The 72089-nt window shown below is 39.3% G+C and overlaps 1 protein-coding gene across 1 annotated transcript; it reads right to left on the minus strand.

Annotated features, from left to right (window-relative positions):
- Nucleotides 1-19130: 19130 nt before the first annotated feature.
- On the minus strand, nt 19131-46923 carry LOC133878981 (F-box protein SKIP16). Its single transcript, XM_062317541.1, has 5 exons — nt 46550-46923; nt 39139-39849; nt 37745-37966; nt 33859-33965; nt 19131-19470 (listed from the first exon to the last, which is right to left on the minus strand). Exons 1-5 carry the CDS (start codon nt 46757-46759, stop codon nt 19392-19394), a joined length of 1329 nt encoding a protein of 442 aa, XP_062173525.1. The 5' UTR covers nt 46760-46923; the 3' UTR covers nt 19131-19391.
- Between the last annotated feature and the right edge of the window lie 25166 nt (nt 46924-72089).

Raw genomic sequence — 72089 nt, forward strand, 5'->3', positions numbered from 1 at the left:
GGTTAAGTGACACATTTGGACAGGATCTCTACAGGTTTAAGACTTGCGTCTCTTTCTCTACCATACACACATCTTTGCATTTTTATTGATTTATCATGGCATCTTGTGTATTTTTCTCGTGGATTTCTCTCGAGATTTTGGCATTTTTTGCACAACTCTTTTCATCCCATGATCTTCATTGTGTCTTCCGTTATTCTTTTAAGTCTTTGTGCTTTTAGAATATTGGAATATTTGTTGGGATATTTTCTTGAGATAGTGTGCATGAAAATCCTTCTCTGTCTGTGTGTTGGGCTGATCATGATATATTTATGCCTTATGAGTAGCTGCATTGCTTATATTTCTCTTTGGCATCCATTTGACAGCCGTATTAAATACCACATTATTTTTTGAACTAACAGGATCTAATGGTATTTCTGGAGATATTTCTGGTTGGTTTTGATTCAGGAATATGATATCCAGCGGCTCCCAACACAATGTTTGACAGATGGATCCTTTGGAAAACTGATAGTTGTTGAAGTTGGATGTTCAAATTCCAAAGGTCTCAGGATTAAGATGAGCTTTTTCCCCCCTAGATCAAGCAGAGCCTTCCGTAGCATTCCCTTAGATCTGCATCAGTTTGAGGTTTAGAGGTGACACTCCTCAGTTATCTTGCAGACCGGTTGCTTAGAGGATGTCAATCTGCGGATAACCAATTTCAGGCTTTGCAAAATCAATAGATTGAAGGATTTTCAGTTAGTGGTTCCCGGCTTCCTGAGCTAGAAGCCTAAGTAGTATAAATCCAGCTTTTACGGATTTCTGTCCGTTACTTGATTTCAGTGGATCAGCAGGATTTGGTACTTGGAGGATTTATCTTCCTCTATTTTGAGCCACTTCCAGACTTTTCTTTATTTTCCTATTGTTTTGGATTTTAGAAAGTTTTTTGTCTGTGGATATTATTACTCTGTTTACCCTTGTACTTTTGAGACTTTGAGAGGGAGTAATTGTTGTGTGGTTTTTCTCATTACTCTGTTTTACCCTTTGTCCCTTTGAGACAAAAAGGGGGAGTAATTTTTGATTTGGACCGGAATTGTATTTTTAACCGATCAAGTGATTTTTGTCCCAGAATGGCCAAAGGGGGAGTTTGTTAGTATTTTGGCCCCATTCTGTGTTTTGGACAAAATCACTTGTATGTGAAAAGATGTTGTAAACAGGGATTTCACTATTTAGAGCTCTCTCAGAAGACTTTGCACTGCGAAGATTTCGGTTCCTTGTCAGCCGTCCGGACGATCGAGCCATCCTATCCGGACGCCCATCTGACCACTATTCCATCCGTCCGGACGACGTGCCATACCGTCTGAACGCCAGTCAGACCTAGCATCATCCGTCCAGATGACGTGCATTTCCATCCGTATCCTCCACTGTGTCAAGAAGGTTCTATCCGGCTTGCATCTGTCCAGACGTCTCAGCAGCACGTCCGGACGCCTCTCGGTACTCGATCAGTCTCAGATTCTTTCCAAGTTTCGATAAAGGAAAGATCGCTCGACCGTCCAGGCGATGTGGTATCCCATCCGGATGCACGTCTCCGTAAGGCAAGAATCGCAATTCAAATATCACCGTTCGGACGTCTGTTAGTCTTGGTCCGGACGCGCGTGCAACTTATATGGAAATTTCTGATTCGACTTCAACCGTCCGGACGACTACCTCTCATGGTCCGGACGCGGGCATAGCAGATATGGAATTGTGTGTTGAAGTTCAGCAGTTCGGACGCTCATCCCCCATGGTCCGGACTCGCGACGCCTTATAAGGAAATTACTTGCAGCGGGTGTGCGACCGTCCGAACGATGTGTCATCCCGTCCGGACGCGGCTCTTAAACAAGAAAGATTTCTCAGCGAAATTTTCGAAAAATCCTGTCGTATAGTTGTCCGTCCGGACGGCGCCCAGCTATATTTTGCCTGACGCTCATTTGAGCCCCCAGCCTATAAATAGAGGCCCCTGGGCATTGAGAACTGCAAGAATTCGGTATTGAATTTCGCAACTGCTCAGAGACGTGATATTTCCTCTGAAGCCATTGCAAGTATGTTGTTGCTGTGCTACATCTGAAGTCTATCTTAGGGGTTGGCCCTAAGGTAAAGGATTCCATTGCAGACCCCTTCAGGTAGGAGACCTAGTTAGGAAGCGTTCGTGTTGGGTTACACGTCAGAGAGCAAGGTACGACCACTGCTTCGGCTATATGTGAGTGTTACTATCTTGTATCTAGCTTTGTCTTCTAAATAGTGGAATTCCAGGGTTTGGCTGCCCCGGAGTGGTTTTTCTCTTGATTGAGTTTCCACTTCGTCAACAAAAATCTCTGTGTCTTTTCCTTTCCACTGTGTTTATTTTTTTTGACACTTTGCGCACACACTTGTCATTTTATTTAGAAGTCAAATTTCAATTTTCAGAGTGGAATGTGGCCCGCTCTGACATTATGGTGGCACCTCTAGATAGTATTCATGACACTATCCAGACTTATCATTAGGGATATCTGCACAATTGCGCCTGTGTTGTGTACACCAGGCTAGTGAGACTTTTCTATGCCAACCTTGAGGTGGTGCAGGACGATGGCCGCGGGTTGGTGCTTCAGTCCATTGTTCTTGGACATATTATCATTGTTGATCCCCAGATTATCAGCCAGGTCATAGGAGTACCTGTCCTCGAGATGCCCGGCAGCACCTACAATGAGGTGGTGCTTCCTCCTTCTATGGGCGATCTCCACGAGTTCTTCCATGCAGTCCCACAGGGAGAGGAGCGTGCTACCACCATCAGGATCGGCGCACTTTCTCATTCTCATCACTTGCTGGCCAAGATAGTTCAGCACAACCTATGGCCGGTCGTCTGGCGCAGTGACCTGATTTTGAAGAGGGCCCAGTCTGTCTATGCCATCCATCTTCGCTTGCCTTTCTGCCTTTGTAAGCATATTTTGGGCATTATTCTGGAGGCTCGCGATGAGAGCAATACCGATCTACCCTTCAGTTGTTCTCTTACACAGATTATTCTTCAGTCCGGCATCAGTATTGCTGGAGAGCCAAAGATGAAGATCCAGGATCCTCTGAGCAAGTAGGCGCTGATGAAGTCAAATGCTCAGCTGTAGAGAGATGATCCGGATGACGATGAGGTGCCCCTGCCTCCACCCATTCCTGTAGACATACCGAGCATGGCGTCTTCCTCACAGACTGCTCTGCCACCTCAGCAGGATGCCAGCTACTCTAAGATCATGGAGGCACTGGCAGCTATCCAGGGAGGAATGAGTACTATGCAGCTCACCATGTCATCCATGCAGCAGTCCATATCCACTATGCAGCAGGAGGTGCACTCCATCAACCTGCTTGTAGAGCAGAATCAGCTGGACCTCCGGGAGTGTCTCAAGTTCCATCATCCTGCCAGCAGTGACGATGAGGATGATGCGCCTAGGACTGCACCTATGGCAGAGGATGCTTGAGTTTCCTTTTGTTTTGCTGTCTTTTTTCTGTGTTTGAGACATTTATTTTATATTCTGCTATGTTTTGTTAAACTCTTGGACTAATATTACTCTGTTTATCCTGGTCCTTTTGAGACCGTTAGGGGGAGTAATTTTTGTTATGGTGGTTTTCATTACTCTATTTTACCCTTTATCCCTTTGTGACAAAAATGGGGAGTAATTTTTATTTTTGGACCGGGAATGTATTTTCAAACCGATCAAGTGATTTTTGTCCCAGAATGGCCAAAGGGGGAGTTTGTTAGTTTGTGATTGGCTACATTCTGATTGGACAAAATCACTTCTGTAAAGATGCTTTTTCACAGGTATTCCACTATTCAGAAGTGCTTCAAAAGATTATGCACTGTTTACAAGTCAGAGATTTCGGTTCCCTGCTTGCCGTCTGGACGACGTGTCATCCCGTCCAGAAGCCCATCTGTCCACAGTTCCAGCCGTCCGGACGACGTGTCATACCGTCTGGACGTCCACCAGGCAAAGCATCATCCATCCGAACGACGTGGATTCCCGTTCAAACCTTCCTCTGCATCAAGAAACTTCTGTTCCAGCTTGCATCCGTCCAGACAACTCTCAGTATTCGATCAAGCTTCAGATTTTCTTTCCAAAAGCAAATAGGGGAAGATTGTTGCAACCGTCTGGACGACGTGGATTCCCATCTGGATGCGCTTCTCCTTAAGGCAAGTTCGCAATTCAAACTCAACCGTTCGGACGTCAGTCTGCCATGGTCCGGACGCGCGTCCAACTGATATGGAAATTGCGTGTAGAAAATCAACCGTCCGGACGTCCATCCCCATGGTCCGAACGCGTGACCGTCCGGACGACAATGCCTCACCGTCCAGACGCGGCTCTCAAACAGGAAAGATTTTCAGTGAAAATCTCAAAATTTCTGTCGCACTGTTGTCTGTCCGGACGGCGCCCGTATTTATCAAGGCAGTCACCCATTTGAACCCTCAACCTATAAATAGAGGCCCATGTGCATTGAGAACTGCAAGAATTCAGTATTGAATTCTACTAGAGCTTAGAGAGTTATTTTGTGAGTTTATTGAGCTGATTTGTCCTCTCTAGAGTTGTTGCTATGTGTGTTGTTGCTGCGCTTTAACTTGAAGTCTATTTTAGGAGTTGACCCTAAGATAAAGGATTTCATTGAAGACCCCTTCAAGTAGGAGACCGGTTGGGAGGCGTTTGTGTTGGGTTACATGTTAGAGCGCAAGGTACGACCACTGCATCAGGGGTATGTGAGTGTTACTATCTTGTATCCAGTCTTGTCTTCTGAATAGTGGATATCCTGGGTTTGGTTGTCCTAGAGTGGTTTTTCTCATCTTGAGTTTCCACTTCGTTAACAAAAATTCTTGTGTTATTTATTTTCCGCATTATTTTGTTAACACATTACGCACACACACACACACTTGCCTTTATTGTAGAAGTCAATTTCTATTTTTCAGTTTACAAATAATAAAACAGGAATAACAATAAATATTGTCTCAAAATAAAACAACAAAACATGAGAAAAAAATCAACAATCAATCCTCCTCATAAAGGGATGGCTGATCCTCGTCATCATGAGATGGATGAAGGTGCTTGAGATACTCTTGGATGTCAAGCTGGCATTGCTACACTCGGAGGTTGATTGAGTGAACCTCCTGCTACATAGAACTCATATCTCCCTGAAGAGACTCTAGATCAGCTAGAATCTGAGCAAAACCTACATCATACTGTGGAGGTGGAGGAGCAGTCTAAGAAGAGGACACTCTAGTAGGCAGCTCAACATGAACAGGAGGAGGCTGAGGCGCTTCATCTTGGCCTTCATTCCTTAGCTTGGCAATTTGACTTGATCAGGGTCTGATTGCCAAGGGGAACCTGTATCTTCAACTTGGGTTCTCCAGAGATGTCTATCCCACACTAAAGGATAATTTTTGTGACCAAGCATGCGAAAGGGAGCCATGTAGTATGCTCATCTCTGGACTCTAGCATAATGTTGAGGATATGCTTGCACAAACAAAATAGAAACCTCATGACAATAGCATATAAAAACTGAGCCCTCTTCAGAATTAGCTCACTCCTACGAACAGTGGGCCGTAGATTGTGCTGAACAATCTTCGTGAGCAGGCGATGCAGGGGAGAAAAAGCACCGATTCTAATGTTCGAATGTGCTTGCTCCTCACCCTGTGGAACAGCAAGAAAGAACTCTCAAAGCTGCTCCATAGTAGAAGGCTCCACAACCTCAATAAAAAGGATTAGCTGAAATATGAAGCCTTGGTACTCCAAGAATCCTCCTGATGACCTGTGGATCAATATGAAATACATGCCCTTCTACAGTGGACTGTCAATGCCATGGTCTTCATCATGTACAACCTCCAAATGCGCATAGAATTCTCTCACCAACCTGGGGAGCACAATGCAAGCACAATTGTAGAGGTAGCTCCAGTGATATGTCTATGATGTCATCAATAACATCCAGAGGTGCCACTAAGACATCAGCTCGAACCACATTCCTCTCGAGAATAGCTTGCCAATTTGAGATTCTGGCCTTGGAGGCAGCAATGCCTTCCTCTGTCCTCTGTCGGGCTCTGCGCTGAGAACTGCCAATAGACATGGTTATGCAAAGAATGGTAAAAAAAATATTGCCAAAAATAATTCCAAAGAAATTAGATTCTATTAATCCCAAAAAAATTTGGAATTATGACGGCAGTAAAATGGACTTTTCCAAAAATACAAATACCATAAATAACCCAACGTAGTCCAAATAAATGATAGGTCAAATATTCCAATCTCAAACGCTGAGAAAAAAATCAAGATTATGCAACATTTATCTCAAAAAAAAAAAATTCCAAAGTATTTAAAAATCTAACAGTTAACTAAAACTGAAAAGAATGCAAAAGATAAAGCAAAATACCTCGAATGGAGAGAAAAAGGCACAAAATGACTAAATAGGATGAAAACTCATGAGATAGCACGAGAAAAAGCAAGCCAAAATACCAAAAACCCAAGGAAAAAATCGAGAGAAGGAAAGAGGTCTGCGGCAACTAGGAAGAAAGAGATGCGATTTAAAACCTGTAGGTTACTCGTCCAAACGCATCACTTAAGCCGTCTAGACACGGGCTGCCACATAAGCATACGGCAAAACTGTGTGTGTCTGGACGTGTCACTTGACCGTCTGGCCTTCAGAACTGCACCCGTCCAGACTCAAGATAATATCGTTCGAACACTTCACACTGAAAAACAGAAAATGAAAGAAAATATGCAGAAAAATTATCTTTCCTAAAGTTAGCTCCAGAACATGCATGTTTAATCAACTGATAAAACAGTCAATAGCATTTCAAAAATATGCAAAGACATAATTGAGAGTTAGGAGTTCAATCAGCACAAATTTCCCTATAGATAGAAATTTTAAATAGATTACTTAACTTTGTGTGTGTGTGTGTGTGTGTGTGTGAAGACTTTCTCAATAAGGTATGAAGTTCGCTGATATGACTTAAAGCAACTGAATTTTCAAAACAAGAGAATCAATGATAAATCAATCAAAAGTCAAACCTTATTTTACTAGAGCCTAGCCACCCTCATCTGATATACTCCCCCTAAGATGCAGCACTTTTCTTTTACTTAGTCCTTTAGTGACCGTATATTTCCGCAATGATTTGGTCACTGATTGTTTCTATAGGGACAAGTTCAAGAACAGATTTATAGCACAATAAGCAGTGAATCTTTTTATTTATCCATATTTATTGATTTTTGAATGCTTTTTATCACTTGGTGTTGCAACCTAGAGAGAATGCTAGAATTTTTAGGTTCTAGGTTCAACTAGCGAGTTGGTCAATTTGACCATCTTAGAAAAAAAAAAAAAAAAAAAAAAGATCTCTCTCATCAGAATTTTCGAAAGCAAAAAGTCAGAGAGAAAAAAAAATGTACCTTAGGAGAGCCTTGGATAGTGCACAAAATCATCGCATCAGAAAAGTAACTATCTAACATTAAGATACACAGGGAAACTTGGCAGATATTAGGCATAAACTCTCAATCATATATAAACATAGTCAATCAATGCACAATAAACTGAGATATCAGGTAAAAACACATGCAATATCGAAAAAGCCAAGAAAATAAAAAATAAAATTCTGCATCTTCTCCACCAATTTTTTTCTTTTTAATGAAAAAAATAAAAAATAAAAGCATGCTTCAAAGGAAAAGAGACACACATAAACCTAACATGTGTGGCAAGATGAAACCTATCCATAAGGAGAAAGGATCAAAATTACCAATACACAAAAACAGCCGCCCGGCGTGCTTTTTCTGTTATCTCCAAATAGTATCTGCAAAATTTTCTCAAAAACAACAAGAGAAATAGGGGGAAAAATAACAATGATTTCTAGATTGCAAAGCAAACAAAGATATGTCAGGTAGAGAATAATGCAATGCAATCAACCCTGATGCACTAGGATTAGGAACCAAATCCTAGACATGTGTACCCTTACCAACTAGGTGAATCCATTCCCCCTCAAGGGATGAATGTCTTCCTCCTTTCTAACCCCTGCCTGCCTTCCCTGTGGTGGTTGTTGACAGGACTTCATCTGGCGATCCATCCACCGTATCATTCTCTGCATCCATATAGGCAGTTCCCTATAGAATTGATCACTCGCAAGCTTCTGTGGCTTCTTCATGTAGTGCTTTGATTTGTTAACCTTGGTTTTGTCATTCCGATTGGCAGGAACATATCATTGTTGGTACCGTTGATGCTGAGGAGCCTGATGCAGTGGGGTCTGGTGCCGTGGAGCTTGATGCTAGGGAGCCTGATGCCGGGCCAGAGGTATAGTGTCGAATGTAGCTTGTTTAGGCAACTCTTTCTTGACCTGTAATCTGTAAGCTTTGAGAAGGGTGCACTGGGGTCTAATGTGACCACTTAACCCATAGTGGTGGCATATAGTAGTTCGTCTAATGGTAGGGCGCTTATGAGTGGCCTGTAGTAGCCGGAATATCTCCACCAATAACTTCCTTTCTTTTATCCCTGATGGTGGTTGGAGGCTCGGGGACTGTGGGCTTGACAAAAACAGTCCTAGAAGTAAAGGGGATATTAAAGGAAGAAGCTACATACCTGAGTCCAGTCTTGTCTATTGGGCTTTTTCTGATTGACAGCATATGGGTTAACTTCTCATCAGTGACCCTCTCCAACTATAGTAGTGTCTCCAGTAGCTTCTCATCTAGATCTTGTATCTTAAGCAGCAAGGAACTCTTCTCAGTCTATAAACTGTTCAGCTCATGGATGTGCTGCTTGCGAGTCTCCCTCAACTTCATGAACTCTACATAGAGGACTTTATAGGCCTCTTTGAGTTCTTCCCCGTCTTCATCACTATGCTCAAAGTAGTAGGAATAAGAATCTCCCCATCTTCATGTGGAGCCACAAAGGCTAGAAATTGATCTCGAGCAAGAGTTTCTTCTTCTTCTGACTCATCACTGAGAGTTGCATTGTAAGCCTTCCCTTTACCCTGCTTAAGATTCCCACAGTCAGCCCATGTATGCCCAAAGCCTGAGCATTCAAAACATCTGGGGCCTCTTGGGTCTTTCCTCTTAGCTTCTTCAGGCTCAAACTCTCTCGGGGCCTTCTTCAGTCTTTCGGATAATTTCTTCTTGAATTTATCATTCTTCATTAATCTCCCAAAATTTTTGGCCAGCATTGCCACAAAATCTTCTTCATTCTCAGAGTCTTCCTCAGATTAGACTCTGGCTTTCTTCTTAGATGCCTTGAGGGCAATAGTCTTCACCTTCTTGACTGGAGGCAGGGAAAGCTCATAAGTTTGAAGAGATCCCACCAACTCTTCAATCTTCATCTCATCTAAATCTTTGCTTTTTTTCAATAATAGTCACCTTAATTATGAAACGCTCAGGCAAAGATCTTAGAATTTTTTGGATGAGCTTTACATCCGAGACGAACTTCCCGAGACTCACCATCGAGTTTCTTAGGTCACTCATCTTAGGGTAAAACTCCCTGAATGTGTCATCTTCAAGCATCTTAATATTTTTGAATCTAGAAATCAACATTTGAAGTTTGGTAGATTTAACAAGTTTTGTGCATTCATATGTTGTTTCTAAGATTTTCCATACTTCTAAAGCGGTTTCACAATATGAAATTCTAGAGAATTCAGACAGTGAAAGAGCTTGACATAAAGCATGGAGGGCTTTACATTGGCAAATCGAGCGTTTTTTTTTTTTTTTTTTTTTTTTTTTTTTTCAGTAACAAGCTCAATATTTCTCTCCTCTGGCTTAGTCCAACTATTTTCAACAATTTTTCAACAATCAATGGAATTTAAAAAGAAACACATGCGAGCTTTCCAATAGCCATAGTTCGTACCGTCAAAGGCAGGAATAGTATTAAGATTTTGATACATATCAAAAATAAAATAAAAGTCAAAAAATAACACTCAATAAATAAATCTAAACAGATAGAGTGTACCAAGCATTGATACCAATTGAAAAATAAAGGACTTCTAATTAACCGTGTGTGTGTGCACAATCTGTAACAAAATAATGTAAATGCGGAATTTAAATGACACAATTATTTTGTTAACAAAATGGAAACTCAATTAAGAGAAAAACCACTCCGGGACAGCCAAACCCAAGAAATCCACTATCAAAAGACAAAGCTAATACATAGACAGTAACACTCACATACCCGATGGAGTGATTGTATCTAGCACTCTGACACGTAACCCAACGTGAACGCCTCCCAACCAAGTCTCCTACTTGAAGGGATCTTCTATAGATTCCTTTACCTTAGGGCTCCTCCCTAAGATAGACTTCAATTGATGAGCACAACAACACCACACAACGGCAATGGCTTGAGAGCAAACGGATCAGCACAACATCTCCCTAAGATATACTTTCTAATCTATGAGGAATTCAATACGAAATTCTCTAAATAATACATGCCTAGAGGCCTCTATTTATAGGCTCAGCAGACTTCAATTTAGTATGGAACAAATTTCTCTAGGCGGCATCGGCACGGTAGCTGAAAGCGTCCGAACGAACAACTGTGCAACCGGCTTTCCATAACGCACTTCACACAATGCCATATCAGGGCCACATCCGAACAGTGTTGCCCTAGTGTCCGGAAGATTGCACTTCTACTGCATGTAAATTCCATAATAAGGACAGGCGTCCGGACAGTGTTGCCCTGATGTCCGGACGGTTGTAGCTACCTTCCTATATCTGTGTCTGCTAAGGAAATCCTTTTACTCGTTGAACACTGACTGGCATCCAGACAGTATTGCCACGTCGTCCCGACGGATGCACTTTGAACACTAGATTCTTCCCGAACTCTAAAGGGCGTCCAGATGTGTTGCTGAGACATCTGGACGGATGCAACCTTGAATTGTTCGAATATTCTGGACACTGATGGACGTCCGAACACATGTATAAGCCGTCCGGACGGAAGCTTGGGATCCGACTTTTCTGACTTTGGAATCTGCACAGAATCTTCTTTGAACTTCTTGAAGAACATTTTTGAAATGAAGACTCTGAAATAAACGGCATACCTGATAAACTGGCAACATTTCAAAAAGTGATTTTAACATCTCTAATCTTTTTTCGCGGGCCAATCTCACAGACTGTGTGATTGTCAAGACACTGACTAAGCTCAATGTTCATCTTAATCTCCATGATGGCAAGCCTTTTTGTGATTTCATTCCATATCGGCATCTTACTATTACTAGGCCTGATATCTCATATTTTGTCCATCAGGTGAGTCAGTTCATGGCTACTCCCCGCTCATTCACTTCTCTGCTGTCCTTCTCTACCTCAAGGGGACATTATTTCATGGGCTCCACTTCTCATCTCAGTCTCCTCTTCAGTTATATGCTCCACCACTGGTTATTATTTCCTACTTGGCACCTCTCTTATTTCTTGGCGAACTAAGAAACAGTTTGTTGTTGCTCGCTCCAGCATTGAGGCAGAATATCGTTCTTTAGCTGACACCACCTCCAAGCTCCTTTGGTTGCAATGGCTTCTACAAGATATGGTGGTCTCTCTCTCCTCAGTCTACCGTGACAACAAAAGTGCTATTCAGATTACTCATAATGATATTTTTCATGAATGGACCAAACATATTGAGATTGATTGTCATTTTGTCCATCATCATCTCCGGTAGAGCTCTCTACAGCTTTATTTTGTTACGTCTCATGATCAACTCACGGACTTCGTCACAAAGTCACATCCTCCAAGGCGGTTCGGCGATCTTGTGTCCAACCTCAAGATAGTCTCTCACACTCCACCTTGAGTTTGAGGGGGTTGTTAGATTATATTATGTGTACTATGTACATTGTCTCACATGGATTATTGGTGTATATATCTGTATTACTAGCTTACATATATAGGCCCCTCATGTACAGTATTATGTGTTATTCAATATACAACCTTATTCCCAACAATCTAAATCAGAAAGGGACAGTGAAAAAAGAAACACTGAAGAATTATTACAAATAAAAAATGAAACATCCTCATAAGAATCTTCTATTGATAGTCATAGTGGAGCATAATTATGTTTTTGTAAGAATAAAAATGTATCACATGTAAGAAAATTATAAGTACTTTAACTAGAGAAGAAAAAATAATAATAAAATTAATACATAAAATAGAGGACCCAGAAACTAAATTAGAATATTTAACAAAATTGGCAAAAAAAAATGATTCTAGCCATACAACAACCAAACATAGAAATTACAATTTCCCTGACATATTGAGTAGATTCAAAAAGGAAAACTGTTATGTAACTATACAAGATTTTCAAACAGAAATAAACTAATTAAAACTAGTGATTAGAGAATTAAAAACAGAATTTAAACTTTCAACTGAAAACATATTTCAATAAATCATAGCCATCAAAACTGAAAAAGAACTCTCCCCTAAAATCAAAGAAGAAATTACTAAAGAATTCGAAAAGATAGGAAAACCTGATAAATTACTTTCTCACGAAAATATCAAAACTATTAGCAACACAAACTTCTTTATCAACTTGATAGATAAAATAATCTTTCAAAAATATGGTATGTTGAAGTAACTATAGTAATAAATAAGGATTATGATTTTACGATTGTGGTATTATAGATTCAGGAGTCGATACGAATTGTATGCAAGAAGGGATTATTCCAACCAAATATTATGAAAAAGCTATTGAACAATTACACCATGCTAATGGATTGAAACTAAATATAGATTATAAACTTTCAAATGCTCATATTTGTAATAACGGCATATATATTAAAACTACTTTTGTTTTAGTAAAAAATATAACCTCTCAAGTGATATTAGGAAATCCTCTTATAGCCTTATTCTATCCTTTTAATACTATAGAAGAAGGAATTAGCACAAAAGCTTTAGAACAAAAAGTATTATTCAAGTTTATTATGCTTCCTATGGAGAAAGATATAAATCTATTAAAAAATATCTCCATTAGCAAAGAAATAAATATAATATCAAAAAACATTGTTCTTAGAAAAGAAAAACAACTCATGTTTTAAAAACAAAATTTACAATATAAAATAATAGAAGACCAATTGAAAGATCCTTTAGTACAACAAAAAATTACCGTCTTCAAAAACAAAATAGAAACTGAAATATGTGCCAATATTCCTAATGCTTTTTGGCATGGAAAAAAATATGTCGTCCAATTACCATATGAAAAAGATTTTAATGAACAAAATATACTGACAAAAGCTTGACCAATCCAAATGAATCAAGAATTATTAGAATATTATAAAAAAATAAATATCTGAACTATTAGAAAAAAAAAAATTATTAATGAGGAAAAGCAAATCACCACTGAGTTGTTCTGCCTTTTATGTACAAAAAAATGTTGAATTAGAAAGAGATGCACCAAGATTAGTTATAAACTATAAGCCCTTAAATAAAGTAATAAAATGGATTATCGATACCCAATTCCCAAAAAGAAAGATTTGTTATCAAGGATTTATAATGCCACCATCTTTTCCAAAATTTGATATGAAAAGTGGATTTTGGCAAATTCAAATCAATGAGGAAGATAAATATAAGACTGTATTTACATTCCCTTTTGGACACTATGAATGGAATGTTATGCCTTTTGGTTTGAAAAATGCCCCCAATGAATTTTAAAATATTTTGACTGATATCTTTACACCTTTTTCCAACTTTTCAATTGTATATATAGATGATGGTTTTAATTTTTTTCAAAATCTATAGAACAACATTGGGAACATTTAAATACATTCGTACAAATTATACAACATAATGGATTAGTATTATCACCAACAAAAATAAAATTGTCTCAAGACAAAGTCATATTTTTAGGGCATAATATTCATCACGGAGCCATAACACCTATAGATAGATCTATTTAATTTGATGAAAAATTTTCAAATGAAATAAAGGATAAAAATCAACTTCAAAGATTCTTAGGAAGTTTGGATTATGTTTTAGAGTATTATGAAAACTTGAGAAAATTATGTAAACCCTTGTATCAGAGATCACAAAAAAATCCTCCTCCATGGACAGATCATCATACCAAAATTATAAAGAAAATTAAGAGACATGTCAAGACTCTTCTGTGTCTAGGACTTCCTTCTCCTACATCTTTTAAAAGTGTTGAAACCGATGCCTCTAAGCTTGGCTATGGAGGTATTCTCAAACAACATATCTCATGACCTAAAGAGCAAATTGTCTAGTATCACTCAAGTGTATGGAATGTTACACAACCAAATTATAGTACAATCAATAAAGAAATTCGATCAATAATTTATGTATTTCAAAATTTCAAGATGATCTTCTAAATCAAAATTTTTTAGTTAGGGTTGATAGTAAAATTGTGAAAGATGTATTATTTAAGGATGTTAAAAATATTGCATCAAAACAAATTTTTGCTAGATGGCAAGCAATTCTAAGCTCTTTTGATTTTGAAATTGAGTATATTAAAGGTGAAGCAATTGTATTCCTAATTTTTTAACTCGTGAATATTTATAGGAAAAATGACAACCCCTGATAGAACTAAAATCCAAAATCGAGCAGATTATGCCTTACAAAATACTCCCTCTCCCAATTTGGTATTAGTCCCTAGGACTCCGACTTATCAACCCCAAACCCCAATATCATTACAATCCCAAAACCAACTCTATGTATTAGATTCATTTCCTCCCCTTCCTTCCAAATTAGCAACCTTTTCTCAAACTGTATCTGTAACCTCTAAAATCTCAGCCTCTAGAACTTCAAATTCTTCTTTCGAATCTGATAGAATGAGTTGTTCGCCTCCTCCTACTCCTCTTATCACACAACCTTCAAAAGTATTGTATACCTATAAGCTCAAACAAGCAAAGATTTTCGCTTTGAGGAAGCTGATTTTTGTCATATTAAAAGTCCTAGAGACATTGTCTCTAAAATGTTCCCTCCAAACTGCCATTTCACTCTGGTTCACTCAGAAAAGAATCAACAATTTTATGAGTTTATTCTGATTGACATAGATTCTGTCCTCCTTTCTCATACCCCTTGCAAATTTGATAATACAAACAAGCGTATTGCTTTTTCAAAATGTATCATCAAACAAGTTCTTTCTCCAGCTCAATGGGGATGGGGATATTCTCCTTGGAAAATGAGAAATTTCTCTATCTCTTTCAATCCTCCTTTCAATTACTTTGACCATCAACAAGCCTGGTATAATACTTTTTTTTTCCAAAAAAAAAAAATGAATTAAAATACCTACCTTCTTGGTTTGACCAATTGTGGGTACTTTTTGAAGCAGAAACAAAAATTGTGCCTTCTCTCTTATCAAACAAATTTAGTCATATGACTCATATACAAAGAATAATCATTTTCCTCCTCTTTTTGCAAAATTTCCCAGGTTATTATATTTTGTTGTTCATTATAATATCCTGTGGATTATGGGTTGGGATTATGAAATCTCAATTGGTACCTCCATTAACTATATTACCAGAAAAATTTCAATTAGATGGTGGGAAAAGTTCACTTATGAACCTATCCTACAAAAAATCCAACAAGAATTTGCACTTGGTGACAAGAACCAGTTCCTACTTAAAAAATAAAAAATAAATAAATAAATAAAAAAATAGTTTGAATCAGGCTAATATCACCTCTTCTAGTTCTAAAAAAGAGTATAAGAAAAAGTTGATAGAAGTCATCTCCCAGCTATCAGACGATGATGAAGATGAAGACTATGATGAAGGTGAAGATGAACAAAATTCAACCTTGCCAGAATATTTTCAGGATTCCCAAGATCCTTTCGAAGGATATGCTCATAGCTAAAAGACCCAAGACTTTACTTATCAAACAAGACACTTATTGGAAGAATCTTACTGTTGGACAAAAAAAGAAGTCCCAAAATTACCATTTGACAAAGCAAAAGATTTCAGGCTATCAGACAGAGCATCTTTCAGACTATCAGAGCATTTATTAGACCATCCTTATTTCACAAAATAAGTCACGAAATTACTATTCAAAAAAGAAAAAGTATCAGACAAAAGAATCTTGATTTGCAGCAAAAGTAGTTACAAAATTACTGTTCAAAAAAAGTCTGTGCTATTTGACACTATTCACTGTATAATTTAACATTTTCTATTCTCTTGTGAAGTCTATTTAAAGACTCTTTTCTTTTGTATAAGCTAGACCAAATTTTACTATCTAATCTCCTTCAGAAAGCCCTCTAGCCTTTCTTGTATCCACTTATCTTGCTTCCTTTGTATCCTTGTCACTTTCTCAGTATTGAATTAATCTATTTCTGCATTTGAAGTTCAAAGATTTGTATAAGTAAATTTTGATTTACTTTCAAAATTGTTTATTGCATTATTATTTTGTTTAGCATATATATATATATCATGTTTAAACATGAATTATAGTATTATGTATATTTGTATATTTGTATATTGTCCTCTTGATTAAACTTATAACTCTCGTAAGTAATCACAATTACTTCAAAATCCTTATAATGTATTATGACCAAAGGGTTTATGCTTAAACATTATGTCACCAAGGCTTTACGCTTGCTTCGGTGTTTAAACATAAAGCTTAGTGTCAAAAACTTATAAGTAATCATCTTTTAAACTGCATGACTAGAGATGATAAATAATAAATGGATATAAAGAGTAATGGATCCAAAACGACATAATATTTGAAAAAAGAACTGATAAATGTGTAATCTTCTTTGTGTGTCTGTGTCTATATATATATATATATATATATATGAATGAGCTAAGAAATTACACTGAGAAGAGCAAGTATGGAAGTACTTACTGAGAGATGATTCTATGTTTCATTATTAAAATGATTAATATTATATATGTTTATTGCTTGGATAAATGTTCATGAATGCTACTATGTCTTAAAAAAAAAAAAAAAAAAAAAAAAAAAAAAAAAAAAAAAAAAAATGCTGAAAGGATAGCTATAAAAAAGTTGGTTAGTAGCAGCGAGGAATGGCTAATCAATGGACCAAGGTGTCCAAAGTCCCTAATATATAACTAAAGTTGGGATCAGTAGGATTTTGGTAAAACAGGTAAACTTCAAAGTGGGAGGTTTAAATGTCATGAACGAATTAAAATGCAACCTAAGAATGAGAGGTCTGAAGTAAGATGATCATAAAAAATAAACTAATTGGTCACTACGATGCATATTCACACAGTCATCGCATTTGTTATCGTTATGAATTGTTTCTAATACAATGGTATCTTATGCTATGAAAATGGGTCACTCACTTGTTTGTGCCTATGTGAATATGATGACATCATATTTACATAATTATTGATGCAGATTAGGAAGGGGAAGACGTGGATCCCTTCACCAATTTTAATGGTTTTTAAAACCATTTATGAACTATTATATGCTAGCCTCTAAGTAGCTAGTTGTATCTACTTGTGTTTACTTTTCATGTTGCATGTAATATGTTTAGAATAATGTTTATATTTGGAATGTTTTATTATGTATGCTCATGTGCCATCTATGGCACTTATTTTGATGCACCTAGTATGCATTTATCATGTAATGAAAAACTGAGCAACATCTAATTTATGTTTTGAGATATTTCGGTCAATTCTGATGTGTTATGCTATCAATTCCTAAGACTTTAGAAAAAAAAAAAAAAAAAAAAATAGATTCCGCGGTGAGAGTTCTATCTCCGATATAATAATGTCACGTGGGAATTAAAGGTTTTTACTTACAGATTTACTAGTTCAAATTCGGGGCATTACATTGGGCCTTACTCTTTGGTTTCCTGGGCTTACTGTTTACGTGGTATTTCGACAACATATTTTAAAAAGAACAAGCAATGGATAGAATAGACAATGGCAAATTTAAATAAATCACACAAACAACTACCACCTAGGCAGACAAAGAGGATCTCAGGTGGCTTTGGTTTCTTCGGCTTTTAGTGTTTTTTTAAAAAAGTAAAAATAGAATGAATCCGCTTCTGGGAGCACTCCAGACAGCACTCAGCCACTTTAAGCTGGACTCCAATAATTTCAATACTCAGTCCTCAGTTAGGAATTTGCTTTCAGCAGAGCACTCAATTATCACAGCCTAGACACTAAAAATTTTAGGGCACCCCTTAGCTTACTTAAGGATCTCGAATCAGAAGTCAAAGGTAGGCTGAAAACCCACCTTTTCTAGCTCACCATATATGTGTATGTGTGTGTGCACGCACACACGTGGGGCACATGTCATTTAAAAAATTCCATATTAGAAAAATAAATAAATTAATTGAAAGTCAAGAAAGAACTTGGCAAAAAAAAAAAAGTGGTTGGGAGTCATTGAACCACCCCCAACGGCCAGTATGGGTGGTTCGGCCATCGCCAATTAGAGCTGACAACTTTTAACATGATCCACAAACCTAACACGAAATTAGCAGGTTAAGGCTGACAAGTTTGACTTATTTAATTAAATAGGTTTGATTAAAGTTGACATATATAATCTTATATACATGTCTCCACAACCCAAACTCGACACGTAACAAAAGGTCTGTCAATTTTTTACACGACCCGTGAACCTAACACGAAATTAATGAATTAAGGTTGACGGATCTAAGACATTTAATTAAATGATTCAAGTTTGCATTGACCTATATAGTCTTATACTCATATCTTGACACAAAATGAACTCAAGATGCAAACAGGGATTGGCTCCCCCTACCCCCAAACATAAATTTCCAACTAATCATCTTGTTGAAAAGCTAGTTTTGTATAATCTAACGTCTTCAGAAATATAGATGGGTTGTATTCAATAAATAAATTCAATTAAGTAATCATTTCTCCTCTCTTTCTTTTTCCAAGTAGTAATCCTTGGAAACAATTCGAATTGTTTGTTTCAGATTATGTTTGGCAAATGTTTTTTTTAGAGGAAAAGTGAGAAATAAATGAATTAATGTAAATAAAGGTGGGTTGACGTGATATAAAGGTACAACGAGTTTTGGATTTTACGTAAGTGGAAAATTATAAGAAAGTTGCATGTTAATGTGAAGAAATGAGTTTTTAACTTTTTTGAATAGAAAATAAGAAAGGAAAAAATGGTGGGTTGCCAAACGGACATCATGGCTTGATTTGGAGATGGTTTAGCACCATTCTTTAAAACCCAGATGGAATGATCTCAATCCCGTAAAATGACCAAATCATTTGTCATCGATGAAAAAAGTAGTAACAAATACTAATAAAGCATATTAAATTAATAATAATTGGAGTGACAACAGTGATATCAACAAGAGTATTGACATAATATTCAGGTCTTCTCGAAACAAGGATCCTTCATACATTTTGTGATAACCTGGGTTCAACTATAAACAAGGCCATTCATATATATATATATATAAAGCTAACAAGCTTTCACAAATCCAAAAACTCTTGACATAATTAATAACAAAGACCACATGAATACATAAGTAAGCTGGAGTTGCCACTATCAGAAAATGTAGTCTGGCAAATGGAGGGCAACCGTTGCCACTTTAACTTTAAATGGAGCACCTTTTGGGTCTGTTAACCTACACAGAAAGTTCAATTTCACAATCTCAAAATTAGTCAAATTTGTACTCTCTCTTATATGTATCGTAAATGCTATTCACAGGCCTTCCAATAGATTGACTGTGATTTTACCAGATATGTTGTGGTAAATTTATAAGTATATATTATGCAAGGGCTATGGCTCATAATCTAGAAAATTCCAATTTCAAATCAATGTAGATTCGGATTAGATTGTGGAATAAATACAAGAAAATTATTAATAGCAAAGTATACATATGCATCAGATTTGCAAACATGTATAGTACAAATAAGCCAACAAAAATAACCATCATATGAGAAAGTATTTGACCTATAACTGCTTATTTTCAAATTAAAATACAACTTGATAAGCCTTGAATGTTATGCATTCAAGCCCCTTAACTCGTATTTGTTAAACCTTAGTTATTTTGTAATATAATATTTTGTCGTGTTTTTCTGTTTGTTAGTGTTTTCAGGTCTTATGGTAAATGTGTACTCTACATCATGGATTTCTTCAAAACAAATGCACATTCAACACTTGGCTCGAGCGACTTAATAACTTGGCTCGAGCTAAGTACACCCAATCTGGCTCGAGCGACTTCATAACTTGGCTCGAGCGAAGTGTACCAAATATGGATCGAGCTAAATCCTCACTTGGATCGAGCCAAATTGGTCCAGTTAGAATCTGAAATGCGATCTGCACCGGATTTGGAGGAAGAGAGATTCTTGGAAGACTTGGTCAGTACGAGAACAGCTCTGTGATCCCCCAAAAGTAGTGTTGACTCGATTTTACGGAGAATGAGAGATTGGAGGTGAGAGAATCCCTTGAAAACAGGGATTTTTGAATGAGCTACAGGGTTTTTGAAATAGGAGATGATTTTGTAAAAGGATAAAAGGAGATAGCTCGTGGGCAGAAAGGGAGGGAGTTCTGAGTTCAGAGTGGAACCTGCCCAGAAGCTACAGAACAATCCAGGAGATGTCTTTCGCTAATTCAATAGAGAAATTCAGCTCCTCTATGAGTAGCTAATCTCTTATTCATAGGGAATTGATGAAACCCTCTCCAAATTCTATGATGTAATTTGTATTCATTGCTGGGATTTTCAGAGTATACACGATGATTGTTTAGCTTAGGGAATTGCAAAACTATTTGTAAAGTGTTCTTCAATGAAAATACTCATTCTTGATAACATTCCATCTTGTCTATAAGATAGTCTTTTGTCTTGAATGAATTCAACATCTTTATTTTCTGTGATTATGGGGATGATAGCTAGGCAATGGTATTAATTGGCATTCATTCAAGAAGCTTGATAGGTCATACTTAGGATTCATAAATCATGCTACATCTTAGCTTAGCGTAATTTGGGTAGATGATTCATGCAACCTAAGATGGGTTATTCTTGATTCTGGGTGATATGTATGCTGTTTAGGGATTGTATAGGCCATGCTAGGGAGTATGGATCGTATCACAAACAGTGTTTAGGTGATCGATCCGTATTAACCTAAGATGATTTATCATTTTCTCCAAAACAAAAGTATTTTCTTGTCGATGTAGTCGTCAACCATACGCGCATCATATCGTGTGTATACTGAGAATCCCACATGAGTACGAATGATCATTGGGATGAGGTTTGTGGTGGATTCAACCCCTATGTTTCTTTCCTTGAATTTCATTACTTGTTTATGCTTTAATTTAGTTTCCAAAACAACCAAATATCTTTATGAGTTAGATTAGAATTAATTCTGAGTATTCGATAAACATCCATCTAAGAACAGTCCTTACGGTTCGATACCCTCAAAAATAGCCCTATCCTATAAAGGATTCGTCCTATTGCGAGTGGTCTTTTATAATTGATCCGTAAGATCACATCACAACTTCTAACTTTAAGCACTTGGATCATAAAATAAACACTTTTTTCGCATCGCATGCACAAAAACTTTAACCAAAACTTAACAATATCTTGCCATTTGCTTGGCTTGCAATGAACTCTCGTTAATACCCTTTTAGCACTTAAATCTGGACATGTTAAACCCAAGTCACACATGGCTATCTATGTGGTTGAGCCAGTGAGTTTGGATTTTTCAGTTACAGTATTTTTTTTTTTTTTTTTTAACTAGTACATAGGGGTGCAACTTTAGTATACGGGAAATATACAAGAGAAACCCTAAATTACAGAAAATAACATAATTCCAAAAACCCAGAAAATTTCTTTTTGATGAATAATAATAATTTTATTAAAAGACGTACATTTCTTGTACACGAAGAGAACCAAGAGATCGAAAGCTCTAACTGCTACTACAATCTAGAAAACAAATAAGATCTATCAAATTCCCTGATGAAAGGTTAGGAACATAAACAATAGCCCAATCCATTAGAGATCTCATAAAGGAAGATTTAAAAAGCACCCTGATCTCGCTATCCTCAAAGAGCCGGCGACTCCTTTCTCTCCAAATGTTACACATTAAAAGGATGAGAATAACTTTCCAGATATCTTCTCTAGGATGTCTCCTCCTCACCCAAGAAGTTCTCAACAATGGAGAAGCTGAAGAATGTTATCGGGCATGGCCCAAGAGACCCCACAACTGTTAAGAACTAAGATTGTCCACCGTGAGGATTCTACCCAAAGTCGTTGCCCATAAAAAGAAAGCAATGCAGGGAGGGGCCTTCACCTTCCAAATGCTTTTCCAAGGGAATGCATTATGCTCACCTAAATCTAACATAGTATAGTAGCTCTTCACTTGAAAACCATGGCAGCTCAAAGGAATCCACACCATGCTATTCATTACTCCCGGATGGGGGTTCACAGAGTATAGAAGAGTAAAAAAAGAATCCAGAGATTCAATTTCCTAATCATGAGCATCTTGAATGAAGCTGAGATTCCAATGGGTGTGGGGGCTAGAGCAATCCATGTAATCTGACACCAAAGCCTCCTTGTTACGTGCTAAGGAAAAGAATTTAGGGAAAGAACACTTTAGAGCACTATCACCGCACCAAATATCGTGCCATAAGCGAATGCGAAGACCTTCCCCAACCTTATAGGAAACAAAATTGGAAAAAAAACTCCCCAATTTTTCCTAATATACCTTAAGAGACTCACCCCATAAGTACCTCATGCTTCCTCTGAGCACCACCCCCTCTATGGATCCCGTACTTCAACACAATCACCTGCCTCCATAAATAATCTCGTTCATTCCCGAACCTCCAAATCAATTTACCGAACAAGGCTTTGTTAAACAAAATAAGATTTTTGAAACCCAACTCTCTTGCAATTGGGGAACAAACAGTCTTCCAGTTTACCAAATGTAACTTGTGGTCCCCACCAGCGCTGTCCCATAGAAAGTCCCTCTGAAAACGCTCAAGTCTTCTAGCTATGCCGACTGGTAAAGGGAAGAGAGAGAAAAAAATAAGTAGGAATACTAGAAAGCATACTCTTGATGAGAGTAAGACAACCTCCCTTGGACAAGTAAATCTTCTTCCAACTCACCAGCCTCTTTTCCATTTTCTCAACCACCCCATCCCAAATGGCTTTAGATTTGAAGGGAGCACCTAGAGGAAGACCCAAGTAATGCAACGGAAGAGAAGAGATATTACAACAGAGAACATTAGCTAGCTCCTCAATGTGTGGGACCTCCCCCACTTTGACTAACTCGGATTTTTGAAGGTCAACCTTTAAAGACGAGCTCGCACTACTGGTTGCAATCTACTCGCAAGAAATTTCGCCAGGATCTTGTAGATGCTCCCTATCATTCTGATAGGTCTAAAGTCCCTTCTCTCCAATTGACCAAGCTTCTTCGGAATAAGAGTAACGAAAGTAGCGTTAAGACTCTTCACAAACCTCTCATGCTCATGAAAATTATGAAAGAAATTCATGAGAGCAGCCTTCACAATAGACCAACAGGAACGAAAAAAAAAAAAAAAAAAGCAATGGTGAAGCCATCCAGACCCGGCGCTTTATCTACCACTATATACCTCCATACTCAACAAGGCTTGAAAAACCTCCTCTTGAAACAGTGGTGGGATTCTTATCGTTGTTATGGCACTCCCAGCTTTGTCCTTACTAGCAAATCAAAGCAGTTGAAGGCTGATTTGATCCATTGGAACTAAAAGGTCTTTGGGAACATAGAAGTACGGAAAAACCATAGAGGAGCTCATTTCCTTTTTCTTTCATTCTTTGTACTCTTAGACGGTTGCGTTCCTCACACCTTTAGTGATTAGTTTTAATGATTTCCTTGTTTTGTTTTCTTCTTCTTCTTAATTGCCTTTCTTGTATACCCCATGTGTACTTGATTGCACTTTGCATTTTTAATGATATTACTTACTTTATAAAAATAAAAAAAAAATAAAAAATAAAAAAAAAGGCCTTGTTGGAAGAGATTCAAACTCTTGATGGTTTAGAAGAGGAGAGAGAGTTGGCAACAGATGGAGAGCTAGGAAGGAAAATGCTAAAAATGATTTGGCTTAAGTGACCCTTGTGCAAGAAATCAGTTGGAGGCAGGAATCGAGGGCTACTTGGCTTAAAGAAGGGGATCACAACACGGAGTTCTTTCATCATCTTGCTAATTCTAATAGAAGAAACAATTTTATCACTAGCCTGTGTATCGATGGTAATTAGGGGTGTAAACGAGCTGAGCTAATCATGAGCTTACTCGGGATCTGCTCAACTAAATTCTATTCGTGTTTGACTCGATTATTAAATGAGGCATTCGTGAACACGAAAGTAGGTTTAATTATTAAATTTTTATACAAACTCTTATAAACTTGGCTGGACTCGGTTAAGATTCGTGAACCTGCTCGTATAAGGATCGACTCGCTTATTAGGGTTCGACTCGTATATATATATATATATATATATAAAATAAATAACAAATAACAATGGACACTATATATTAAGTAGCAATAATTAATTGGTTATATGTATATTAAATAATAAAAATAAATAATATCAATACTTAATCATATGATCTAAATATTATCATTAGATACTTAGAAGTTAGAAATCGTTAGATCACATCCAATATCTAAGAGACTAAGATCATATGAATTGTTAAATCATATGATCATACGATAATACTTATGGTCATATGATCTAAGTATTATCAGTAAATAGTTAGGAATTAATATAATGATGATTCATAATTATTATACTTATTATAGATAATCTCATAAGTCATATGGTATGATATGATTCATAATTCCCACACAAAACAAGTACAAGTAGAAATTATAGCCAATGGTTAGATACATTGGTTAAGTATGATTTAAGATTTTAATATCTAGCAGATCTCAATCATACTTAGATATTTAGATTATATGATTAGATGATTATATGTATTAACATTAGAATTTAGATTATATGATCTAATTATTATGATCATTAGTCTAAAAAAAAAGTATTATCCTTAAATATATAGGATCATATGATTATATAATGATTATCAATGTTAATGTTTTTAACTTAATATATGTATATATGTTAGTTAATATTCATATTGACTATTATTACAATTTCTATAATTAGATACTTAAGAATCGTTAGATCACATTTTAAAATCTGAGATCAAATGATAATACTTTGCATTAAATTTCACTCAAATCTCTCTCAAATTTCCTTATAATCAGTTAGCCCTTGATTTTGCAAAAATCTTCTCTCCAAAAGTCACATGCCTAAGGCATGAAAATTTCAAAAAATTATCCTAATTTTTTTTTTCAAAAGTCGCATTAATTAAAGACCTAAACAAAAACAAACTTGATTTTTATTTTTTAAGAAACCTACACTTGAATTTGCATTACACACATTGACAATAATTTACTGTCTACGTAACAAAAGATTGAAGATAAAATGCTTACATGTGGTTCGATTTCTGTTCCGTCATCTCACTTTCTCTATCTCTCTTAGCCTTCTACTTGGTCCTCTAGCTTTGTATTTCGGTCATCTGTTTCGTTGGGTGGTTCTTTGTTCGGCGATGTAGCTATTTGGGTTGGTCGTCATAGTCCCGAGGGTGTCGTAGATGGATAAGATATTCTTAGTGGAGTAGAAGTCTTTCACCTTCTCGGTTTTGGGTGAGGCGTTGACGTTGAGGGTGGAGGAGAAGAGGAAAAATTGCCTGGGTGTGGTCTTTTTGAATGCTCAGAGCTCTGAGTGGCTTGCGTCGACATTGGAATTGTTGTTGGGTCTCCCGGTAGAGCAAGATTTTGTTAAGTCGTTCAGAGAAGGTTCGAAGGTTCTAATTGCTCAGAGAGGTGGGAATAAAGCTGGGCGCTATTTAGAGGAGACAACATTCGGGTTGGGCGGTCGGAAAGGGTCCATTGTTATCCCCGAGGACCGTGGAGGGTGGGGATGGCTTAAATTCTCCGACGAGCTAAGAAAGGTTGTAGACTTTTTCTCAGTCTCGATGGGTGGCAGGCTCGGCTCCTCTTCTTCATCGAAGAAGGCGATGGAGGATGTTCGGCCGACTCTGGGCTTGGCTCCAAAGTGGACGGGGCGTTCTTTTGCGGAGGTTTTGAGGTCGGATTCGACCACTGTTGCGAAGACTATGCCCATAGTGGGTGATGGTCGGTCCTGGTTAAGGGCTTCGTTGGCGACACCATGCGGCATGCAGAGGTTGGTCCGAGATCGGCGGTAGATTACTCTTCTTTGGAGGTTCACCCGCTTGATCTGTTGGACAAAGACCAGTCTATACGTCCGCAGGGTAAGTACTCTCATTTGAATTTTGAAACTTTGAGATTGCGGACGTGGCGTAAGTTGGGTCCCGATTTTTATTTGGCTTTGGGCCGGGCTGTGAGGAGAGTTCTGACCCGGTTTGCCGGGTCGGGGCTGTTTCGAAAACTTTTAGGTTTTTGCATGGCCCGACACAAGCAGAAACCTATAGTTTCCTGTCCGCCGCCATCCTCGCCGGAGACGTCAACGGAGGTGTCCTCTGGGTTGGTTCTGAATCCGCTTCCTCCTGGGGGTTTGGAGGTTACAGCATTGGGAGCTAAAGAGGGCGCGAGTCCAGCTTCATCGGCTTTTGTTGGGGTTTCCTCTAGGCCGGAGCCCTCGTCGGCGACAAATACAAGGACAGTTTCAAGTACGAAGGTTTCTTCCGGGGGTGAGTCGAGTAGGTCCCAGGTGTTTCCAACGGTTTCTAGCCGGACTCCAGCCTCTAATATGTTCGGTTTCCCCCCTTCTCCGGCACCGGATCTGGGTTTTCCGGAGGATTCTGCTTCTGTCTCTTTTAAGTTCACTCCTTTGGGGAAGCTTCTGATTCCTAAACCCCTTGCTGCCCCTCCGTCTCTCACCGAAGCAGCTAATTTAGGAGAGAAGCTGCGTTCTCCCCTCCCTGTGGTGGTTTCTAAGCCTTCGGTGTTTTTTTTTTTTATAAGTAATGATAGGTTTATTGAAAGCGTAAGGCGCCCCTACGTACACTAGAAGTATACAACAGGAAACACCTAACTAGAAAGCGAAAAAGAAGCAAAAAACTCAGCAAAGCTGATAGATAAAGGGTACAAATAAGCCATCGACCAGACATACAAGGTATGGAGAAACAATTCTAGCACCTCCTCTAGGGAGCTTTCTAGATTCTCAAAACACCTAAGGTTTCTTTCTCTCCAAATACACCAAAAAAGGCAAATAGGCACCATCTTCCAAGAAGTAGCGCTCTCAGATCTCCCAGACTTCCACCAACAAGCAAGTAAGTCAAGCATGCTCCTAGGCATGACCCACGAAATACCAAAGCGGGAGAAAATGGTATTCCATAGAGCTGAGGCCAGATCGCAATGCAGAAGAATATGGTCCACTGATTCCCCATCCCGCTTGCAAAGACAGCATCTATCCACAATAATTAAGTTCCTCTTCTTAAGATTGTCCAAGGTCAAAATTCTGCCTAGAGCTGCAGACCAAGTGAAGAAGGCTGCCCTCGGGGGAGCCTGAGACCGCCACACACACTTCCATGGGAACCGAGTACCTCCAGCACACATCATAGAACCAAAAAATGACTTCACCCTGAACACACCTTTCTTGGACGGGACCCATTTAAGACAATCTGCCCTCTCCATATTCACCTTGGTAGAGTCCAGCATCTGGAAGAAAGAGGCAAAAACATCGACTTCCCAATCATGAGCCTCTCTAATAAAGCTTACGTTCCATTGAATGGACCCGCCCAAACTCTCCAAATTATCAGCTACTGACGCATCCTTCACCCGAGCAATGCCAAAGAGATCAAGAAACACTTCTTTCAGAATCGAATCACCACACCACAAGTCATGCCAAAATCTAATCCTACTCCCATCCCCCACCTCAAATCTAAAGAATTTGGAGGGTGAAAAAATTGAAGGAAGGGCATTCTGTGAAGTGGAATGATGGGCTACTTTCTGATTCTTTGGAAGCCGTGAAGATGTCAATTGGCTACGTTGATAAGAGGGTTACAGGTGCAGAGCCGCCAGCTGAGAAGGCGGCAAAGCCTCCTACAATGAAGAAGTCAGTGACGCCAATGCATCAGGGCCTTTTTGGGAAGGGGTTTCTCAACCTTCCCCCGATTTCAGTCCCTCCCGTGGCACTTCAGGAGGTGGTAGGTCCTTCGTCCCCTTCGAGTAGTTGCTTTAATGGTGTCTCCCAATCTCGGAATTGGCCAATTGGTTTTGATCATAATGGGGAGATTGTGGTGTGGGAGGAGGATGAAGATGATTATTGGGATGGTTTGCCTTTAGATTGGGCGATGGATGGGGATTTTGGGGAGGAGGCTTTGTCTATTCGGGATGCCATGAAAGAGGAGTTCCAGTTTTTTGCGCGCCAGAAGTCTAAAGGGAAAAGAGAGCTTCTAAATTTGCATAGTTCCATCAACTATGGTGACGCGAACTACTCCTCTAGGCGTAGGAAAGGCAAGGCACACATGTTGTAGGTTTGTTGTGCCTTGACGGGTAATGGGTAGTATTGTTCTTAGTTGGGTTCTTTTATAGCTTGTTTTGGTTCTTTTGTGTTCTGGGGCCTTGGTGTTGTGGGTTTTTTGGGGTTAGCTTTAGTTTTCCCTGTGTATACTTCTTGTGTACTTAGGGGCGCCTTGCGCTTTCTTTAATAAAGTTCTTCTTACTTATAAAAAAAAAAATGCTTACATGTGCCAACCACCACCTTTTGTTTTGTTTTTTGTTTTTGTTTTTTTTACAAAATGGCATGGTTGTGATTCTTCCCCATTAAGAGTGGTGTGACGTGACTAATGAGAGAACCCCCTGCATTTCTTACGCAAAAGTAACCCAATTGCATTGAATGTGTTTGACTAAAATGTCACTCACTCACGCAGCCACACACAACCCTAGCGTTTCTTCCAAAGCTGCAAAGCAGTACTCATACACTTTCCTATGCGTTTGAACGCACCAGATGTCTTGCACGTGTGCTCCAAATAGCTCACTTTAATCTAAGCCGTTAAATTTCTCCCTTATGCCATCCAGCTATCTCTCAATATCTCTTAATGCTTTCCACGCATTACCCATGAATTTTATAGCTTCCTGAACTTTGAATTTTAACCTTCCAACTTCTTCGTTTGTTCCGCTTTTTTTGTTTACTATTCTCCATATTTCTAACTCTTCATCTAACAATTGGGAAGATAAACTACTACATAACTTTGCCGACTTCTCTTATATTCTAACAGTGGTGAGCATGGTGTTACACTTAACAATCTCCAACCCTATGGCTCTCTATCCCACATTTCTACAAGCCCATTCATGGATGAGCATGGTGAAGGACTAGAGGTGTCCACGGTGGATTCAGGCGAGGCTTCACTGGTGGTTGCCGAGGGGAGAATGTGGCCACGGGGGCCGGTGCAGAGCACGTTGTGGCGAGGAAGAGAAGTGGGTGCCTGTGACGAAGCTATTTGTTAATTTCTTTTTAACTTTTTTTTATTTTAATATTACTCGGGTCGTTTTTTTTAATATTACTCGAGCTGATCCGACCCGAGTACTCGATAAGGCACTTGACTTGGCTAATAGGTGAGCTCGAGCTCGATCTCAATCTCACACAAGGTTTACCCCTTGGCGAGCCGTGCTCGAACCCAGTTTCTTGGCTCGTCTCGAGCCCGAGCTCGAGCTTGTGGAAACCGTAAACGATCCGAGCTCGAACAAGGGATATTCACTCAAGATTGGCTTGCTTACAACATTAATGGCAATAATACTTCCAAGAAAGAGTTGATTAAAGATACTATCATCTAGGGGTGTACAAACGGTTATAACCGATAGTTATTGACTAAAACCGCTAACCGCCTAGGCGGTTATTGCATTTTACTGACCGCAGCCGCTAACCGCCTAGGCGGAGGCGGTTATTTTTATAACCGCCGGTTAGCGGTTATTGAGTAAATAACCGGTGGTTACATAACCGCTTTATAATTTAGGTTTTTAGCTAATTTCAGGCCAGTTTTGAACCGGTTTTAGATTGGTTTTAGGTCGATTTTGGGCCTGTTTTGGCCACTTTTAGGCCGGGAAGGGTATGCTTTGTTGAGTGCATCCGTTTTTCTTTTATAGCTAGTGTTCACTTCCAGCTTCTCTTATTCTTTCGATGTGGGACTAAAAGCTTATGGGTTTTTCTTTTATAGCCAGTGTTCACTTCCAGCTTCTCTTATTTTTTCAGTGTGGGACTAAAAGCCTCCGGGCATCGATTTGAAAGACCAACATGTGCATGCCTTGCCAAGGTAATGGAGGATTCGCTTGACAGCGAGAGAGATGAGGACGATAACACTGCAGACAACAGCGACAACCCAAGTGGGGGTATACTCCAAACTCTGTCCCTCTTTTCCCCCTGCCATCTTTAATTCTCAGTCCGCTGTTTCAAATTCCTTTCTTGATCAATATCACGATGGACCCCATATACGCGAAAAGAAAAAGGTCGGAGATTGAATGGAATCAATCACAGGAGATCGATCGAAGCTGCGTAGAGTTGTGGAGATGGAGAGCTACACTATATATTAATAATAGTGTAGAACGGAGAAGTCTGAATGCAACGAAAGGAGGGTGTGAGAACAGAGAAGAGTTGACCAAACCATAGACTTTTAGAGGGGCCTCTAAAATATTACTATATCATTATTATCATCAATCTTGGAGCAGTTCATGCAAAAATACGAATGAGCGTTATAAATGGAGATGATCCTAAATTCCTAATCATTTTCCTTTAAAGGTTTATATGGAGGTTTATATATATATATATGTGTGTGTGTGTGTGGGTAGGCGGTTAGTGGTTATTTATAACCGCTTTTGAAAGCGGTTATGCGGTTATACAGTTAGCGGTTAGCGGTTTTAAAGCGGTTATAACCGCTCCGTTTATACACCCTTACTATCATCCAATACTACTCGAATCTCCTTACCGAATCAGTTCATTGGCGTCCCAAATTAGATGGTTGAGCGTTCCACTGTTTAGATTCTTCCGAAGCGGTTTGGCTGGAGAGACCATATCAAGAGGAGGTTTTTCAAGCCTTGCTGAGTATTGAGGTAGACAAAGCGCCAGGTCCAGATGGCTTTACCATTGCTTTTTTTTTTGTTCCTGTTGGTTTATTGTGCAGGTTGATCTCATGACTTTCTTTCATAATTTTCATGCGCATGAGAGGTTTGTGAAGAGTCTTAACGCTAATTTAATTACTTTTATTCCGAAGAAGCTTGGTCAATTGGAGATACGGGACTCCAGACCTATTAGCTTGAAAGGAAACGTCTACAAGATCCTAGCAAAAGTTTTTGGTAGTAGATTGCAGCCAGTAGGGGGAGCTCTTATTCTAACAGCCAGAATGCTTTCATTAGGGGGCATTAGATTCTAAACTCAGTTCTTATAGCCAATGAATGTCTGGATAGCAGATTGAGATAAGGAATTCCTGGGGTTTTATGCAAACTTGATATGGAAAACGCTTTTGACCATGTTAATTGGGACTTCATTCACTATATTTTGAGGTGAATGGGTTTGGCTCAAAATGGAGGATGTGGATTTTTGCATGTATTTCCATGGCTCACTTCTTGATCCTGATCAACGGCGTCCCGCATGGCTTCTTCGGTAGCTCTCAGGGACTTTGCTAAGGGGACCCTCTCTCTCCTCTTCTCTGTCTTAGTCATGGATGCCTTCAATAGGATGCTTTCTAGAGATGGATGGGGTCTTTCTTTCTGGCTTCTAAGTAGACAATCTCAACAATTCCCCCTTGAAAATTTCACATATGTTGTTCGCAGATGACACTCTTATTCTGTGTGATGCTGACGTGGATCAAATCCGTAATTTGGATCACATTCTCTTGTGTTTAGAGGCCATTTCGGGGTTAAAGGTTAACCTTCAAAAATCCAAGCTAGTCGCAGTGGGAGAGGTCCCGCACATTGAGGAGCTGGCTAATATTCTCTGTTGTAATATCCATTCTCTTCCGTTGCGTTACTTGGGTCTTCCTCTAGGTGCTCCCTTCAAAACTAAAGCTCTTTGGGATGGGGTGGTTGACAAAATGGAAGAAAGGCTGGCAAGTAGGAAGAAGATTTACTTGTCCAAGGGAGGGCGTCTTACTCTCATCAAGAGTACGCTTTCTAGTATTCCCACTTATTTTTTTATCTCTTCCCTTTACCATCTAGCATAGCCACAAGACTTGAGCGTTTTCAGAGGGACTTTTGTGGGACAACCTTGGCAGGGACCACGAGTTACATTTGGTAAACTAGAAGACTGTTTATTCCCCAATTGCAAGAGGGGGGTTGGGTTTCAAAAATCTTATTCTATTTAACAAAGCCCTACACGGTAAAGGGCTTTGGAGGTTCAGGAAATGAACAAGATTATTTATGGGGGCAGGTGATTGTGTCGAAGTACAGGATCCAGAGGGAGTGGTGCTCAGAGGAAGCAAGAGGTACTTATGGGGTGAGTCTCTGAAGGTATATTAGGAAACATTGGGGAGTTTTTTCCAATTTTGTTTCCTATAAGGTTGGGGATGGTCTTTGCATTAGCTTTTGGCACGATATTTGGTGCTGTGATAGTGCTTTAAAGTGTTCTTTCACTGAATTCTTTTCCTTAGCACGTAACAAGGATGCTTTGGTGTCAAATTACATGGATTGCTCCAGTCCCCACACCCTTTGGAATCTTACTTCATTCGAGATGCTCAAGATCAGGAAATTGAATCTCTGGATTCTTTTCTTACTCTTTTATACTCTGTGAACCCCCTTCCAGGAGTAATGGATAGCATGGTGTGGACTACTTCAAGCTGCCATGGTTTTGTAGTGAAGAGCTACTATACTATGTTACATTCAAGTGTGCATAGTTCATTCCCTTAGAAAAGCATTTGGAAGGTGAAAGGCCCTCTTCGCATTGCTTTCTTCTTATGGGCAACGGCTTTGGGTAGAATCCTCACGATAGACAATCTTAAAATGCAGGGGTTTCAGCTGATTAACCGATGTTGCCTCTGTAAGAAGGATGATGAAACTATTAATCATCTTCTCCTTTATTATGAGTATGCCGTTGACATCTAGCACTTAGTTCTTAACAGTTTTGGGGTCTTTGGAGCCGTGCCTGGTAACATTCTTCAGCTTCTCAATTGTTGAAAATTTCTTGGGCGAGGACATCCTAGATAAGCTATCTGGAAAGTTATTCCTGCCCTTTTAATGTGGAGCATTTGGAGAGAAACAAATCGTCGGCTCTTTGAGAATAACGAGACCAATGTGTTTCTTCCTTCTTTTTTTTTTTTTTTGATAGGTAAGAGATCAATTTTATAGAAAAAGCGTAAGCCACCCCTTAGTACACTTGAAGTATACAGGGAAAACATCTATCTAGAAATAGAAAAGCGAGTGAGAAAGTCAAAAAAAGAAATATACAAAGGATGGACATAAGCCGAAGTCCAACAATACAAAGAGTGATAGAGCAAAGAAATGATCTCTTCCAAGTCTTCAAAACTCCTATTGTTTCTTTCCCACCATAAGCACCAAAAGATACAAATAGGCGCCATTTTCCAAGTAGCAGCACTCCTTGATCTACCAGATGACCACCAACATGCAAGCAAGTCAATAATCCGTTTAGGCATAACCCAAGACATCCCAAAATGGCTAAAGAGAGAATTCCACAAATGTGTTTCTTCTTAAATCCTCTTTTCTAAGATCTCTTCTGGATTGGGCTATTGTTCATGTTTCTAACTTTCCATCATGGAATTTGGTAAATCTGATTTGTTTTCTAAATTGTAGTAGCAGTTAAAGCTTTGAATTTGCTTGTATACTCTTAGTGTACAAGGAATTTACGTCTTTTAATAAAATTATTATTATTTTTGATAAGTTAATAAAATTATTATTATTCATCAAACACAGGCATGTTCATTTCATCTACAGCAGGTAGGTTTCATTGAAGTGCACTCATCCACTTGCATGTTACTCATATCTCATAAGGACTCTTCAGACAAACTTAAATAAAACTAAGTTGAACAAATGATGGGTTTTTGTGTACCTGCCAGGGACAAATGTGAAAGATCCCTCTATAGAACCTGAAGATGCTGATAAAGGTGTGCAACTCTCATAAACAAATTCTTTCTCACCTGGATGCAATAGTGGGAACTGCAACCATATAAAACAATAGTAAGTGCTTCTCATAAAAGTTAATCTGATTCTGGGCATAGTTTATATTATAAATGAAATAAAGCAGCAATAGATCTACATGTTTTAAAGAGAACAAGAAGTTCAGATCAATATTTTCCAATAGGTAAGAGGTGCATTTTTCATATCATGATAGTTATTCATTTTCTGGACCATTTCGTATGATGAGTGCTAATCGAGCCTCCATGAGCTGGGCTGATGCCTGCCCGAACTCAGCCGCCCAGCCTGATCTCTGCTCCATCTTCTGCCTGAGCTCAGCCTGAGATATGGGATAGGCAGGGCCAAACCTAAAAGTGATGGATTGTTCTCACTAAAATATTTTCATGTTGCACCAACATGTCATCAAATTTTGATTCCGAACCAGAAAATAAGATTTTATTTTGGTCAGGGCATTTCAAGAAACAGTAGAGTGAAGCTTTCTGATTTCCATCATGTACTCTCTTGTTCTGCAATCAAGCAGTTCATCTTAGGTTTTTTGGCAACCATATATAGCATCATCTCCAAAAGAGACGAATTAGATATCTGTTTCTTATCTTTTGCTAATCAGTAAATCACTTCAATCAGTCTCACTAGCTTAACCTTGTTGAGGGAGCAATTGTATGTCCCCTTTATTGTTGATTTTGAATCGTCATCACTTAAAAAAAGGGGGAAAAAATTTGAAATATTTGTAAAGCACATGACAATGCATTTCAGGTATTTAAAGACATTTCTTATGAAATAAGAAAACGCATTATCAAAGACATGATGCAAGATAGGTTCAACTACCATATATGCAAACTCATCATTCACACTTTACTTGGATTTAGCTAGTTCAAACCCTGCTAAAGGGAGGAGGGAGGTAATCACAAGACCAAACAATCCTTTGGTTGTGGAAGCAAAATATGATAGTTTGAGTGGTGATTGATGTTCTAAGGAGGTAGCGGGGCTTTTTAGTGTTGGAGTATGGAAACATATTAGGAGGGAGGGGATTTTCTCGAGATTTATTAGGGGTGGGTGTCGGGTATATCGGTGTTGGAAACACCATTTCCGACTCCCGACCTAAATTGTCGGTAAAACTTTTTTCCGAGAAGAAATATTTTCAAAATTTTCAGATAATTCGGAATAATCGGATAAATCGGTAATCGTCAGTCGGATAAATAGGCAATTCAACCATTAATTCAACAAGATTACAGCCTAAAATTCCAAGTTTCCAACAAACCCAATAACCCAAAACTCCAAGAGTCTCAAACAATAATCAAACCCACAAATCACAATATATATAAATCAAAGAAAAAAAATAAACCCAAGTACCAATTCAACGGGATTGGCTCGTGGTCCGTGCACATGTTCATGATCTTCTCACTGCACAAACTGGACTTGCTTCCTACTAACAATCTCAATGTTCGTAAAGATGTTCAGCTTCTCTACAATCTCGGGGAGTTGCCTCAACCGTCCCAGATGTACCAGCTGTGCAAGAAGTGGCAGCAACCAGTCTGTTGCATCGTGGTACATGTGGAGGCTTGGGGAAGCAAAGGGCAGCAGATGGGTGTGAGGCGTGAGTGGCGGGGAGGGAGTGATCTAGATTCTAGGGTTAGCAAATGATGCGGTTTGGGGAGAAAAGAAAATCGACTATATAGAGTAGCAAAACAGAGTCGTTTTGGTACTCTAGTCGGGTCAAGTCGGTAACTGACGAAAATCAAATTTTCACCGATTACCAACCGACTATTATTTCGAAATATAAATTTATTTCGATTTTCAAATTTTTAAATATACGGTAGGCAGTAGGCAGTCGAAGGCTGTTCGGTGGCGGTCGGTGGGTTTTCGGTAGTTGGTAATCGGATAATTTGCCCACCCCTAAGATTTATCAAATATAAAGTGGGAGATGGGTCTAAGATTCGGTTCTGGCATAATGTATGGTGTAGGGATCAGCCATTGAAGGAAGCTCTTTCGAAGTTATTTTGTATTGCTTGTTGTAGGGAGGCGTGGGTTGTGGACAACATGCAAATTTCCAATGGTGTTATTTAGTGGAATGTTTCTTTTGTAAAATTTGTACAAGATTGGGAGGTAGATTTGGTGGTTGCATTTTTTGGTGTGTTATATTCCCTCAGATGGAGACCAGGTGGTGAGGATTGTATTTGGTGGATACCTTCAAAGAGTAAGAAGTTTTAGGTGAGATCGTATTTTCACAAGTTATCTACTTCGGGGGGTTCTTTTCCTTAGAGGAGTATTTGAAAAACTAAAGTCTATTTAAAAGTAAGCTTTTTTGTGTAGACAGTAGCTCTTGGTAAGATTTTGACCTTGGATAATCTGAGAAAAAAAAGAGTAATAGTGGTGGAATGATGTTGCATTTGTAAGAGGAGCGAAGAATCTATTGATCATCTTCTTCTCTATTGCGAAGTGGCAAGAGAATTATGGAGTGTGGTCTTTACACTTTTCGGCGTCCAATGGGTTATGCCTGCAAGGGTGATACAGTTAGATTGTTGCAGAGGTCAGATGGGTAGTCATTCAATTCTAGATATCTGGAGGATAGCCCCGTTGTGCTTAATGTAGAGCATATGGAGAGAACGGAATACAAGATGTTTTGAAGATCGTGACAGGACAAAAGAAGAGCTCAAGAACATCTTGGTCAAATCGCTTTTTAATTGGACAGGGCCGTATAATATTTCTCATATTTCTAATTTTTCTAAATTTGTGGAATTTTGTTCTTCTTTTAGCATTTAAGGGGGACTCTCTTTGTATAAATCATGTCTGCTAGGGTTGCGCCCCTCTATGCTTGTCAATGAAATGAGTTATTAATCCAAAAAAAATGTTGAGTAAATGCAGTATGAACCTTTATGTAATAAAATAGAACTTCGACGAAATTAATTTTGAAAGGGATCTACAGAAACAGAGGATAGCAAAAGAGAGAGGAAAGAGATACTTCTACCTATTCATCCACCAAAGCTTAACACTGAACTTTCCGTCCTGGATTGCATTTCATGCTTGAGAAAGCCCAAACTCTATGCCGACTCAATAATGCCTTCGAAATACATATGCTTGATAGTATTTCTACAAAATTGTGCTCATATACAAGAAAACTTTCGCTTGAAGTTGGTGCCAACTAGGTTTGAATTTCTTTATTGTGTGAAATTACATTTATCTAAAGGGAATATGAGAAAGTTAGAATTTAAATGCTTTGGCTTTTACAAATTGACACTGAAGTTCAAGAGTCCGTATTGAATTTTCAAAACAAAGAAAAATTCACAAATCTTTAGATTATGTGAAACTTTAAATTTGAAAAGCTTCAAATGACAGGAAATTACTCATCACTATAATGAGATAGGGCTGTTGTTATTGGCAAAAGAAAAATAGCATCAAGGGAGATGCTCAAATAGGGTGGGGGGTGGCCAGAGTCCTTGGAATATTTGGAATTCAATTGAGGGTTGGACAAAGATTATCAGAGAAGCAGGTTTTGAGGTAAGAATTACTTAAAAGTGTACAAAATCAGGCAAGCAAACTGCTTGGCTCAATTAAGTCACTCAACTAAAATATCCATTGGTTGCCATCAGTAGATTCATGTAGATATCATAAATTTTGTCTTTGATGATATTAATTACATTGTCAGCCAAAATTGTGTCTGCACCAACTTCAACCAAAAAAACAAAAGATGGAGAAATTATGAGTCCTATTAGATTCTTTCAAAGAAAGACTTAGATTGTCCATTCAGAGCAAGCTTACACTAGTGGAAATTATACAAGATAACTGATTGTACGAAATTTTACCTTTCCTATTACTGCTTCATCATTAACCTCGGATACTATGCGGTCATAAGCACGGATGATCCAATGCCTCCAATGCAGTTGGCATGAGCTGAAGGGAATTCCATCAATGATGCATCCTTCAGGCTGAAGGGACATGCGGATCGAATACGAAAATGTATACTTAGCATGATCCTTCTGAGCGTTAGCAGCTGCCTCCGGAATAAACACAGCAGAAGCACGAACCTTAAGAAAATATTTATTTATTATTAGTTTCCATATGACAACAGAGAAGATAATAGTAGCTGTAGTGGATATGTAATTAGCAACAGGAATCACACCATAACAGCTTCTACAATAATGACATGAATGAAAAGGCCAAGGATATAAAGTCGAAGAGCTCTTTGATAACCAATGATAAATGAGAAGAGCTCTTGAATCTTTATATCTTTCCCAGACTATATCTTCTAACTCCTACTATGTTATACATAATCCAACACATATTCTTGTTACAAGGATGCTTTAAAATGACTTAATTTATGATAATCAAATTATTAGAAGAAAGAGAAATAGTTCCAGCAACTTTTACCACTCTCAAACAATCAGTATAGTGCAATACAATAGAAACCCCTCTCTATAAGTGCAAAATACTACTCAGACATGATAGATAGCTCCAGCAACTTTGAACAACTTCACAAAGTGTATGAGCCTAAATCCATAATTAATGGCTGCTTCAACCAAACATCTGATGTTATGGTAGGTCTGCTACATTCCAAAAATACTAAAGACCATTCTCCAAGCCCCCCACCCCCCCCCCCCCCCCCCCCCCCCCAACAACCCCCAACACAAATAAATGTCCATTGTATAAGTGTGTATCACCGTCCTAGTTATAAGATTTTGACCTGTTAGACACTGTTTTTTTACCCTATAAGACACATGGTTGTCACATGCTGCAAAAATGAACTACATCTTGATACTGGGTACAAACCCGTACACACCTGATGAAAGCATGTGTTCTAGGTGATTTTACTGACAAAGCTTAGCAAGTACTAATGGATAGAGTTGCATAACAAGCAATCATAAAATACATCATACAGCACATAACAAGGTGAACAACACTTATCTGCCGCTCTAAGAAAAAAGTAGAAAATATAAGGGGGATGGTGCTGGATCGTGTAAGTTTCAAGCAGGGAACAAGGAAGCTTCACAAAGTACCAATTTTTAAAAATTTGAACCCATTCATACAGTGCAACCTTAAATACATGATATCCCATGCTGGGGTCTATATGAAGTCCAATCTGGTACATACTAATATGCCTCAGCAGGATGCATAAACCACCACACTTCACTGTTTTTCTCACCATGCCAAAATAAAAGCATGAAAAGCTAAAATATGAAATCCATATGTTTTGACTTACTTTCACCCCATTGGTTATAGCAGTGGAACAGAGTGGAGGTTCCTCTGGAAACAGACTGATACTTCTGATATTTTCTTCTTCACGAAGTTTAATAATGCCATTTTCTAAGCGACGGCCATGTTCTTCTAACCATAGTAGCATTGCATCCTGCTGTTGATCACCATTGAAATCATGCACTGAACTTATTAATTCCTTTGGTACACATGGAATCATTTCTCCATCAGTTGGAAGATTTGCAGTACCAACATAGAGTTGACCAGTTGTACAGTTCAGGAAAAACAACTTGCTGGCATATGCGGAACCAGCCACAACAATATACTTAGATTTGTTGGAAAAACCTAGGTGACGTACTACTGCCTTTGTTTTTAAGATCACCTCTCTTAAAGGAAACAAATACACATTTACCACGTGGTCATAAAAAGAATAGCCACCTATGAGTCCCAATAAAGTTTCATCTGCATATTGTCTAGCCGTAAATTCTTGACCATCACAAAACCGATAGAGGATCCTTGTGGGAAGAGGCAATTTCACTTTCAAGATTCTCTCTAAATGTTGAATATCAGCTTCTGATGCACCCTTGCGAAGTGTAGCTTCAGCCTCCGGAAAATTAATGCCCAACCAGTTCTTAAGTCTCCCCAAACATCTTTTAACCCGCATGACCAGCAGCCAAGGATACATACCGAAAGCTTCCCGCCATATTTGATAAGATTTCTAGAGAGAGAGAGAGATTTGTCAAAAAAAAATACCACTTGAATTGATTTCATGATACAACTCAGCACAGCACAGCACTAATCTTAACTAATTAGGACTCGCAGCCTGAACATAAGTTTTTATGAACAAAAGACTGATATCTGCCATACGATTCAACAAGCAGAAAAGATGAGTTGACTGCAAATAGATATAAACAAAAAAAAGTAACTGCATGTAACTCAGAAATGGCACTATAATCACTGAAGGGGATCCATTATATCCAGTTAGTTACTTGACAAACCGTGCTCCAACAGAAGTGTTGAAGTTAAAAAGGGAATACCACGGGGAGAGAATAAGCCACTTCTTTTGGAAGGTACTAAAAAGTCTTCGAATGACTCCAAAACATATAGTAAACGGTTAACATTGACCTCTTAGAATTCGACTCAAGCAGTCATGTCAACCAATTTTCCCATACATACATTTCAGTTAGAAATTTCTCACACTGAAAAGGAAGGAACCAAGGTAAGCGCTAAGGCCCACCAATCCATTTCTCATTGAGAGAAGAAAAGAAGAACCCAACCAAGACCCCACTTGAAGAATGTTATGAGCCTGAATTGCATGGTATGTAAAATAAAAGAAAGAACTGGATAAATTGACACTTCGAGGGGTAGCCTCCTTTTTGGTTTGAAATTCTTCTGATGCCTTTTCATTGATCACAACTGCTAGTTAAATACTAGTTGAATTACAACATAAACATTCCTTGAACAAACGTGCATAACAGCCCACCTATTGCTGTGCACACAACTACCTTAAACACCACTAAACCACCTGCTGTAACCACGTTCCACTTCTTTAGGAGAAGATGGCAAATGGTAGCATCCTTTTAGGGAAATAATAGTTCATGCAGAAAACCAAATAACAGGACACCAACATCCAAATAACAGAACACATAAAAGAAACACACACGTGTACTTTAAATAACATAAGATGGCACCCAGCTGTCTTCTAGGCTTCTAGCTTGTCCTTTTCCAATCCCACACGTGTCCCATGGTGAATTAGATCAACTCCACATGTCTCCTGTTGAACTACACACGAACTCCCTAGAATTCCAGCTTCAGACTAACGTACACATAACATGTGTCAATTTATCCAGTTCTTTCTATTATTTTACATACCTTGCAATTCAGGCTCATAACAAGCGGTATCAGAACCGCGTTCTTGCGACTATGGTGGATGGGACTCACTTTGCTCAACTCTCTGAGACTGTAGCAGCTACCAAACAAGAAACATCAGGCAATTTAGAAACTCTTCGACAACATACAAAGCTCTTAAACAACCTGGTGGAACAAGTAAGTACCTTAGCAAGTAATTTTGCTTTCTTTAGCCAAAAGAATAGCCAAAGCACCAAAACTCCAGAGGGTCCAAATGGGGAGGGCAGTGGAGAGAAAAGTAAGGATAGCAGTGGAGGAGGGAATAAGAATGGCAGGGAAGAGAAGGGGAAGGAGAAAGAGGGGGAAAATAGTGGAGAGCATAGTTATGTTGAGAAAGAAGGGGGAGTTCATACCCGACCACTTAAGTTAGATTTCCCTAGGTTTGATGGTGCTGAACCAAACAACTGGATCCTTAAAGCCCAATAGTTTTATTCCTACAACAACACCCCAGAAAGCCAGAAGGTATATGTAGCTGCCTTTCACATGGAAGGAAGAGCTCTCACATGGTATCATTGGTTAATGGATGCTGGATATGCAGGAGGATGGGAGGATTTTGTCAGTGCTCTTAGAACCATATTTTCTCCTTCCGCATTTGATGATCCTGTAGGGGCTTTTACCAAGCTCAAACAGACATCAAACGTAGAGGACTACCAAACCCAGTTTGAAATCCTTTCCAACAAAATCCAAGGCCTTAGTGAAGAGTTCAAAGTTAGCACATTCTTGAGTGGACTGAGGGAGGAGGTTAGAATCGTTGTCACTATGCTAAAACCTAAGGATTTAACCACTGCCTTTGGGTTAGCTAGGTTGCAGGAAGAGGAGGTTAAGTTAAGAAGCAAGGGATACAAATATTCGGCCTGGGGAACCAATTCCCAGGGGTATACCAAGCTAGCATCCACCCCAAACCCACCTAGAATCACTGCCCCTAACCAATCAAACACCAACAGCCTTACCCCTTCATATAACCCCAACCGAAGGACTAGTATCCCCATTAAGCGGCTGACCCCAGCTCAGATGCAAGAAAGGAGAGAAAAGGGATTGTGCTACAACTGCGATGAGAAATTCCAACCGGGCCATAGGTGCAGCCGACCAAGGTTGTTTTTGTTGGAAGGAGTAACACTGGAAGAATCTGAAGAAATAAGAGTGGAGGAAGTGGTGCAGGAGGAGGAAGTTGAAGTTGAGAGTCAAGAAGCCGAGCTGTTAGGCATTTCCTTGCATGCCTTGGCCGGAGCATTGGCACCTCGAACAATGAGGTTGATGGGAAAAATAGGAGGGCAGCAAGTGGTGATTCTCAATGAAAAGGAAGCACCCACAGCTTTGTGGACCAGCACCGAGCTAAGAGAATTCACCTTCATGCCGAGGAGAGGAACCAGTTATCAGTGATGGTGGCTAATGGAGAAAAGGTCCCCTGCCCAGGCTGCTGTGTAGCTGTCATTTCAGCCTACAAGGACAAGAATTTCAAGCCAATCTGCATCTTTTGACTCTTGGAGGCTGTGACATGGTGCTGGGAGTTGATTGGCTGAGTACCTTGGGTCCTATCTTGTGGGACTTCATTAAACTCACCATGAAATTCAACACCATACCCGAGAGGTCACCTTGGAAGGGCTGAACCGGTTTGCAACTCATCTGGAGGTGGGAGAGGAATTACCAAAGCAGGCAGGAGCTGAACATAAGGGCATTTGGCAGCAACTCTCAGGAGCAGAATCTCCAAGGGTCCAGAAATTGCAGGACCCGGCAATAGCTGAATTGTTGGATGGATTTGAAGGGGTTTTTCAAGAACCAACTAGACTACCTCCCAACGGAAGTTTTGATCACCGAATTCAATTGATAGAAGGAGTTCTGCCCACCTGTGTCAGGCCCTATAGGTACCCTTATTATCAAAAGGAAAAGATTGAGAAGTTGGTGAAAGAGATGTTGTCAACAGGGATTATCAGAGCTAGTCAGAGCCCATATTCTTCGCCAGTTTTGCTAGTGAGGAAGGCTGATGGGAGCTGGAGGTTATGTGTAGATTACAGGGCACTTAACAAGAACACGATCAAAGATAAGTACCCTATACCTAACATAGATGAGTTATTAGATGAATTACATGGGTCAGTCATATTCTCTAAGCTAGATTTGAGGTATGGTTTCCACCAAATTAGAATGCATGCTGAGGATGTCCCAAAAACAGCCTTTAGGACTCATGAAGGGCATTATGAGTTCTTAGTCATGCCCTTTGGGCTGACTAATGCCCTTTCAACTTTCCAAGGCCTTATGAATGATGTTTTTAGACCCTACCTAAGGAAGTGTGTTTTAGTGTTTTTTGATGACATCTTAGTCTATAGTAAGAGTCTTCAAGATCACTTAAAACACTTGAAGGCAGTTCTAGGATTACTCCAGCAGCATCAGTTGTATGCCAAACTTTCAAAATGTCACTTTGGTTGTCATGAGGTAGAATACCTAGGCCATGTTATATCTGAAGAATGGGTAAAAGCTGATCCTTCAAAGATTGAAGCCATGCTTAACTGGCCAATTCCTAGCAACATCAAGGCCCTAAGGGGATTCCTGGGGTTAACCGGGTATTATAGAAAATTTGTGAAGGGATATGGAGGAATAGCTTCCCCACTAACTAGCTTATTAAAGAAGGATTCCTTTAAGTGGAGTGACAATGCAGAGTTGGCTTTTAACGCCCTTAAGAAAGCCATGACGACTCCTCCGGTTCTAGGCCTACCCGAATTTTCCAAGCCCGTCATCATAGAGTGTGATGCATCTAGGGGAGGGATAGGAGCTGTTCTGATGCAATCCGGACAACCTCTGGCTTATCTTAGTCAAGGGCTGAAGGGTAAAAGTTTGAGTCTATCTACTTATGAGAAGGAGTTATTGGCCTTGGTTATGGCCATCAGGAAGTGGAGACATTATCTGTTAGGGCATACTTTTAAGGTGAGGACTGACCAACAGGCTCTAAAGTATTTGTTGGAACAAAGGATTGGTACCCCTGCTCAGAAAAGTGGGTATCCAAGTTCCTAGGATTTGATTTCATGGTTGAGTACAAGAAGGGAAGGGAAAACCGAGCTGCAGATACACTGTCCAGGAAGGATTGGCCAGAAGAAAATCAGGAAGCAATACCAGCTGCAGGTGAGCCAGAGGAGCTGAATTTGACCACTAACAAGGAGGTTACTACCATACACAATCAGGCTATTAGCACATTCCAACCATCTTGGACCAGGGAGCTTATCAGCAGCTATGCCGAAGACCAGCAGCTTCAGGAGTTAATTACGCAGTTCCAGCAAGGGGAACTGGATGCAGAGAAGTACCGATTCCACCAGGGACTTCTTTTCTATAAGGCACGAATCCACTTGGGCAACTTGAAGGCCTTCCAGCAGCAGGTCCTGCAACAATTTCATAGTCACCCATTAGCAGGGCACATGGGAGCTCAAAAGACCTACTCCAGACTCAAGAAAGAGTTCTACTGGCCTGGTATGAGGCAAGAAGTCAGGAGGTTTGTCAAGGAATGTGAGGCCTGCCAGCGCAATTAAACAGAAAATCTCCATCCTGCAGGATTGTTGCAACCATTACCAATTCTAGAGCAAAACTGGACTGAGGTGAGTATGGACTTCATTGAAGGCTTACCCAATTCCCAAGGGAAGGATGTTGTACTAGTTGTGGTTGACAAGTTAAGCAAGTATGTCCATTTCACACCTCTGAGCCATCCCTACACCGCAGCTTCTGTAGCTCAAGCTTTCGTAGATCATATTTTTAAGCTCCATGGATTGCCCAAGTCCATTGTCAGTGACCGAGATCCTGTGTTCACCAGCCTTTCTGGAAGGAATTGTTCCGAGTTACAGGGACCAAATTGTTGATGAGCTCAGCCTACCACCCCCAGACCGATGGCCAGACAGAGATTATGAACAAAGGACTGGAGGCCTACTTGAGAAGTTTCACAGGAGATCGTCCTCGTGATTGGTTGAAATGGCTATCCTTAGCCGAGTGGGCATACAACACTTCCATGCATACCTCCACCAAAATAAGTCCCTTTGAAGCAGTCTACGGCTTCCCACCTCCTCGTCTCATGCCATTTGAAGCTGGAACCACAAAGGTGCAAGCCGTGAAAAAAGAACTAAAAAGCAGGGAGTTTATTCTCAAACTCCTCAAAGAAAACATCCAAGACGCTCAGTCCAGAATGAAACATTTTGCGGATAAATCTAGAACCTTCCGAGAATTTGCAGTAGGCGATTGGGTCTTCCTCCGACTGCGCCCTTACCGTCAGATGTCGGTCTCCCTCCGCCGGAATCTCAAGTTGTCACCACGTTACTATGGTCCATTTCAGGTAACCCAGAAAATAGGTACGGTGGCCTACAAGCTTGATCTCGCTGCCAGCTCCAGAATTTACCCTATCTTCCATGTTTCGCACCTTAAGAAGAAATTGGGTGATCACATCACACCCCTGCCGGAGTTGCCGATTCTCACCTCTGAAGGAACCCTGGCTCCCGAACCTAAGGCGGTGCTGGACAGGCGTTTGAAGAAGAAAGGAAAACGAGCAGGAGCTAAGTTGCTTATCCAATGGAAAGGGACCACCGAACAGGATGCTACTTGGGAAGACTTGGAGGATTTGCGGAGGATTTTCCCTGACCTTGTGGGCAAGGTCTTCTGAACAGGGGAGCCATGTTATGTGCACGTTAGTCTGAAGCTGGAATTCTAGGGAGTTCGTGTGTAGTTCAACAGGAGACATGTGGAGTTGATCTAATTCACCATGGGACACGTGTGGGATTGCATAAGTACAAGCTAGAAGCCTAGAAGACAGCTGGGTGCCATCTTATGTTATTTAAAGTACACATGTGTGTTTCTTTTATGTGTTCTGTTATTCGGATGTTGGTGTCCTGTTATTTGGTTTTCTGCATGAACTATTATTTCCCTAAAAGGATGCTGCCATTTGCCATCTTCTCCTAAAGAAGTGGAACGTGGTTACAGCAGGTGGTTTAGTGGTGTTTAAGGTAGTTGTGTGCGCAGCAATAGGTGGGCTGTTATGCACGTTTGTTCAAGGAATATTTCTGTTGTAATTCAACTAGTATTTAACTAGCAGTTGTGATCAATGAAAAGGCATCAGAAGAATTTCAAACCAAAAAGGAGGCTGACCCCTCGAAGTGTCAATTTATCCAGTTCTTTCTATTATTTTACATACCTTGCAATTCAGGCTCATAACAAAGAAAATGAGATCTAACAGCTTTGCTCTCAACTGGGTTCTCAATGAAACCATGAAAAGGGGGAACCCAAAACACTTCTTTGCTGGCGTTTTGGTTTCAGTGAAGTTCCAGTCAGGAGCGATACGTATATTTCTTCCGCGCTTTGGTATTGAAATTGGACTAAGAATCATCTTTTCCAAACGTCAAAAAGCATTCTAATGTATATACACACCAAAAATTTCACATCTTTTTCCGGCTACTGAAATTGGACAAAGAGTTCGATTTTTTTTTTTTTGGCACATTCACTCCATTAATCATAAAAGAAAATATGAAATAGGAATTAAGTATATGAACCTTGAAAGAAGGGGTAGGGTTTCCGAGAGGATCAAGGGGATGCTTGAGGTCAAGATCTTGGGAGCAGAACTTGGACCAGAGGGACTCCGCCGAGGCCGAAGACCTAAGCTTCTTGCTGACGCACGCTGCTGTCGCTGTGTCTTTGGGACCTAACTTCGTAAGAATTACGTGCAATGCTAGATCTCCCACCGCCTCCAATTCCAAACCCATCTCTGTCGGCCTCTCGACTCTCTCTGTATGTTGTAGTATGGTGGGAAAGCTTGAACTGAGACGACGTAAGAGCGTTTGTTTTGCCCCTCCCAAGCTCGCCCAAACCGACTCTTCTCGGTGTTGTCGCTCTCTCTTCGTGTGCTCGTGTGACCGAGTCAAAACGCTGCTCAAGGGCCACCCAACACGTGTAGCCCGTCTAGTAAACAAAACCAACCATACGAATCTTTCTTTCTTTTCTTTTTTTCTTTTTTTTTCCTTTCTTTTTTAATGGACGACGATAGAAATTATATTTTTATTTTACATTTATCTATTTCACACTATTAATGTGACCATCTCAATTAACCATTTGTTTAATTTTTTTTAAAAAATAATCAAAAATAAAAAATTTGTTGAAACTACTACATCAACATTATAAAATAGTTGTAAAATAAAAATATAATATATAGCATTACTTTTTTTTATTAGAAAGAGGAGAACATGTATGTGATGTCATGTTCACATATTGTGATGCTGAATACTAGAGATTCCTTGGGTACCTATTAAAGCCCAACGGGGTTGTTACCCCGCGGGCCCATAAAGACCTATCAATCTTTAAGATGGACCAAATGCTCTATCAGCGTAAACCCCCTGAGGTGGATTGTTGACCGACGAAACCTCAACTGACGAACAGCTCCTCAGGAGGTTTGTCGCCTTACGAACACCCAACCGATTGTCGACCCTTCAAGAGATTCACGAACCAACAGTCCCCTACCCGTCAGTTACCTACCCAACATATATTAAAGAGAGTAGAAAAGGAAAAGTATCCCCTCGCTAACTGCCTTGCCTATTTGGACTTAGCCTTATGAGGGAAGGATTGACTGTGTAAGGAAAGGATTTGTTTGGGCATATCCAAAAGGAAAGTCATTCATGAGAATAAACTACCTTCCATACTGAACCTTTGACCTCTTATGCTTGTCATATCTACGAAAATCATAAAAGTAAAGGTGACAAACCCTAGCTTGAGGTACCCACCTCTTCCCTAACCATTATCTTGCTTCCTAACCTCTGTTAGAAAATACAATACTAACTTAAGCATCAGAGTGCCCTCCGTCAGTACCTCCAACGAGTCACTAGTGTCTTTTTTTTTGTATTTGCAGGTATTCTTGACTAGAGTGCTAGTGCAAGGTCAACTATACCAATAGTTTGGCAACGTTTATGGGAATTCGATAAAGCACTTGTTGCATCCCTAAACAAAAGACCAATGTTATAAATTGTAGTGACCCAGATAATTATCAAGGATAATTAGGTCATAATTAGGAAATTTGAATCTTTGACTATCGGGAGCTGAAAAATGTCACGAACAAGAATGAATATAAGTTGCCCAGAATCAACGATTTGTTAGATCAACTACAAGGCGCCAGCGTATTTTTGAAAATCAACCTAAAATTAGGTTATCACCAAGTTAGGGTGAAGGAGGAAGATATCCCTAAGACGGTGTTTCGAACTCGTTAAGGGCATGAGTTCTTAGTAACGTCGTTTGGACTTACCAATGCCCCCGCAATATTCATGGACACTATGAATAGGGTTTTTCACGACCACCTAAACCAATTTATAGTAGTCTTTATCGACGATATCTTGATACTCCAAAAATCAAGAGGATCACGCGTTACAATTGTGAAAGACGTTGGAGAGACTTCGATGGGAGCAACTCTACACCAAGCTCGAGAAGTGTGAGTTTTGGTTAGATAGCATGTCCTTCCTTGTGCACGTAATCTCTAGTAAAGGAGTATCGATGGATCCTGAGAAGGTGAATGCAGTAGTAGAATGGGGAAGGCCAACCAGTGTCCACAAAATCTGAAGTTTTCTAGGACTGGCCAACTATTACCATCGCTTCATTGAAATTTTTTCTAAACTATCAGGGCCTCTGACTGCCCTCACAAGGAAGAATGCTCGCTACTTATGGACGGACGCTTGCGAGGAGAGTTTCTAGGAGTTGAAAAGGTGATTGGTGTCAGCACCTATTCTAACGCTAACTACAGAATCTGAGAATTTTGTAGTGAACAACGATGCCTCAAAGAAAGGATTGGGAAGTGTACTCATGCAAAACAATAAGGCAATTGCTTATGCTTGACACCAACTTAAAGACTACAAGCAAAACTACCCAACCCATGATCTAGAGCTCGTTGTCGTTCTTTTTTCTCCAAAGATTTGGAGGCAATATTTGTAAGGTGAAAAGTGTAAGATTTTTACAGACCACAAGAACTTGAAGTATTTCTTTACCCAAAATGAATTAAATATGAGGCAAATGAGGTGGTTGTAGTTGATCAAGGATTATGATTGTGAGATCAATTATCATCCTGGTAAAGCTAATGTGGTAGCTGACACTTTAAGTAGAATGTCGTCAATCGAACTCACAACCCTGAGTATTTCTCAACCTCAATGGATAATGGAGCTTGAGAGATTGAAACCGAATGTTGTAACTGGAGGTTCACCAATACTTTTGTCAAGTATGGTAATTCAACCAGAATTACTAGAAAGGATCAAGGACGCACAGAAGAACGATTCCGATTGCCAGAAGATCAAGAAGCAACTCGAGGAGGGTAAAGCAAAGAAGTTTCGTTTGAAGGATGATGGGACGCTTACCCACTTTGATCAAATTTGTGTGCCAAGAATCGAAGAGCTAAGGAAGGAGATCATGAGCGAGGCTCATCGATTGTTGTACATTGTGCATCCTAGAAGTACCAAGATGTACAAAGATCTGAAGACGACCTATTGGTGGAACAAAATGAAGAGAGAGATTGCTAAATACATGGAACAGTGCCCCATGTGCTAGCAAGTTAAGGCGAAACACCAAAGGCCGATAGGAATGCTCAAGCCCCTACTAATACCTAAGTGGAAATGAGATGAAATCCGATGGATTTCATCCCTGGTCTACCGAGGACACCAACTGGAGAAGATTCCATTTGGGTAGTAGTAGATCATTTGACAAAAAGTGCACACTTCATTTGTATAAAAGTAAAGGACCCTATAAATTTGCTGGCAAGGCTATACGTGTAGAACATAGTGTGACTACACGAAGTACCATCAACAATCGTTTCAGATAGAGATTCGAGATTTACTTCAAGGTTCTAGCAAAGTTTACATAAGTAAATGGGGACAGACTTGAAGTTCAGCACTGCATTCCACCCCCAGACTAATGGCCAATTAGAATGAACCAATCCAATTTTGGAGGATATGTTGCGTGTCTGCGTATTGGATTTTAAGGGCAGTTGGATCCAATACCTACCATTGATTGTGTTCGCTTACAACAATAGTTACCAGGCCACTATTGGAATGCCACCCTATAAAGCACTCTACGGGCAAAAGTTTCAATCGCCCTTGTATTGGAGTAATATCGGAGAACTACAATTATTAGGACCAGAGATCATTCAAGACACTTGGGACAAGATAGTCGTTATTAGACAAAGGATGGCAGGAGCACAAAGTCAACAAAAGAGCTACGCTAATAATCGAAGGTGAGCATTAGAGTTTGAGGTAGGGGATCAGGTGTTCCTGAAGATATCTCCAATGAAAGGAGTGATACAATTTGGCAAGAAGAGGAAGTTAAGCCCTTAATTCATTGGACCGTTTGAGGTAACCTAAAGAGTTGGAAAGTTAGCTTACCAAATTGCCCTACCGCTAGATTTTGCAGCAACACATGACGTTTTGCATGTGTCGATGTTAAGGAAATACATCCCTAGCCCCAATCTGGTAGTAGAGTATGAACCTTTGGGATTAGAAGATGAGCTAACCTACGAAGAGAAACTGGTACGAATCTTGGATTGCAATTTTTGCGCACTAAAATGATTCCATTGTAAAGGTATTATGGTGCAATCATGGAATAGAAGAGGCATCTTGGGAAGTGGAGTAGGACATGAGGAACAACTACCCACATTTGTTTGAGGATCATGAAGCATAAGGACTATGACAAGGATACCTACGAACCCCGACTGTGTATGAATTATTCTTTCTGCGAGCTAATGGATTTGGGAGTTAAGATAGATGAAGACTGGTGCAATGTAGGCAACATCTACTACGATGCTCTCGATAACCTACAAGACGATTACCCATACCTGTTCGAAGACGAAGCAGCAGAGATAGCAGCAAATGGATGGGACGAGATTACTCAAGAGATTACTAAGCATGGGGACGATGAGGCTTTGGATATGAGGTAATATTACTGATTCTCCTTAAATATGTCTTTGCAAAATTTCGAGGACGAAATTTCTATGAGGGGAGAATGTACTGCCCTAGATAATTATCAAGGATAATTAGGTCCTAATTAGGAATTTGGAATCTTTGACTTTTAAGTTGACCAAACCAGGAACGTTCGCGGTTTTCCCCAGGAACGATTGTGGTCCCCACCATGAACGATTGTTGACATGTTGTACTGTGGGTTAGAAAGTACATCCCACGCTTTCAACGTGTGTGTTAGACCATACCACGAACAATCACGGCCGTACATTGAATAATCGTCAAACCCTAGATTTTACACGAACGTTCGCGATATGTTTGACAAATGTTTGCAAAAAGCCAGATCAACTGATTCTTATCCACTTCGACTTCTTCACCTATAAATACCCCCCACCCTCACCCTCTTCACCTCATTTCCACCAATTTCATCAATAAATCCTTAAGGGAGAGTGAGCGAGTGTTTTGGAGAAGTTTTGGAAGGAGATCTCTTGGTCTTTCATCTTCAAGAGAGGTAACCTCCTTAACCTAACTCGTTTTTTTAGATGATTCTTGCATTGTTTAATGTTTTGGTTATATCTCTAGCTAGTTTTGCATCTTTGCTTCATTTTTGGTTTAATGCTAGATTAGTAGGTTTAACATACTTAGTATTGCATGGAGTTGTTATTGAGGTTAGGACTCTGTTAAAGATCATGTTAAGACCCTAGAACTTGCTTAGAACCAGTTTTATGGCTTTTAGGTTCAAATTTTGGATTTTGCACGAGCACCGAATGTTTGCCTTTCACTGGACGAACGAACGGCGTTTGTGACAAATGTTCGCCATTTGCGGGACGAACGATCGCCAAACGGACAAAAAGCCTAATTTGAGCTGTTTAAGATTTTAGACTCGTTTTAGCTCGAGTTTAAGGCAATGTTAGGTTTTTCTCAGATTTTGAGGTTGTGGAATCTCAAAGAAATTTGTTGGAGGAGCCGTACGATACAAGTGAGTAAAACTCACATAGATACTTGTAATTATTATTTTTCCGCATAGCACGAATATTTTGTGTATCAAAACATGCATGTTTACATCTATAAAAAATAAAAATAAAATAAAGAAAAGAATGCATGTTCACAACTCATATGAAATGCCATTTTACTACTGTGAACTCTATTTTGTGACAATGTGTAATTAATGGCAAGATAATGAAATTATGAAATTATGAAAGCATGCATGGAAAATACAATGAAGACTAAATTGCATTGTATGACATGGTACACCGTCTCATGCGAAAAAATGACCATGAGCTTACTATTATATAGGTTGTTCTTTATGATCAAAAGTTTATAATGTGCTATGATGAGTCGTACAATACAAGTGAGTAAAACTTACATAGATACTTGTAATTATTATTTTTCCGCATAGCACGAATATTTTGTGTATCAAAACATGCATGTTTACTTCTATAAAAAAAATAAATAAAAGAATGCATGTTCACAACTCACATGAAATGCCATTTTACTACTATGACTCTATTTTGTGACAATGTGTAATTAATAGCAAGATAATGAAATGATGAAATTATGAAAGCATGCATGGAAAATACGATGAAGACTAAATTGCATTGTATGACATGGTACACCGTTTCATGCGAAAAAATGATCATGGGCTTACAATTATATGGGTTGTTCTTTATGATCAAAAGTTTATAATGTGCTATAATGAGCCTTGGATCCAATGGTTGTTTTGTGACCCGCACACTATGCTTGAATGGGGATCACGCTTATGGCTTTGCTAGTAGCGTGGGCCACCCGAGGTCGGACTTGGTTGGGCTACTAGTATATGACGAAATGCAAACATATCCAGGATACCGATGTTATATTATAGTTCCATCGGGACAGCGTCAACTCTGCCAGGAAGGGGTTAATATCCTAGGTAGACTATATGGAATTGAACTATGACATGATACTCTTGTTATAAGCATATATACATTATAGCTATATTACATACATCATCATTTTGTACAATGAATTGATACTCTCTTGCATGTGATTTCAACTTAAACTGAGTTTACCAAATGATAACCTGTGTATCATGCGTATTATTACTCACTAAGTCGTGGACTTACACTTCTATCTTTTTCACCTATGAAACTAGGGCTGGCAAAACGGGTCTGCAGGTTGACCAGTTTACGACCCGTGGAGAACCGCAACCCATTTAAGGTAGACCTAAACATAACCCGTTTATGTTAACGGGACGGAGCCCTAGACATGACACGACACAAAAATTTTCACGGGTCACCTGACATGACCTATGAAACCTGTTTAGCATAATGGGTCATATCGGGTTGAAACGACCCCTCGACACATTTAGCTTAAAAGTGATTTTTATTTTTTATTTTTTGTGGCAGCCACCATCGTCATTGCCATGCGCTTCTACAACCCTTAACTTCACTATTTTATACATCTTCCTCTCAAAAGCAATGCATGAATTCGTTCTTGCGAGATTAATTTAGTTGAAATGATTGTACCTTGCGGCAAAAAGGAGGACGATGGTACTACTCGTGCCATTGACAGTGGTGCGTGGGTGCGAGAAACGATTGTTGGAGGGGAAGGAAATGCTCTGTGGAAGCAAACGAAGCCATTTTTTCTTCACTCAAACACTCTCGAAAGTCTGACGAGAAGGAGAAATCCGTTGGTTGAAGTGATGCTAAGGTTTTACTATAAAGAAGTTTGATAAACAGCATGCAGTAAGCCATGTGTAAAGGATAATGCTACAGCTGTGAGGCAAGATTAATAATTCTACCTCGCTTTTGACTACCTCTTCCTCCTGCTCAGGTGAGATCAATTCTCAACGCTTCTGACCTCAAAGTCCTCTCCATCATCCAAAAACACTTGGGCCTCAACGAAAAATCTCTCTCTTGCAGACAATCTCTTCACTGGCAGGAAACATATCTGGGCTCATCTTTTCCTTGCTGTTTAAACTGATCTGAGCTGTTGTAAAAGGTGGAGGGAAGCAACCGGGCCCTTCAATCTATAGTCCTTTGATAATAAAAGCAGAGGACCTGGCTTTCTTGGAGAAAGATGATGGACTGGCTTCGTTTGAAATCATAGGAAGAGGTGGGTGTTGTGAGGTTTACAAGGCTGAATTGCCTGGAAGCAATGGCAAAATGATTGCCATAGAGAAGATGACATGGGAGTCGAGGCCGAAAATGGGCTTGTTGAGAAGGAAAATGTTAGATTTACAACACCAATACAACAACTGTACAACAACCCTTCACATAAGGGTGAGTCACACACACTGGGGCCCACCCTCATATGAGGGGTTGTTGTGCAGTTGTTGTAATGGTGTAGGGTAAGAATCAAATCCCTGTTGAGAAACAAGGCTAATCCCATTTCCTTAAAAAAATAAAATAAATAAATCATGTCTTGTGAGTCACCCACAGGTGACCTGTGACACGACCCACTAGACCGAAATAAACGGGTAGACCCGTTTATGACCCAAACTAGTTTAAGGTAAACCTAAACCCACTAATTTCGTATTGTGTTCGTGTCGGGTCGTGTCAAAATTGCCAGCCCTATATGAAAAATGTATTGTTTTATAGATAGTTTTTGTGATGATAGGTTCGGAGCAGCATTTATTCATGTTGGAGGGAGTGCTTAGGATCATTTTTGAGGAGTTAGATCATGTATGGCTGGCGCAGATATGGAGAGGACCTAGTGAATCCCACAATGATATCATAGATATCATCTTTATGTTATATCTTCTTAAGTGTAGGCTTTGACTCTTGATGTTGGTGACTCTTAGACCTTTGACTTGGATCTGTATTATTTTGATGACTGATCTTTTGACCGTATTTTTGAGAGCTTCGGCTGATTTATATTATGATGATGTTTTGGTTTACTCTGCCTATTCTTGTGGTTGTGGATTTTAGAACGTTATATTTATTCCTTTAAGTGAAAGTCTTTCGCTGCAAACTCTCTTTGGAGAAAATGAGATCCCTATGGTCTTGTTCTTCTTAGAATAAGGCAAGGAGACAAACCAAGAAGTTAACTACAAGTTAGTTAATTCCATTGGGACGTTACACAAACCCTGTCAAAGTTTAGCTATGAACCCTCACCCAGAACATGGACATTGTCCTACAACAGATCAACAAACTCAAGCAGTAGCTCAATCAGCGCAACCATGCCTCCATCCATAATGAAGAACCACCACCTAGCCAACCACATGAAGAGGAGGTGGACGGCGGCAACCAGCATAGTGGTACTGGGACCAAATGGGAAACCCGTCTATCCCAGCGACAAGACCCAAAGGAGAGAACCAACAGAATTATGGCAGCTCGGATGATGCCCTCTCTCAAAGATCTCCAATACAAGCATGATTCCATGGCGAATACAATCAATGCTGGCTAAGTACCAATGTTCAAGAGTCTACTCGAAAGGAAAAACCTCCCTTTCATGGCGAGGGAGACGGAATTTCTACTGCCCCAAAGTTCTAGATGTTGGGGATCATGCATTTATCAAAGTATGTGCAACGGAATACTGATCCCAGAAATTTTTTCTTCAAGATAAACAAGGCTAAATCAATTAAATATACAAGTTCAAGGTATTTAGAATCGAATTCGGCCTCTCCTAGTTCAAGGTTGGTTGAGTTGCTCCTTGCATGTTGAATGAAAAACGTGTTTTTGATGTTCTTCGTGTCTTCACTCAACCTTCAGATCTTCTCTCTGAAGACTGAATATGATCGTGAGTGTAGACTCACAAACTTGAAGTAATGAATTGGTTAATAATACTTCACCTATGATTCTCTATTTATAGACTTGGATTTACACTCATGATAGGGTTAGGAGATAAGTTGGAGCTGTAGCTGAGATAGGACTGGAGTCATAGGAGAACTAGAACTCCAAGCCCTACAATCTAGGATGCACGACCAAGGGGAGAAATTACTCCTTGCCCCTGCATCACACGGCCATGGGGAGAAATTATTCTCCCCATGCGTCAAGGGCTAGGGTTTTAACCCTAGCCCACAAGTACTAACTCTTAAGTATGGGCTTGGGTTTTATCCTTAAGGCCGATGCTCCTTTATCTCCACTTAAGCCTTTTGGAATTAATTCTAAGAGTTCAAAACTCTTTAATTGCTTAAGCCCTTAGGAAACAATTTCCTAAGCCCAATTATCTTTAAGGAATGAGCCACTTAGGAATCAAATTCCTTTGGCCTAATGTTTCATCAAATAAAACAATCCAAAATAGGTCTATGACAATTGGTCAATTTACATCAGCTAAAAGATGTACCTCAAGGGAAAAATACAATTAGCTTCAAATAAGTCATTGACAATATCACACGACACTATGTAATCACAATTGATTCCACTAAACAAATGTGACTGCACTCTAATATGTATTTTCAAATTAATGAATCAATCACCATGAATTACTTATTTAGTACATATTACGCCTCCATGTAATCATTCCGTAGTCGAACCAAAGTCAATACACTGTTACTTAGTTCACTACATCTTTTCCTCGATACTCCTGATTTAATTACATAATATATCATTTGTGTACCTTGTGAGATTTTCATCTCACCTTGCACAAAATAAGTTTTAGTAAATACCTCTGAAACACTCAAGATAGATCTTTAAGGTTGACATGTTATAGTCTAGATGGATTTTCTAGTTCCATTTACGACTACTAACAATCTTTTATAAATTACACTGACCTATGGCTATAATCTTCTATGTAAAAATCTCATTACTCACACCATAGTCAAATACAGTGTAACTTGGGAACCTTACACGTATATAATATGAAACATATATGTACATATAAAACAATAGTGTATATGTTCAATATTCAATATCACACAATTATATAAAATTATCATCAATGCAATTGGAGTTTTAGACACTAGTCCCAACACCAGATGCCACAGGTAAAGGCCTATGATGGTAGCTAGGAACCCCTAGATCACATCAAAACCTATAAGGCCCACATGTTCTTCCAGGGGGTGCCCAACAAGATCATGTTTCGAGCCTTCCCAACCACGTTAAAGGAGCCTACCTAGAGGTGGTTTGAAAGCCTACCTCTAATTATGTGAATTCGTTCAAAGATTTGGGAAAGCAGTTCCTAACCCAGTTTATTGGAAGGAGGAAGATGAGGAAACCAACAGCTTACCTTCTTACCTTCAAGTAGAGAGAATATGAGACCCTCAAATATTTCATGGCCAAGTTCAATTAGGAGAAGCTCATGGTGGATGACCATGACGAATGTCTCGTCCTTGCTGCCCTACTTAGGGGGATTTGGCCGTAGGGTCCTCTTATGCAGGAAGTTGCACAGCTGACCCCCACTACACTCCAACTGTTCATCAATAAAGATGATGAGCATATTAACACAGAGGATGCCATAAGAGCATTCACCGAGCAGAGCGCTTTAGGCAATACGGGCCACCCATACAAGAAAAGGAAAGACATCCCACGATCGAACAAATCGCAAGCAACTAACCCTCGGTGTAATACCCCAATAATAATAACAATAATAATAAATAGTCCATAATAAGTAATTGAACCCTATTTTATAAAAATATACTTGTATTGTTATTTTATTCAACTAGTTCTCTAAAAAAATTTTTTAAAAAAATATCAAACAAATAATGATTTCATTTCCTACCCAAACTTTCGATGAGTCCCTAGAACGTTTAATATGACCCCCTACACTGAACATTTGAAGCATCTCTGGAACGTTTGACGTGGACAACTTTTCTTGTTAAGAAATAGTACACCGAACAATCGAAGTAGTACATCAAACATTCCACCATGTTTGAAAAACAATTTTAACCTACTATCCACACCACTCAGCCTTATCCCCTTCAAACACACGTCTATTTAAGTCATCCTCACGCCCTTCAAACTTCCCTACTCCTCCATGCATCCTAGCCACCCCATTTCTTGAGTGAGAGAGATTCTAGAGAGAGAAGGAGGTGATCTTGGAGTTATCCAACGTTCATTGAAGTAAACTTTGAGCCTTAAACTCGTTTTCATGTTATTAGTGTTTTGTTCATAAAATTTATCATGTTTTAAATAGCCTTAAAACATACTATGATATGTTCATAATTTATCCCCTTTAAAAGGGAATAATTTCTATAAAGTTGGGAGCTCAACCTCATTTTTCATAAACTCTCATGTTGATTTGATTTAACTTGTTTTTATAAAGCTATTATGAGCTTTGGTTAGGATGAAAAATTGTCTAGGTAAGAGCTTTGAGTTTTTTAGGCATTCTGGTACCCTTTGAACATTTACTGCATTTGACCGAACGTTCGATCTTTGCTAATCGAATGCTCAATCTCGATACCGAACGTTCGACAGTGCCAAAAATGGATAATTAGGGATTTAATGGTAGGTTAGAGTGCTAAGGTTGTATTTAGGGTTTTTACGTGCATGGACTCTCATTGTACTATGTTTAATGTTAGGGTATGTTTTGCAGTAACGGGAATTCGGGATGTCCGACCCTATTGATGACCATTTGGGGTAAGTAAATAATTACAAAACTGGTTTCACTTCAATGTGCGATATATCAGCAGACTAAGCATCATTATTCTTCATAATGATAGGTCATAAGTCTTACTAATTTTATAACTGCTTCAAGACAAGTATTACTTATTTCATGATGACGATAAATTAACAATATTTGCATTGTATGACATGGTACACAAGTACGTATGCAGTAACAGCAATGTGCTTACTATAAGGGCTTTACCCTATGGTCACAAACATGTATGATTATGTTATGAAGGGTTTTGGATCCAATGTTTGTTTTGTGACCGACGCACCATGTTTGAATGGAGATCAAAGTTACGGCTTTGCTAGAAGCGTGGGCAACCCGAGGTCAAACTCGGTCGGGCTTCTAGTATTTGATGGTATGTGTACAATATACAGGGTACTGGTGTTGTGTTACAAGTCTCTCGGAACAGCGCCAACACTACCAATAAGAGGTTAAGGGCTTGGATGGGCCATATGCAGGATAGCTATAAATTTATATATATATATAAGCGTTGAATGTTGCACATTAAAACTCCTTAACTTATATATGTTGCACATTATTACTGTTTTAAATAAACATGCAATTAATTCCATTGATTTTGGGCCTAAAGTACACTTTGAGAAGACTTAGAAGATGTGGTTAAGTTTAATCAAATCAAGAGAATGATTAAATCAGAATATCTCCAATAAGAGTCAAAATCGGATTGGATTCAAATTTGAATTCTACACATATCTTAGTGTTTTGATCATAACTTTTGGGTCAGATATGGGATTGCAATGAAATTGGTGGTGTTAGAAAGCTAATAAAAAATTCAACAAATATGTTTGTAATAGATTTTTCTTAATTCGGACGTTTACTATACCAAAATTGCCCTGCAATAAAAGACAACAAATTTAGACGAATTTGGAATCCTTTTCCTACTTGGATTGAATTTTCAATCTCTTACTTGGACTAAGAGACCAAGTTCCAATTTTTCTTGAATTTATAGAGCTTTTAGGCCTCTCCTAGTCTCTATAAATAGACCCTAAGCTTTAAGAGAAGGTGTGCTTAGCTTTAGACAGAAAATTCTTATTGGAAGCTTGACAAGTTAAAGAGGAGAAGAACATGGCAAGAGGCCATCCCAGCACCATGATGAGCGGCTAAATTCATTATAGGGTGTTGATGTAGCCCTTTCCAAGTAACAATGTTTTAATTGTATTTTAATTTTGAATTTTCTATATACATGATGGTTGTATAACTATGAGAATTGATCTTAATGTTTATATTCAATCATTATGAATTTCTTATCTTGTCTTAGAAAGTCTTTTATATTGATTAAACTCAATCCTTCATATTTTCTGTGATTATATGAATGATTGTTATACTATGGTTTTAATTGACATGTGATCAAGAAGGTTAGATGGGCCATGCCTAGGGAAGACGGATTGTACTACACCCTAGTTTAGTGTAATTTAGGTAGACAGTTTGTGCCAATCGAAGATGGGTTATACTATTCCATTGATTGTTTGTATCTTATTAAAGACGTAGCTAATCCATACCTAGGGAAGACGGGTCGTGCTGCATCTTAGTGGTTAGGTGGACGGTCTGTGCCAACCGAAGATGTATTATACTTATTCTTTAGATGTAATTTCTTAACTACTCGAGAGAGACAAGCCCTGTATCATGTATAGTATGAATTTCCGTTGTTAATTTATGATTGACCATTGTTATGCGAAGAGTGGTGAAATCAATCCCTTATTCTTTCTCTCATCCCTACTCTCTTAACATTTATGTATTTATTTTTAGAAAACAAAAATCAAACATCTTTTAAATTAAGTTATATTTAATCTTGAAAAACTTGATAGCAATACCTACGCATTCATTGAGGTTCGACACCATCAATATAGCCCTATCCTACAAAGATTCGTTCTATTGCGAGTGGTTATTTGTTATTGATATATTTTGGTAAACAAAAGACCACATATATATTAACATGTTTTCTTTGCATTAAAATATGAGTGTTTGCTACTGGAATTATGCCTCAACAATTCTTAGAAACAAATTACTTTTATTGGGCGTAATAACGAAGGCAACACACGTTATCTTTGTGAAAACTCACGTTTACAATTCCATAAATTGAATTGTTACTTATGGTCCATTGCAAAACCGGTTTTGTAAGGATTTATTTACTAAGTTGTGGACTTATGGAGTTACTTCTCTTCCACTATAAAACACCTTGATGTTTTGCAGATTACCAAGTTACTAGGTGGTAGAGTGAGAAATTTGTTGGGATAAAGATGCCCATCGGATGGATCATATTGTCAGGTTGAGGTAAATAGAATTTAATTTTTATGATAATGTATCTTTGGAGGATCTGAATCTATGATCGATGACACATGATTATGTCTTGTGGGTTTATTGTTAAAAGTCTCAGAACATGGTTTCTGTTTTCTGCATACTTTTTACTCTGATAAGTTTACGGGCAATTCCACCAGTCAGTTACTAGTTAATTGAGCTGAAGGAATCCCTAGTAACTCTTCAAGTTAAGTCAATAGAATTACCTAATTTTTGAGGCATACACTTAGCCCAAGAGAGTAGATGACCGCCCAAGGCTCCAACAATGCCAACTGGATGCGTCTCCTCGGCAACCGCCTGGCTACACACCTCTAAACACCCAAATGGCCAAAGTCATGATGCAGATTCAGGAATGAGTCAGGCTCAAGTGGCAGCCAAAGATGAGGTCTAACCCCGACTCTAGATAGGGGGATAAATATCGACGTTTCCATAGAGACCATGACCATGACATAGAAGACAACATTCATCTCGCAAGTTGTTGGAAAAAATGATTCATAGAGGCCCACTCTTAAAGTTTGTAATAGGTAATCTGCAACCGCCCGAGCCCTGGAGACCAAGGTGAACCTACGGTGCCGCAAAATACAACTCCCGTCGGTGAAATATGCACCATCATTAGGGGGTTGGCTAAAGGAAGGATTTCAAGCACCTCAAGGAAGTCTTATGCATGACACAGTCATACTAAGGAAGTGTATGCCCTTTGGTGACCTGCCAAAGCCCTATGTACGGGCGAGAATCAATCACTTTCACTAAAGAGGAAGCAATAGAAGTGAAACATCCCATATGATGATACCCTGGTTGTATCAATGGTCATCACCCACCACACTACCTGGATGATATTGGTCGACAATGGCAGCTCCGCCAACATCCTGTTCATGCCAGCATTCAAGCAGATGAGGTTCCCTAAGGAGAGGTTGCAGTCGAAACTCCTCCTAGTGGGGATCATAAGGGACAAGGTCTATACCCTATTCGGACCATTACCTTATCAGTAACCTCAGGGATGACACCCAAGCAGGTTATTGTGATGGTCAAATTTTTAATCGTGGACTCCCATGTGACCTACAATGCAATAATTGGGTGGAAAACACTTAATAATCTAATGGTCGTCACTTCCACCGACCACATCAAAGTGAAATTCTCAACCGAGGTGGCTATCGAGGAGATCAAGGGAGATTAGGTTGCAACCAGAGATCTTATAGTATGACCCTCAAGGAACTAGCCACAAGAGAGATGCTGACTGTGGAAACAATGGAGGTGCACATTGAGAAGACTATAAGGCAAGGGGGAGAGCCCGTTGAAAGCTTGATAGAAATATCGGTGGATGAAGTCGAAGTGAACCAATTCATTTGAGTGGGGTCTCAGTTACCCAAGGATTTGAAGTAGCGGCAGATAGGCTTTTTATGAAGGAGAAAGGATATGTTTGCATAGGCCATATATAGATCCTGGAATTATTGTCCACAAGCTAAATATGCACCTAATGACCAAGGTTGTCAGACAGAAGAGGAGGAACTTCGCGTTAAGTGCAACTAGGTGATAGCAAAGGAAGTTGACAAACTCATGCAAGCAAGGTTTGTAAAGGAATTACAATACGACTAGCTTTCCAACATGGTACTAAGAAAAAAATAAAAAATAAAAAACCCCAATGCGAAACAGAGAATGTGTGTGGACTCCACATATCTCAACGAAGCTTGTCCCAATGATAGCTTTTCCCTTCCTCAGATAAACTTTTTTGTTAACTCAATTGTGGGGCATGAACTACTTAGTTCAATGGATGCTTTCTCAAGCTACAACCAAATCAAGATAGTCGAAGCAAATCGGGAGAAAACCTCCTTAATTACTGATCGTGGGTTTACTGCTATGACATCATGCCATTTAGGCTGAAGAATGTCGAAGCCATGTACCAAAGGTTGGTGAACGCCATGTTCAAACATTATATATGTAAGAACGTGGAGTTGTATGTGGATGACATGTTGGTGAAAAGCCATCGCGCCGAGCAACACTTGGCTGACTTAGAGGAGACGTTCAGGATCTAGAGAAGTTATAATATGAAGTTGAACTCGTCGAAATGCGCCCTTGGTGTATCCCCAGGAAAGTTCCTCGATTTTACGGTGTGTAGGGGGGGATTGAGTCTAAACCTGAGAAAATAAAAAGCCATCTCGAATATGCAACCACCCAGGAACATGAAGGAACTCTAGTGACTTACTATCCACGTATCCACTCTCAACCAGTTCATCTCCCGATCGATGGATAAGTGTCTCACTTTCTTCAAAATATTAAGAAAGGCCTACGAATGGATTGAGGAATGTGGGAGAGACTTTTAGGAGTTGATGCAGTTACCTTAGGAGTCCTCTTCTACTTAGCCAAATTATGAAGGCGAACTGTTGTACTTTTACCTCATCATCTCCCCTACGGCGGTAAGTTCACCATCGATAAGAGAGGAAGATAGAGTCTAGTAGCCCGTTTACTAGACAAGCCGTGCTCTCTAGGGGGCAAAGTAGAGATACCCCAAAATGGAGAAGTGGGCTTTCGCATTGGTGATCGTAGCCCGGCATTTATGCCCCTACTTCCAGGCTCATACACTCAAGTTGCTGACTCATCAACCCCTAAAAAAAGCTTTGCACAAGCCTAACACGTCTAGGCACCTCATACAATGGTCAATGGAATTGAATGAATTTGACATAAAATACCACTCGAGGACACACCCAAAGGGAGATTAGGTCACAACCAGAGATCTTCTAGTACGATCCTCAAAGAACTAGCCGTAAGGTAGATGCTGATCGTGGAAACGGTAGATGTGAGACCCTAAGGCAAGGGGAGAGCCTATGGAACGCTTGATAGAAATATCGTTCGATGAAGTAGAAGCGGATAGATTCATTCGAGTGGATTCTTAGTTACCCAAGGATCTGAAGTAGCGGCTGATAGCCTTTTTACAGAGGAACAAGGATATATTCGCATGTGCCTTTGATCTGGAGTATGCTGTTAGATTCAAATTCAGGTCCACCAATAATGAAGTAGAATATAGAGCCATCTTAGTAGGGATGATTGTGGCCAAGGAGTTAGGAGCTGAATCACTAACCACCGGTTGCAATTCAAGATTTGTGGTAAGGCAGGTATCCGGGGAATATGAAGCCGAAAGAGAAAAAAAATGAAGTAATACCTAGAGAAAGCTTCGGAGATGAAAGACTACTTCAAGCGTTTCCAAATCATACATGTGCCGAGGGAGTAGAACCATCAAGCTGATCAACTAATCCGATTGACCACTACTTCAGAAAGAGATATAGGGCGAAGGGGTTGCCCCAGTAGATTTCCTCAAGAAACCAACAATTGACAGTAAGGCAGGACCAGTCAACTACATCAGTCCAATTACAGCTTGGGTAAAATTGTTGGTGGAGTACTTAGAGGAGGAGAAACTGCTAGATGACAAGAAAGAAGCAAGAAAGGTCAAGCACTAAGCAGCTAGGTATCCCATTGTTATAAGAGCATTAAATAGGTGAAGCTACACCCTTCCCTTACTCAGGTGTGTCTACGAGGAAGAAACAGACAATGTATTGTAGGAGATCCATGAAAGGATTTGTGGGAATCACTCGGAGGGCCAAACTGTGGTGTACAAAGTCCTCCAGGTAGGTTATTACGAGCCAAAGATGGAGAAAAAGTATCTAGAAATGAGTATCTAGAGATGTCAGGAGTTTTCAAAAGTGCCACGATAGCTGCCGGAGTAGCTGACACCCATGACCGCATTGTGGCCCTTCGCCCAGTAGGGAACTAACATTGTGGGACCCCTCCTCACGGGAACAGTCCAGGTGAAATTCTTAGTGGTGGTCGTTGACTACTTCATTGAGTGGGTGGAGGCAGAAGCCTTGGCAGCCATCACAAAGAAAAAGATTGAAATTTTTTTTTGGAGATCCTCCATGTCTAGTTTCAGCATGCCCTAAGCACTGTTATCCAATAATGGAAAGCAGTTTGATAATAAAGCACTCCGAGCATGGAAACTCGTATGTGTTCGTGTGCAACAAAATATCTTAAATGCGAAAAATAAAAGAGATAAGATATTTGTTGACGAAGTGGAAACTCTGTGAAGAGAAAAACCACTCTAAGGCAGCATTGTAGTTCCCAAATATAACGGCGATAAAATAACTTCCCAAATATAGACAGAATATATCACATTGTAGTCCAAAAGAATATCATCAAAGATTATTGCAATATGGCAGATATATGCATCTCATTATCTCAAAAAAAAAAAACATTCCAAAAAAAATGAAATTCTAACAGTTTAAAAATAAATAAACTGAAAAGAAACAGAAAAAGATTGGAAAATACCTGGAATGTGAGAGTGATGTGCAAAAAGACAAGAGAAAACAATATAAATCCAAAAGCTCACTGGAAATTATGCACAAGATGCCAAAAAGGGAGATTTTGGTGGGGTAGGGTGGAGTATGCGGCTCCCAGGGGTATATATAGCTCTTGTGGGGTCCCCGTCCGGACGGTGAATTAATACCGCCCGGACGCGCGCTGCCTCGGAACCATGCGGACAGATCGCGAGCGTCCGAACGCTTTATCCTTACCGTCCGGCCGTTGGTTGCCGCACGCGTCCGGACGTAACCAGATCCCGTCCGGACGTTAAGCTCCACCCGTCCGGACTCCAAGAGGGACCGTCCGGAAGCTTCACACTGAAAAATAAAAAACTGAAGAAAAATTTGCAAAATTTAATTTTTCTCAAGTCAGTTTCAGAACACGCATGTATAATCCACTGATAACACAATCAGAGAGCATCTCAAAACTAAGCAGAGATATAAAAGAGAGTTGAGATTTTAATCAACACAAATATTTTCCTGGACATAGAAAATTCAAATAGACAACTCAACTCATGCAATGCATGTGTGTGTGAAGACTTAACCCACAAGGTATGACTTTCATTGACATGACAAATAGCAACAAGATTTTCTAGACAAGAGAGAAAATCAGAGAAAGATAAGTCAAAAGTCAAACCTTATAACTTACTAGGGCCTAGTCACCCTCATCTGATACACTCCCCCTAAGATGCAGCATCTAAATGTTTTACTTGTACCATGAAGGACAAAGTAAACATTTTACTTGCACGTAGAGTGCAAGGCATATAGCAAGATCAGCACATAAGCAGTGAACACACAATTAAAGCACATAATTCATATGATTGATTGCTTGATTCTTATGGTGCTGCAACCTAGAGAGAATGCCAGAGTTTTTAGGTTCTAGGTTCAACTAGCATGTGGTCAATTTGGCCATCTTATCAAAGACCTTTTCTCATATCCAAAAATTCTAGAAACACAAGGTCAAAGAAGGAAAGATATACCTTTAGGGGAATCGTGGATAGTGCACATTTTTCATCGCATGAGAAAAGAAGCTATCCTATTTTTGCATATACAGGAAAACACTTGGCAAATTATAGCCAGAAACTCTCAATTATATCTAAGCAAAGTAAATTAATACCCAAAGAATTGAGATATCAGGAGAAAATACATGCAATTATCTGATATGCCAAGAGAAAAATATCCTGCAAATTCTCCCCAATTTTTTTTTATTTAAAAGAATGCAATATGGATAAACATCATATGCAAGGCAAGATCAAACCTGATGATGCCAATATAGAAAAACTGTCGCTCGACCTGCTTTTTCTATCTTCCCCAAAAAGTACCTGCAAAGATCTCTCACGAGACATAGGGGCAAAACAAACTGGTTCCTAGATTGCATAGTAAGCACACAAATATAACAAGTAAAAGTGCAAGCAATCAAACCTGATACCGTAGGATTAGGAACCAAATCCTAGGCATGAACACCTGAACCTGCTAGGTGTGTCTGTTCCCCCTCATGGGGTGATTGTCCTTCTTGACCCAAGCCTGCCTTCCTGTAGGTGGAAGCTGGCAGGACTGCATCATCCACTCCATCATGCTCTACATCCAGATAGGTGGCTTACTGTGGTACTGCTATTCTTTTACCTTCTGAGGCCTCCTAAATTGTTTGGATTTGTTCTTGGAGTTGCCACTTTGACAGATACAAATCGTTGTTAAGGCCACTGATGCTGAGATGCCTGGTATCGTGGTGCATGAGACCAAGGAGCTTGATATCTTGGTGCTTGATGGTATGGAGCCTGATACCATGGAGTCTGAAACTGGGCCGCAGGTCTAGTGCCATGATCAGCCTGTCGGGGCACTTCTTTCTTGGCCTTGGCTTTCTGAACTTTTAGGAGGGAGCACTGAGGACGAACATGCCCACTTAGACCGCAGTGATGGCATATGGGAGGTCTTCTGATGGAATGAGGCTTCTGAGTGCCTGGAACATCATCGTTGACCTTGTCCTTTCCTTTATCTTCAACAGTGGGAGGAGGCTCTGGGACTGCAGGTTTCACAAATACAGTCTTTGAAGTAGAGGGAGCATTAAAAGAGGGAGCTACATACCTGAGACCGGTCTTGTCAGTTGGGCTCTTCTGGATAGATAGCATACGAGTCAGCTTCTCATCAGTGACTCTTTCTAACTGGAGCTGAGTCTCTAGAAGCGTCTCCTCGAGCTCTTGTATTCTGAGTAGCAAAGAACTTTTCTCAGTCTGCAAACTGTTCAGATCATAGAGGTGCTGCTTACGACCTTCCCTCAGCTTCTCATACTCTATGTAGAGTGTCTTGTAAGCCTCCTTGAGCTCTTCCCCATTATCACTATGCTCTGAATAATAAGAGTCTTCTTCCTCAGCGTGTGAGGCTACAAAGGCCAGAAATTTCTCAGACTCTGGAGCTTCTTCTTCTGACTCATCACTGAGAGTCACATTGTAGGCCTTCCCTTTGCCTTTCTTAAGATTCCCGCAATCGGCTCGGATATGCCCAAAACCTGAGCATTCAAAACATCTGGGCCCTCTGGGATCCTTCTCTTCTTCTTCCTCTGGTTCAGCTTCTCTAGTTGCTTTCTTCACTTTTTCAAAAAACTTCTTTTTGAATCGGCCATCTCTCATAAGTCTTTTGAAATTCTTGGCTAACATAGCCACATCTTTTTCTTCCTCCTCAGAGTCATCGTCAGATGAAGCTTCTACCTTCTTCTTGGAAGCTTTCAGGGCAATGGTCTTCAACTTCTTGACCGGGGGCAAAGACAGCTCATACGTTTGAAGAGATCCCACCAACTCTTCAATCTTCATCTCTTCTAGATCTTTGCTTTCTTCAATGGTGGTTACCTTGATCCTGAAACGCTCAGGCAAAGATCTTAGAATCTTTCGGATGAATTTTACATCCGAGATAGGCTTCCCAAGACTCACTATGGAGTTTTTCAGGTCACTCATCTTGGAGTAAAACTCTCCAAATGTCTCATCTTCCAACATCTTAATCTCTACAAATTTTGAAATCAACATTTGAAGTTTGGCAGACTTTACAAGTCTAGTGCCTTCATATGTTGTTTCCAAAATTTGCCATGCTGCTTTGGCTGATTCGCAGTTTGAAATTTTGGCGAATTCAGATGGTGAAAGTGCTTGGCACAGAGCATGGAGGGCTTTATCATTGGAAAGCTGTGCGTTTCTCTGAGGAACTGCCTCGAGGGTTGTACCCGTTGGCTTAGTCCAACCAGTTTCAACAATACTCCAGCAGTCAATAGATTTTAAAAAGAAACGCATTCAAGCTTTCCGATAGCCATAGTTCATACCATCAAAGGTAAAAACAGAATTAAGAGTTTGAGACATATCAAAATATAGAAGTCAAAATAATAACACTCAAGAAATAAATCTCAACAGAGTGTACCAAGCTCTGATACCAATTGAAAAATGAGATTGACTTCTAAAATAAATAGCAAGTGTGTGTACAAAGTGTCAAGAAAATAACAATGCGGAAAATAAATGACACAAGGATTTTTGTTAACGAAGTGGAAACTCAAGATGAGAAAAACCACTCCGAGGTAGCCAAACCTAGGATATCCACTATTCAGAAGACAAAGCTAGATACAAAGTAGTAACACTCACATACCCCTGATGCAGTGGTCGTACTTTGCTCTCTAACGTGTAACCCAACACGAACGCTTCCCAACTAAGTCTCCTACCTGAAGGGGTCTTCAATGGAATCCTTTATCTTAGGACTAACCCCTAAGATAGACTTCAGTTGTAGCGCAGCAACAGCACACTTTCAATGGCTTGAGTGAGAACAAATCAGCTCTGATAACTTCACAAAATAACTCTCTAAGCTCTGAAGGCTTTCACGTGTCTGGACCAAGGGGGATGGCCGTCCGAACGGTTAATCTTCAACACGCAATTTCCATATCAGATGAGCGCACATCCGGACCATGAAAGGCAGGCGTCTGGACGGTTGAAGTTGAATGCACAATTTCCATATCTGTTGAACGTGCGACCGGACCAAGCTGGCTGAACGTTCGGACGGTTGTATTTGAATTGCGATTCTTGCCTTATGTTTGAGAGCGTCCGGACTTGAATCCACGTCGTCAGGACAGTTGCATCAAACTTCCTTTATTTGAACTTGGAAAGAAAATCTGAAGCTGATCGATCACTGAAAGTCATCCGAACGGGCTGCTGAGTCGTCCGGACGGATGCAAGCTGGAACAAAAGCTTTTCGATACATAGAAGGGTCCGGACGGAAATCCACGTCGTCCGGACGAATGATGCTTGGTCTGTTGGTGTCCAGGCGGTATGGCACGTCGTCCGGACGGATGGAACAGTGGACAGATGGGCGTCCGGACGGGATGACACGTTGTCCAGACGGCTGGCAGGGAACCGACTTTTCTGACTGCAGAATCTTCTAAAATACTTCTGAATAGCGGAATCCCTTGTAAAACAGCATCTTTTACATACAAGTGATTTTGTCTAAACAGAATTAGGCCAATCACAAACTAACAGTGGATATCCTGGGTTTGGCTGCCCCGGAGTGGTTTTTCTCTTAATTGAGTTTCTACTTCGTTAACAAAATTCTTGTGTAATTTCATTTTTGTACTTAGATTATTTTGTTAACACATTGTGCACACACGCACGGTTAATATAGAAATCATTTATTTTCCAATTACATTTGTTCATTCTTTCTTTTTAAGAAAATGTCTTTAAACATTTGTGCTTTAGTCATATGGAAAGAATACTGAAATTTTTAGGTCCTAGGTTCAGTTAGCAAATTGGTCAATTTGACCAAAAACCTTAGACAAAGAAATTAGTCCATTAAAAAGATAATCAATTCATGCATAATAAGCATATTCTAAGAGATAATTATGAGTTGAGTTCAAGGAATACACATAAGAAATTAATGAACTTTCAAGATGCATAAGCCGAAGAATGAAGAGTGCAACCTTCAACAAAATATTTTGTCTTTTTGTTTTTCCATTTGTTTTTATTATTTTTATTTTAAAATAAAGCTGGAAATAAAACATATAAAATTAACGCAATGCATGCAAATAGAAATTAAATAAAGAAAAAACAAAAGCCAAAAAAAATATAATGCAAAGAACACTACATGCTCTAGGATATGAATGAATATGCATGATCAATAGACCTAGACATGCCATGTGACCACCTAACTCTAGGTGAGTCCACTACCACTCCCCCTCAAAGGATAAATGGTATCAGCCTTCCTAACCCAAGTCTTCTTAACACTAGGTGTAGTTTTGTGATTCTTTTTCAACTCATCCAGCCAATCAAAACCCCCATCATCATGTTTCACAACCCTTCATAACTATTCCTAGAATGTAAGTGACAACCCTTTTTTTTATATACAAAACGGAATCGTAACAGTGGCATGACTATTAGTCATAAGCCAACATCAACCTAATACATCTCATAATATATGCATAATATATTGATGAGTGCCAAATATTGTATATTTGGACCCCTTAATTTGCATTTGTTAAACCTTTAGCTTTGTTATTTTCTGATTTCTTGGTTAGTTTTGGTGTTTTAGTGTTTTGCAGGACTTTGAGATAAAATTGCAGTATTTTTTTGGGATTTGCAAAGAAGCAGGAGAAGAAGTCTTTAGAGCCATTCAAAGCATGGGTGTCAAGGCTGACGTGGCATGCGCGAATTTCAATGCTCTGATGGCTACTGACACCCTAAACCCTAGCATCCTTTTCTCCTATTGGTGTTTTGAGGGGTAGAGGTGTCATTTTGAAAATATGGCCCTAAACCCTAGCATTCTTTTCTTCTATTAGGGTCTTCAAGGGTAGAGGTGCCATTTTATAAAAATTTGGTTTTAACCTAAATTTCTACTATAAATACCCCATGCTAGGCACCACTTAGATCATCAATTTTCTTCAGAGCATTGTTTTAGCTCTCGTCTTGTTCTTTTCTTTTGTAAGTTTATACTTATTTTATTTCCTTTAATTTATTTAAAGTTACTAAGTCTCTATTCTTCTTTCTTTCTTAGTCATTTTAATTTATTCCTTTAATTTATTTAAAGTTATTTAGTCTCTATTCATCTTTTTTTCTTCATCGTTTTAATTTATTTCTTTAAGTTTTCAATTGAAGCTAGCGTGTTGTTTTTAGTCATGAGAGGCTAAAATCTTCAACTAAGGTTGAAAATGAAACCTCGTCATTAATAACACACGTTCTAGTAATTTTATTTATATAATCCCATTTTTCTTTTATCAAAATATTGTTCAAGTCCAAACTCAATTAATTGATGTATATCTTTTGATTGAATAATTACTTATTTAAAGTTGGATATTCCATGTGTTTCAACCGATTGATACATCGAATCATTCAATTGAAAGAGGATATCCATTGTGATTTGTTTGTCAAAACAAATACATTGGATGATTTAATTTCAATTGGGTATTCCTTGTGATTTATTTAATGGTTGGATTCATTGAATGAGTTAATATGCATTTGTTTTTGGGACTTTGAACAATCAATAAGGCATAATTGTTTATCGGGTGTATGAATAAAATACAAGAATGTGTTGTTTGATATGGCGAGGTGGATTCTAAAACCTTAGTGGCTTTTTTTTAATTATTCTTATTCAATTTTAATTTAGTTTATTATTTTGCTTTATAAAATCCCAAAAATTCGGCACTAGATTAAAATATGATTAATTTAATTAGAAATTGATTTTTGCAACGCAATTCCCTGCGGATTCGACCTCGCACTTACACACACTATATTGCAAACGACTCGTGCGCTTACGAGTACAATTAAAACTCACAACAAGTTTTTGGTGCCGTTGCTGGGGAATTGTTTTGTTTGTGAAAATTAATTTGGTTTGAATTGATTTTATTTTTATACTAATTTAGATAGATTTTTTTTTTTTATTCTTCTTCTTGCAATTTTTTTTATTTGTTTTTGCTTTAT

Source organism: Alnus glutinosa, chromosome 1 (assembly GCF_958979055.1).
Source record: "Alnus glutinosa chromosome 1, dhAlnGlut1.1, whole genome shotgun sequence".
Classification (NCBI taxonomy): Eukaryota; Viridiplantae; Streptophyta; class Magnoliopsida; order Fagales; family Betulaceae; genus Alnus; species Alnus glutinosa.

Coding starts and splice junctions, on each gene's coding strand:
- LOC133878981 (XM_062317541.1), bottom strand. CDS start 46,759: ATGGGTTTGGAATTGGAGGCGGTGGGAGATCTAGCATTGCACGTAATT. Junction 37,967..39,138: donor CTATAACCAATGGGGTGAAA/GTAAGTCAAAAC, acceptor TATTTTCTTAAG/GTTCGTGCTTCTGCTGTGTT. Junction 33,966..37,744: donor ATGAAGCAGTAATAGGAAAG/GTAAAATTTCGT, acceptor ATATGGTTGCAG/TTCCCACTATTGCATCCAGG.